The 72,089-nt window shown below is 42.7% G+C and overlaps 2 long non-coding RNA genes across 2 annotated transcripts; both read left to right on the top strand.

Annotated features, from left to right (window-relative positions):
* The first annotated feature begins 12,337 nt into the window (after window positions 1-12,337).
* On the top strand, window positions 12,338-17,745 carry LOC310828085. The gene is made up of 2 exons (XR_014556626.1): window positions 12,338-12,837; window positions 14,079-17,745. It is a non-coding gene; the product is annotated as an uncharacterized lncRNA (long non-coding RNA).
* A 7,605-nt stretch (window positions 17,746-25,350) lies between these two features.
* LOC310828156 lies at window positions 25,351-43,645 on the top strand. The gene is made up of 2 exons (XR_014556731.1): window positions 25,351-29,653; window positions 43,489-43,645. It is a non-coding gene; the product is annotated as an uncharacterized lncRNA (long non-coding RNA).
* Window positions 43,646-72,089: the final 28,444 nt, after the last annotated feature.

Here is a 72,089-nt window from a genome sequence, read left to right as displayed (position 1 = left end):
GGGTGACCTTTGGCCAGTCACTGTCTCTCAGCCTGACCTACCTCAAAGAGTTGTTGTGAAGATAACCATATACGCCACTTTGAACTGCTTGGAGGAAGAAGTGGCATAGAAACGTAATATGTAATGAATAAATGTAATGCCATATATGCCTATTTAGAAGTAACCCCCACTGAGTTCAATGGGCCATACTTCTAGGTAATGGTGTGTATGAAGTTGCAAAGCTTGTCATTTCATACTTTGGCAAAGCTCATTTTGATCTGTTGATATCAGACTGTAGGGCAACTGTATGTTTCTAGCACACAAACACACACATAAAATTCCGCAAAGGAACAGACAGTGTCTTAATTTGGAAAACCGAGCAAGGCAAGCTACTGCTGAGTAAATGAATACACAGTTTATGGCAGGCAGAGTCTGCAATGTGGGGAGAACTTGGGCAGCGATTCTTTTGGTGTGATGTCAGGAGGGTTGTGTTACTATTTTCATCCACAAAATGTGGTAGGATCTGCCAGAGCCGTGATCTAACACAGGCAGTATGAGCTTGTGCCATTACCAACCAAGAAGATCTATTGTAGGGCTATGAATGTCCCAATCTGGATGTCGAAACAACTGACAAAAGCATCTTTTGCCACTTTTGCATTCGGTTTTTAGTACATTTTGTTCTGGACCCAGATCAGGAAAAAGAAGCTCAAAATCAGTAACAGAGATCCCAGCTGAATTTTGACAGCAGTTTTAAATATTGTTTGTCATTTTGGCAAAGAAGGAGCAGAGGCCAGCATCGCTGTTGGGCAACTTTCCTTGGCAGCTGCTTCCTTACTTCTCCTCAGTGAATTTTGCCCATGTAGTACACTCCAGGTGCTATTGGACTACAGCTCTCAACAGCCCCAGTCACCATGGGGCTGATGGGAGTTGCAGCCCAACAACACCTGAAGTGTATCACATGGGCAAAGGTTGTAGAGGATGTACCACCAACCTGGCCAAGAGACTGTATTTGCATGCTCATATGTAACAGGTTCTAACCATGAGCATAAGGGTACTTTGCCTTACTGTATCATAGGCTCTAATGGGGATGACGAGGAGGAAAAAACCCGCTCAAGTCCCTGACTAAGAGTCAGGCCCCTCCATTGAGATTCCCTCTGGAAGCTTTGCAAACCCCCTTCTTGGTACTTGCTGATGTCCAGCGATATATATATTTCCTGAACCCCAAATTAGTAGGTGGTCCTTTTGTCCACATGGTACAGCTACTTTGTCATGCAAATCAGTATCGCCGTTCACACTGATTATACAAATCAGTGTGAACAGTGATACTGATTTGAATGCAAAAACACAAATGAAAGCAGATGAGAAAGAAGACTCAAATCGGTTTGATATCCACAGAAAGCTTTTATTGCCTGGGGAGAAGCCATCCTAAATTCAGAGCATGCTTCAAAACTCAAAAGGGAACTAATTTCCCCAGTGGCAAGAGCTTCCACAGGTTTGTCAAGGACAGATGAGCTACAGCACATAGTTTGGAATTGACAGATCTACTTCATGTCAGTTTCATGTGCATTCAATCCAAAATTCATTCTGTCCCCTTTACTATGCTTTCCTTTTTCAAAAAAAATACAGTATCCCCCCTAAAAAAAATCACATTTAAATTACATGCATTGCCCCTTAAAATTGCAAATTTGTGTGCACTTTCCCCTAAAATATAAATTTAATACCTATTTTATTTCCCCATAAAATATACATTTATACCACACCCACCCCATACAGCACAAATTGTGTATTTAATTTTTGAACCGAAACTGCATCACAATCCCAGAAAAATCAGATATAAGTTTGGGAACTGTGGAATAAGTTGGTTTGCTTTAAAATGTGGACTGAGCTATGGGAAGTGGTTTAGTGGTAGAGCCCATGTGCTGCATGTAGCAGTTTCCAGGTTCAAGCCTTTCTGTCTCCTAGTAGAACTATTATCTGAAACCTTGGTATACACAGTGCTGACCTAGATGGAGCAATGCCTTGCCTTGCTAAAAGACAGCTTCCTGTGTGTCTAACAAAATTCTCATAGCTATGGCAAGGTTGAACCCATGCAACATTATGGTCAGACTCTCAGAGCATCATTTCTTTAGAGGCTACCTTGGAAATACTTCTCTGCACACAACACATAATTTCCAGGTTAGCAAATCTGCCAGGGAGAATCAATAGTAAGAGCGCAGTTTGGTTCCAAAAATATAAGATTGGGGTCAGGTAGTGAGATCCAGGTTCATTCAGACATTTGGATCAATTCCTTAGCAACTTCCAGTGTGTTCCAGCAGTCAACCTACCTGCGTGCTGCCAACTTGTTATAGGAGCACATTCATGCAATTTGCTGAAATCCCAAACTGTGGAGGTAGAGTCAAACATGAATAAATCCTTATGCATAGAAGAAAAAGAAATGTCTGTGACAAGTTAACAATGGGAGACACCCTGCATCCAGCCACAATATAGCTCCTTTGTTATTCAGTACAAGAATAAAATCTGTCCATTCAGCAAACTGGAAAACACAATCAGAGTTCTCTCCGAGGTCTTTATTAACTGTTTCCTGTTGTCTAAATGGTAGCTGAAGAGAAACAGATGTTTTCCCGGTGGCAGGATCTTTCTTGTACAAAGCACAGTTCTCAAAGACTGTTCAGTTTTCAGCTACTGCCAGCTGAAAGCGAAGCCCATCAGCCTTCTTCAAAGAAATATATCCTCATCCGGCAGACAAGGGATGGGGAACCTGTGGCCCTCCAGACATGGCTGGATTCCAGCTCCCATCAGCCCAAGCTAGCATGTCTGATGATGAGTCGATGATGGGAATTGGAGTCCAGCAACAGAGTAATTAGCCCAGTGGTAGAAATTTAGGACAAGGTCAGTTATGTGGGCCACCAGAATGCCATCATATTGGCTGTGCTTTCACGTGACATTGGAGGCACCCCCAGAATAGATTTAGGGGGAGGAGGGAGTTCCATTGTACAAGCATAAATCCTTGCTGTCTGAATGAGTTAGCTGGATACTGCCAGTTATGTTCATTAATTCCCAGTAGGTGCATATGGGATTGTGACACATCTTGTACAGCACAGATCTCTTGCCAGAGACAAAAGCAGACTTGTGACCTCTTGATTATTTCTAATAGATTTGTATCCAGGCAGCTCCACTGTTGTAAACAGCCATCCAAGCTAATGGGCTGCCTCTGGTTTTTTGTTTAAGTCGTTCTAAATCAATGTGGAGCATCAGCTTGTTTGCAAAGGCAGATGTCTGTATAGTCTCCTTTAACCACCAGTCCAGGATTGTTAAGCACGGAGAATTATTGACGGTGCTTCCCCTGCCCCCCCCCAGAAAAATAGGTGTTGGAACTCAATATGAAGTTGTTACAGTAAGTCGCCAGGTGACTTGGGCCAGCTCTGAACAGATGCCAGTTTGACAGCAGCCACATTCACCTCCCGCAGAGGCAAGCTGTTTCCCTCGGTGGCTTGGGGGTCATGCCTGGTTCTGGTGAAGGTCAAATAAATGTGCCCCCCTCCCTCATTCTTTTAGATTCAGGAGGGTAGCTAGGGCAACTTGGAAGGCCCATTGCACAAACACGTGTGTGCAATGGCTGGAAAGTTACATGGGAGATGGAATGACGAAAAGGAATTCCTCAATCCTACTTCTCTTTTTCCTAGAGCAACCCAGAGATACATAGATTCCTGCTCTATATGTCCCCATATGTAGGTTGGGAGCAGCATTGCAGTTCAATCCAGATGCAAAGCCCTGAAATGTATATTTGAGGACTTCCAGGTTCAGCATTTCTTAAAATAGTTCCATGCTCAGCGCTAAAGACTGCATTCAGTCCTCCGATGCTTTGTTTTGCTTTGTTTATGCTGGCAGCTAGCCCGGGGGTGAGAGGTGTGAATAGAAAGTAGGGTGGCTAAGTCTTCCACCAATTTGTCTTGCATTCCACACATTATTGGGAGAAGAGAGGAGATGGATGATGAGTTTCCAAGGCTGTTACTCTCCTCACCTCACTCTAGGGCAAGCGCCACTGTGAAGGAAAACCTTTTCATTTCCCAATATGGAAACTCATTGGGATAATAATACGTTCTGTCAAAAGGCCCTGGCTTGAAATCGCGAATGTTTAGAAAGCACTTCACTCTGTTGCTAATGCTGATATTAATTTAAGGCTGGAGCTCATCTAGTTTTCCAACCACACCTGACTGTGTGCTATTTTCACAAATATGTGCTTGGGGTTTCTGCTGCTTCAGCTTTCCATTAGAATGCGAGGAGCTGACCTTTCATTTAAACTGTTGTTTTGTAGCTTCTGTCTGTCACTCTTCCTCCCAAATGTGGCATTTAAGGTTGATGTGGTTGCCTTGAGTCCAACTACATTTCAAGCAGCACTGGCCAGCTTGTGCAGAAGTTCTCAAGCATCACGTCATTTCCGAGATAGAAACAGGGGAAACTATTGTGTCCCAATCTTGCCTTTTTATCCATCCTGGCCCAGTTACATTCGGTCTCCCTTCTGAAGCCTTGGAAAGGTTCTCAAATGCATAAAGTAGAGCCCGCCATCAGCTTTTGGGAAAGGGCTGTATTTGCATACAGAAGATGTGTGATTTCCAGTCAAAATCACAAATACACGATTGCCAGACAGGCACCCAAGGGGATGGCACTCATAGAGTTCCTGAATCAATATAGAAGAGACTGTATGAGGTCACTTCCTTAATGCTTTGGTGGGAGTTTTGGAAAAAAGAAGATAATCCTATGTATTTCCTTCCTGACTGAGTTCTCTCTCTTTATCTCAAGCCAACGATGCGAGAAGATGTACCTTCCTGGGCTCTGCTCAGAGCCCAGACTCCATTTTAAAACTAATTTCGTAACTAAGAAGCATTTTTCCCCTGAATATTAGTTTGAAGTATTATCAGCCTGCATTGAGTGTAAGTAAACTTCCTTAATCTTACCAAAAATTGTGTCTAACACATTACACACAGCAACAGGGGCTAACAGGGGAAAGGTCAGCAGATCACAAATAAACAGGGATTAAAAGGTGTAATTGCCTAACTCCTAACTTCCAGTAAGATGCCCAAATGCCCAAGTGTTTTTATTCTGCTAAAAAAGGGCTTCACAACCTGGTTATTCTCATATTTCTCCCACACCTATGGGACAGTAGGTTTACATTTCCAGATGTAATCCTCAATCCATGTCCATCAGAAGTTCCCGGGTTCAATTTTTGACACCTTGAGGTAGGGCTGAGAGATATCCCCTGCCTGAACCTCTGGAGAGATACTGTCAGTCAGGGTAAACAATACTGAGCTAGACAAACCAATGGTCTGACTCAATACATCTTCCCTTCTTTCTATTTACAAGATGAAGAGGAATCTACGGGTGCATGTGGGAAAGAAACAGAGCAATAGCATTTGGACTGAGACAATTTTACCAGTTGGCGGGAATCACAAGTGGGGAGAGTGAAGCTGCACTTGCGGGCTTCCCATATGCATCTGGTTGGCCACTCTGAGAAAAGAATGCTGGACTAGATGGGCCATTGGCCTCATCCAGTCATCTTTTCTTATGTTCTGACCTTGGTGAGAGACTCAACATGGCCACAGCCAGGGTCTAAACATATGATTTAAATCATGGGAGGATAACACTCAAGAGGAAGAAAATCCCACAAGGGTGTCTTTCCTCATCCTGGTGATAAAACCCCACAATAATAAAGAATTAAATGGCTTACGATTTGCTGGTGGTGGGGTGCCCCACTCCACCTAATGGTAGGGCCAGGAAGTGAACGCTATCCATTTTCTAAACACAGCCAGAACCGCAATGCCACATCCAGCAGTGGCAGCGTACAAGAAAATCCCCTCTGCCGTTGACTGTTCTTCCTTGTAAATCAGTCTTTTATTTGCAGCTCTCCTACTGAGAATAATTTTAGCGTTCTCACTATCCTTCCTGATGAATCAGAATATTTCTATGCTTATCTCTGTCTTTATTTCATAAGATCCATTCACTTTAAGAACTTATTTCATTGGTATTTGTTATAGACAAAAATTCATCACACGAGCAATTGCTTTGTATTTTTTAACAGAGCGGCTATATACATTCCTAAATTAGATGCTCATCACTGATTGAAAACCTGATAATCTTAACACAGAGGCGGGGAACCTTTCTGGCTTTGTTACCAGTTATATTGTCATAATAGTACAGGCAAATTGGGCTTTGAAATCCAACCCTTGTCCCCTTTTACAACTTGATTGCTGGTAGTTTAGTCAATCATTATGAGAACATCTTTAGCCTCCACTAAAGCTCTCATACTCCCCTCATCCTCTTTTGCATGGAGGAATTTGGCACCTTTCGTTTCTATTTTAGATTAACTGCAGTTGTGGTGGTTTGTTGGAACAAGTCATCTTTAAACCATAGTTTATGAAGCTGGCTTTTTTCAGCTAAGTGTAGTTAAGTTTAAACACCGTTTGGATGTCACTCTCAAATCGAGTTAATCTTAAATGGAGCTTTCTGTTTCTCATTTCTGCCAGAGTCAGAGTGGGGAGGGGAGAGTTATTATTTTATTTGTTATCATTTATGCAACTTATATTAATTTGCAGTAGCAACATAAAATGACTTACCATAGAGCTATGAGCCTAAGGCTGGATCTAGACACGTCAAAAAAAAAAAAGTTTCAGGAAAATGTGTTGTGAACCTCATAATGTGTTAGGGAATCTGAAGACTGGGGAATGCAATCACAGGCAGATCAGCTTCCCTCAGATGGAGGGGGATTATTCACACACACCCCAGCATTTTCAGAAGCAGAGAGAGAGCCAGACACAGACACAGAAGATGAACAGCTTAGAGAAGAGGAGTTTCCAGCTACGAGATAATGACAAGGGAACCAGAAGGGAGGGAATAGCTAGAAGAGATGTCAATCAAGAGTGTGGGGTACCCCCTCTCACTATGGACTCAGAGGTCTGAACGAATCAGAGAACAAAGGAGGCAGAGGAAGGGAGGGACTTCCCGTTGGCACCTTTCTTGCTGCGGAAGTCGGAAGGAGGGGTTAGAGTAGGCAATTGTCCTCCTTGTGGAGAGCTGTATATTGTGCTTGCAACACGATGCTGTAATAAAAGGACTATAAATATGTCAACTGCTCGTTAATTCTTATCTGTGAAGTTACCAAAGGGAGGGGAAGGACTCTCCACGCTTGACATAATGGGAAATCACATTGCCGAAAGATGGAACGCCACAGTGTCATCTGGTGTCGCAGTGTTACAACACATTTAAAACACATTTTAAAAAAAGGAATGTAGCTGAGTCCTAAGACTCAACTGTGGCTCATTATCCTAATGATTAACAATGCTATGGCATTACTGTATATCTTCATGCAGCCTCTCTGTGTGACACACAGAAAGAAAAAGCAATGCTTCCCTTTACCTGTTGCTGGAAACTCCAAGAGAAGAGAGTGCTCATGTGCTCAGATCTTGCTTGTGGTTTTCCCACAGACATCGGGTTGGCCACTGTGAGACCAGAATGCTGGATTACATGGGAGATTGGCCTGATCCAGTAGGCCAATATGCTCTTAAAGAGAGTGGACAACTTTTGGAAGATGTGCCCTTTACCTACTTCAGGCATTCAACATGGACATTCAATGGCACAAACATGTGGAGAGTGAGCTGTGTGTGTGCCTTGGCCCTGACCCTACTGGGTCTGTCTGCTCCACCTTCTTGTTTAGAGTGAACATCTGAAAGCAGCCTCTAAGCCAGGGGTAGACAACTTAAGGACCGTGGGCTGGATGCGGCTCAATCACCTTCTCAATCCAGCCCACAGACGGTCCGGGAATCAGTGTGTTTTTACATGAGTAGAATGTGTCCTTTTATTTAGAATGCATCTCTGGGTTATTTGTGGGGCATAGGAATTCATTCATTATTATTTTTTCAAAATATAGTCCAGCCCCCCACATGGTCTGAGGGACGGTGGAGCAGCCCATGGCTGAAAAAGGTTGCTGACCCCTGCTCTAAGCCTCTAACCCACAATGGGTTTACAAAGGTCCTTGCAGACAGGAACCAATTGCAACGAAGTTTGTATGGCATCCTGGCCAATGCACTTACAGAAGGCCGTTCAGACCTTTGCACTGAACACACAAAGCCAGGCCTGGAAGGGACAAACTTAGAGATGTCTGAGGTGGGATCAACTTTAAATACCATTTGAAAAAGTGTGATTCAAAAAAACTTTGCCCTCTTCTAGAGGAGCAGCAGCTGCAGATGTTCAAATCTTGGGGGATTCCCTTAATATCTGCTGCACCCTCTCACCTTCTGGTTGGAATGAAGCAATCCTGATGGTGTGCATATGGCGACCACGTAGTTTGCTGATGAAATGCAGATTTTATTGATTAAGGCTAGCCGTTGAATTCAACAGGTGGAGCAATATGTGGATGCAACCAATTTGCAGCCCTGTCAGCTGCTCACATCAGATGCTCATTAATATGGAAGGGTTTTCGGTTGGTGAGCATAAAAGCTGGAGACAAATCCCGCAACACATCCCCCCGCCCCCTTCCCTTACTCTTCCTGCTGCAGGCTTTGGGGCTGATTCAATAGGCCAGGCAGAGGAGCAGAACGTACCTGACAGTTGGCAACCTGAATTGCTCCTTGTCTTCTCTTAATCCATTTGCTGCTCTCGCCGTGATTGCAAAGACCCTGCTTTGCAGAAATGCTGCCATTGGCTCCCTAGTCTGTGCCACATTTGATCTCAAGAGTATTTCACTGTTTAAAATATTGTATTCTATATACCTTAGCGTACTAGGAGTGGAGGAAGGGTTTTCCTGCCTCTGTTCCTACAGCAGTAGCAAAGGTGTGCCTGGTGCGTTATTGCGTGTTTGTGTAAGAAACAGAAACTCAACGACGAGAATAGCAAATCTGAATCAATTAAACCCCAAAGGACACAATGATAATTATGAATGAGGTATGCATGCAGATCCGAGGCCTCATCTGCATGATATACTTAAAGCCGTATCATGACTCTTTAAGTAGTTATGGCTTTCCATAATGAATCAAAGGGAGTGTAAGGGTGCTGAGAGTTTTTAAGGGACCCCTATATCCCTCACACAGCTGCAATTGCCAGAATGGTTTAACCGTCTGTCCCTCTTTCCAGGGGACTCTGAGAATTGTAGCTCTGCAAATTATTATCACTCTGAAAATTGTAGCTCTGGTATTTATTTATAAGTGAAGCTGTCCAACAACATCCCTGTCTCTACCATGCCCAAATATAACATGTCTAATTTAGGATGCCCAGAATACATAGTATTTTTTATTTTATTTTACAAAAAGAATTTGCGGGAGATGTTTCTTTCTTTCTCTACAATTATTTTTCCTCTAGCTAAAAGAAAATAGCGAAAGCAGACAGAAAGGACAGGAGGTCACAGGAAGGCTCTGTTCCCGCTAGATGAATTTATTGATTTTATTTAGGTTGTTTCTGGGCCACCTAATAACATGTTTCTCCAGGTATCCTAAAAACAAAAAGGACCAAAAAATAATAATTCAAATCACAAATCCATTTTAAATACAAAAAAGACAAGTGAACAGAACATGGTAGAATGGACGGTACAATGTTTCTGGGATACCACCTTCCTATGACTGAAGCTACATCAGGGCTGCTGTGTCTATAGGCAAAAATATGTGAAGAGTTGAGAGGCATCTAGTCAGGCATGCAGAGTATTTGAAATGAAAAAAGAAGAAGAAAAGATTGTTCTGTACCCATTAATGAGAGAATGGAAAGAACAGAATAACACTTGTTTCATCAGTGCACATTAAATCTGCACCCTCTGAGCAAACATCAATCGAGTCATTAATGTATAGAATGAGACTTTACAAGCATAGTGTACAAAAATGCAATTCAAAGCAATGATGGCCAAGTACAGGTCTCGGGGGACTCCTAGGGTAATAGGCAAGAGATCAAATTCTCATCCTAGAAATATGACTCTGAGATGATAAGAACTCACACTGTGAACCGTTTGCATTGAGCACTCAAAGGATTTTTCTTAAATGTCTCACTTTTGACTGCTAGAAGTAAATGAATGGTGCTTATTTCCTTCTAAAATCATGTTCTATTATACCATGCAGCCTTTGAGAAAATGTATGGCCTTTCTGGGCTCATGCATGCACACAGAGCTTACATGGCTAAAAGAGGTAGGTGGAAAGTGAGAGAATGCTAGCTCCTACATTGAACTGAGAGAATCATTCTTGGCACATTTATATTATTGCTGTGCCAACAATTTCTCCCATCTTCCTTTTAGACCATTCTCCATCTGTTAATAAGCAGAATTCTATTGAGTGGGGTGCATCGTTTTATTTAATTTTATTTGCATTTGCTGTATTTTAATGTGGCCAAGGGGTGTCCCTTTTTTAATCCTATTCACCATGTTGCCAATGGTCTGCACTCTGCTGCCTTCCTGGAACCCATGCTTCAGTTGAAATCCAGAGGAAGACATCAAGATGCAGCTCCTCTCATGGCCACAGAAAGGATGAGCAGCTAGAATGGCTACAGATTGCTGGACAAATTGTAACAGAAAAGATATACACATATACCACCCTTGGCCACCTTGCAACAACAAGGTAAGCTCAGAACACCACACCGGCCACAATCTCCAGGCAGTGTGAGATTCCAGATGCTTACCCAGGGTTCATGTTTCCTTTGGGAATGAGGAACAGTGGAAACTGCTGTGTCTTTAAGATATATGGTATACACATATATGCAACCTGAGCCTACGATGGACGGGTTTACAACATCGATACCCCAAAAAAGGTCTTGCTTCTCCCACAACCACAGCCTTTGATTCAAACAGAAATCAAATAGTTCTCTCAAAATTAGCTCTGACTTGCTGCTTTACTTCTAGGTCACATCACTGCACTCTCAGCTTCCAACTCTGACTTTGTCCTTCTAACCAACCATGAACTTAATCCATTTGCTGTCTCACACAGAGCCCCTTTCCTTTGTTTCTTAGTGGCCCATCACCCAGGCTATCACCTCAACACAGGAAGGTAGCCTGGCTTATCTTTTAGGACTTGCTGGATCCAGGGGTTAGAAATCAGATTCTGGCTCCCTTTGTGCTGGCAATCCTTTATCTCCAGAGTCAGACTCTTCCCAGGCGTTCAATTCAGCCACATCCCTGACATGGACATATGATTTTAAGAAATTGTATTAAATTAAAGTAATTTGGCTTGATTTGTAATAATTTGGAAAATTAATAAACAATAATAATTTTAAGATGGTGGCAGCACAGATTTGCAGGTAGCAAGCAATTAATTTGAAGTAACAGTCTACAATCGTATTCCTTCAAATACAGTTTTCTAAAAATACTACTTGGGAGTGATCCTCTCTTGGTTCTTTGATAGTTTCCAGTTGCTCTTTCCTACAAAAGAGACGTGATATCCAAAATATTGGGGGACCACTTTTGATACATGACCATGACAACATTTATCATGGAGCAAGTTGTAAAAGCGTTTTTTATTACCCAAGCATTTTAATGAGACACACAGAGGAGTAAGCAGTGCAACTGTTTTGTTAATGATAAGACCCTGAAGCCAACGCTGAAATATGGTGCTAATTTATTCACTCCTCACACATATCGTGATGTTGTTATTATTCTGTATGCTGCTCAGTTGATCTCCAGAGGCTGTGGTAGCCATATATGACACAGAAAGAGCCCTTGCTGATAGACTGGACATCCAGCGCTGTCAAGAAAATTTCATCCTATCCCACCGGCGGTTTCTAACGAAACCACTGAAGCATTCCTGAGGTAGCTAGCATCATAGCGTATGCCATATGACAGGTTAATCAATACCACTTTTCTCCCTTTTCTTCCAGCTTAACTTGCCGTGGGTATAAATCAGTTTAAATGAATAAGGTTATATAAATTGTGTGTGATGTTTAAGTTTCAAATAACGAGAAGATAACCAGTCTTGAGAGAAGGCGTGAAATCTGTGGAGTATTGGGTGATAAAATATGCACAGTTTGACTGTCCCATAGTGACCATTCGTTCAGTGCTTGCTTTCCAGAGTCCACTATTCCCATTTCTGAGAGTAAAACCTTAATTTCACATTAAATACCCTAGAGGGTTATACATGGTTGCCAGGTTTAATGCTCTGCAGCCCCCAGTGAGTCCAACTCAGGGTTTGCTTAATTCATAGACGAGATCAATCAGCTGCACCATGGGCCCAGTAATGAAACTTAGGTTCAGCAATAGGAATGTAACTTTGATGGTGGTGGAAAGCTTCCAGAAAAGGTCCTGTGATATGTTGACCCAGTTTGAATGTAGCATGTAATGCTGTTTAGTGTTACATACAGTAAGCAAAGACAAATAAACCCCGGGCTTGCAAAGTCTTCCTCCCCTCCCTCTTCTCTGTATTTCTGATGTGGTTACAAGAAGATTGGAAGCATCTGACCCCTGTTTAGCCATGGCATATTATGTTGTCCTCATCCAGAACTGCTCACCACTGCCCCATGTAATGAACTGCATGTCTTCAGCCTCTCCACAAATATTGTTCTGGTTTTGGTCCAACTCCATGTGTCCAGGGTGACCATTGGCTCCTCCTGTGTAGGGAGGAGCATAAGAAGACTTCCCATCTCATTGGAATCTTGCCTGAGCAACAAGGTCTATCTGAGCTCAGGGCTGGCCCACACATGGAACAAGCTGAGGCAGCCACCTCAGGCAGAAAAAGCCCACAAGGCATTGTCCCCATCACCACCAGTGGAGAAGGGGTGCCAGCACCCCAGGCAGTTTCCTGTGAGATCTTGTGCTTTCCATGAAGATCTTGCAAGAGCTCTGTGAGATATCACTGGAACTCGCCGTCACTGCTGCCGCTTGACGAGTGCTGCCACACAATGCAGGTAAGGGAAGTTTTGGCGGGGGTGGCATGGCAGCAGGGCAGGGTGGCACTTTCCCATTTTGCCTCATTTGGCAAAACGGGACGTGCAGCCCTTGCCTGAGCACAAGTGAACCTTTATGTGTCTGAGCTCTACTTTGGTCTTGACACCTAGATTGTCCTGAAGTCTGCTCTCCTAAGTTGCTGTCTGATCCTGCTCTTCAGTCATGACTCCTGGCTTGTTCTCCAACCCTGATTGCTCTCCCATCCAGACTCCTGGTTCTCAGCCCCTGGCTCCCTCTAGATATGACCCAGTCCTGACAGTCTGAAAGGACATTCTGTGGTTAATGTAAATTATGGTTCACTGAAACAAGTTAAGCTCATCTTGGAAAGTTACTGTACCATGGTTTGCAGTAAGCACAGCTTGGTCTTTGGGGCATTACAATAGACTGTGGTGAGCATTAAATAGAAAGTGGTTGTTTCCAATCTCTTCCTTATAGCATCACTGGAACGGAATGAGGAGGATGGCACACACAAGGCTTAGCTCATTCAGGCAACACTTATTCAGGTTTAGCACTAAGGTAAAGGACTCCTGAATGGTTAGGTCCGGTCGAATTAGACTATGGAGTGCAGCGCTCATTTCTGTTTCCAGGCCGAGGGGGCAGTGTTTGTCCACAGACAGCTTTCCGGGTCATGTGGCCAACATGATGAAACCGCTTCTGGCATAATGGGACACCGTGACAGAAGCCAGGGCACACAGAAACACTGTTTACCTTCCCACCACAGTGGTACCTATTTATCTACTCATGCTGGTATGCTTTCGAACTGCTAGGTTGGCAGGAGCTAGGACAGAGCAATGGGAGCTCATCCCGTCGCGGGGATTTGAACTGCCAACCTTATCATCGGTGCTGTGGTTTAGACCACAGTGCTGCCACATCTGAACCAAACCATTGACAGTCCTATATCTAGATCATCTATATCTATACAGTGGTACCTTGGTTTAAGAACAGATTAGTTTATGAACAACATGGATTAAGAACGCTGCAAATCCAGAAGTAGGTGTTTTGGTTTGTGAACTTTGCCTTGGAAGCAGAACATGTTGGGCTTCCTGTTCAGTGTGTTCCATTTGTAAATTGAGTCCCCCACTGCTATGGGAAAGCACTCCTTGGTTTAAGAACACTTTGGTTTAAGAACAGACTTCTGGAATGCATCAAGTTCGTAAACCAAGGTACCACTGGATATCAAATATAAGTGTTTTCTTTTCAGGCTGGAATAATGAGACATTTTCCCAAGGTGATACATGCAAACATAGACATTAGCATGCTCAAATATGGATACCAGGCAACACCACTGCATGTTTCTTATCGTTCCTGTGCCTACAGCCTAATCCATTGAAGCACATTCAGTCACTGAATACTGCTGGTGGAGGCTGCGAGTTTGTGCAAGAAATCATTCCATTGCAGATGGAAGCTTTCAGACCCAGAGTGGAATCTGTCCCTCTGTACCATTCACTAATGTTTCAGCAGCAAACGCCTATCGTTTGTACAATGCACTATGCCCCACAATTTCACATTCTCCAAAGCAAAAGAACGCTTTGGAATTTTGTGAATCCAAGAAGGAAGAAGGAAGAAGCAATAAACTCCTTTGATAACCGCCCAGACAATAAAGCAAGTGACTAATGTGGTTCAAACAGCATTGGCATATTGCAGCCCGCCTGATAGCTTCCTCCTGCAGCTTGCCAAAATTGGATAGGAACAGCTGATCCGAGGGTGTCTGCTAAACACTCCTTTTCCGTATCAGTATGTTTTATCATATGATGACCGCAGAGCACATGCTCCCAAACAATAACAAACACTGTTTGAGCATTCTAAGGAGTCATTGTTCTTCAATCAGATGATAACTATTTGCTCTGAACGTATCAAACCCAAGTGGCCTTTGTTTTCCCGTTTGCCGGATTTCTTTTTCTTTCTTTTTTAAAGCAGAGTGACCTCTATAGAGAGACAGAGAACATTTGCTGCACAACAGCTAGCCAATAAATCGCTAGCTGTGGCACAACGTGACAAATTTGGACAACTTTCTTGTGACCTGCTATTACTATTATTTTTTTTAAAAAAAATCACACAGCATGACTCATGGTGATGTGGAAGGAAAGAAGAAAACAAACAATCAGGAATAGATGCTTAATGGGGGGCACCCTTAATTTATTTATTAGAAGGACTGGAGGCCTGCACGGCAAAGCTATCCATACCCAGACTGCCATGGAACTACCCATTCTTTTTATTATTTTGTGCAGTATAGATGTGTTGTTTCCCCTCTCCACTGAAATGTATCCACAGAGCAGCTTGCAAAAGAAAGTTACACCATTCTGCAAATCTCAGTGCCAATATGCAATATAAACCCAGATGAAAGAATAGGCAGGACTGTGACGGAGTTCACATGTGGGGCAACAGAAGGCTGCCCCAGTACAGTAGTACACTAGTGATCATGCTCTGACCCAAGGATGCCATCAGACTGGCAATGAACCCTGATCCCCAGAGTTGTCACGACGACAGATTGTAAACTCATTATGTGGCACATCTGGAAGGGTGAGAGAGGGAATGGGCATAGTAACATGGGCAAATCCTATGCTACTCCAATTGCCTTTGGACACCCTGAAGCCAGTGGAGGCTGGTTGCTTAGGGCAAATGGTGCACTGCCCCACCAACCTCATTTTGCCCTCAGCCAGTCCCTGCCTGCCTGCCTTCTTGCTTACAACCAATCAGGGGATGACTCTGCCTGCCATTGGCTCTGGTTCCACCTACTATTGGGCTTGTGCCTCCCTACCAGCACCAATGAACAACTACCTCAAAGGGTTGTTGTTGTGAGGATAAAATGGTGGGGGAGGAGAACTATGTATGCTACCTCAAGGTCCCTGGAAGAAAAGTGGGCTGGGACAGATCTACACTCCTGGTTTTTAATATCATGGAAGGGTTAAGGAATGGTTTTGATAATGTAGTTTTCATAAACGAACTCAGCCCTCCAGATGTTTTTGAGACTACAGTTCCCATCATCCCTGACCACTGGTCCTGTTAGCTAGGAATGATGGGAGTTGTAGTCTCAAAACATTTGGAGACCCGAGTTTGCCTATGCCACATGAAATCCTACTTTTTACATTCATAATGTGTTAATTCCTTGGTTTTTTTATTGCCTAATTTTAATTGTTTTCTGCTGCTGTATCGTTGAAAAACTGCTCATATGTCTCTATGTAGCGTTTTACCTTTTTTTTACTGCCTTCAAACACCGACCCCTCTCCAATGGTATTTGAGGGGTAGGTAACAAAGGACAAGGAGGGAGGGAGGAAGAATTAAAATGTGATGCCAGAGGGTGGAGCAGAGGAGCTAGCAACCAGCAGCAGGGAAAGAAACAGTATTTTGGGAATGGTGTGGCTGGGTATTACTTACATTTGATGGGGAAAACCAATGCAAACAATACCAATAACAAGTATGCCCTGTGACATTTTAGAGCGGCATGCCTAATATTGTTCTAATAGGGGGGAATAAAGTTAAACAGGTCAGTGTAGATCCAGCCTAGAAATGTAGTAAAATAAATAAATAAGGTCCTAGTTCCAATCCCTGGATATCCAGGTCAGACTGTGAGAGACTCCTGATCTGAAGCCCTGGACAGCTTCTGTCCAACACTGTGCTGGATGAACTGACGGTCTGACATGCTACAAGACTGTTTTCTATTTCTGTACAAAGAAATGGGGCAAAGGATCAGAAGAAATAAAGGACAGAGTGTGAGCAAAAAGTATGTGAAGGCCCAGTGAGCTGTAAAGTTTTTATTGTCATTAGTTTTGGAAAAATCTGCATAACTGAGTCTTGACTAACGTGGTCATCCCAGACGCAGAGCAATAAAAGATTTATAGTACCTTTTCCACCTCGCATATTCTCTGTATGCACTCGCTTGTGTTGAATGTGAAATACCTCTTCAAATGCCTTCCTTCCGCCCAGGTCAAAAATTCCTTACGAAAATAGCAGATATCCTTACACTGTTGGTTTTTTTAGCAAGACATTGTTATCTCCCCACCTCCACCTTCTAGGAAGCAGCGAGCTAGCTGGAAATACATGTATATGCACCACAAAACCTTGACTACAATAATGGGAAGAGCAGCACAACTTTATCTTATGATCCAAAGAAACTGATGTGGCTTAATGGAGCATCAATAAAAGCAGATCAGAATGGGACATGAAGTTTTCTTGTGGCTGGAACTGAGCTAAGTTTCACTCAGGGTACACCCACTTAAATTAATGGACCTAAATTCTCCAGTGGAGATAGATAGATTAGATTTTAGTGACTTTTTCCTACAATTTAATTTTATTATCATGTATACTGCTTAGGCCAGGCATAGGCAAACTCGGCCCTCCAGGTGTTTTGGGACTACAACTCCCATCATCCCTTGCTAACAGGACCAGTGGTCAGGGATGATGGGAGTTGTAGTCCCAAACATCTGGAGGGCTGAGTTTGCCTATGCCTCGCTTAGGCAACTCTTTGCAGTTCACAAAACTTTCTAAATAAATTTATACTACTTTTTTTTTTTTTAAGGCACAGATCCACATAGAAATAATGGGTTTAAAGACAAGGAATTATTTTTACTCGTGAGGTCCTCAAAGGTCCTTTGGTTATGTGTAAAGCTAGTTTGCTTCCTTAATCCTCTTGAAGTTTTAGGGTGGGATAGCAAGGGATAAATCGGACAATGGGCCATTACCCTTACTTCAGCTTTATTTGGATAGGAGATGATTGTGCTTCATTTGCAACTGAATTGCAGTAGTGCAGAAGTTTCCAAAGGGAAAAATCTCAAAGGTGGGTGTGAACAAAAGTAATTTCTCCATGGAAAAGGTTCAAAATGTGTGTGTGTGTGTGCGCGCGCAATAAAATGCTATTCCGTATTGTTTTCCACATTGTGTTGTCATTACATTGAAACTCATCTGGTACTTATTAAGTAATAACAAGGACTCAACCCTCCAAGCTCCACACAGTTTTAATAATCTAGTAGAAACAGTATGTGTTTTCTTAAAGCTGGGAGTAGCAGCCTCTTTCTACAAGGAGCACTTGAACAGGGTGTCGTTTCAAAGGCTTCCATCCAAAGGCCAAGTGATTTATATCAAAAGCATAGATCTACTACTGTGACCATCTGGAGTCTTTGTATTGGGTTCTGAGCTGGCAGAGAAGGCAACTAGCCCAACATTCAAGCCAAAGGAATTCTACTATGGCTGTTTAAACCTGTCAAGCTGATAGAAAGCAGAGAGTCAACAAGCAAGCAGCACCTAAAACAGAGACAAAGAAGCCAGGGGGATTGCGAAACTTGGAGAGATCAGAATGTTGCAAAGAATTAGTGTGCATAAATGACATTTCTGAGGGATTCCCCCCCCCCCCCAATGTTTGAATACTTCAGTGACAGGCACTAGAAAAATACCATAAATAGTTCAGGTGAGAAGATTAGATAGACAAGTGAGGTATGCTGACGTTTTGACACCGGAGACAAAGGACACAATTCCTGCAGAAGACAAGCCTCGCTTGTGGGAGCGGGTCCAGCTCTTGTGTTTGTCTTCCTAAGTGTGTGGATGAGAAATTCTCGAAGGGTTTTGACCCAACTGAGTAAGTGCAGCCAATACTTTGATGCACAGTAAGGTAAAGGTAAGGTATGGGACGCGGGTGGTGCTGTGAGTTAAACCACAGAGCCTAGGACTTACTGATCAGAAGGTCGGCGGTTTGAATCCCCGTGATGGGGTGAGCTCCCGTTGCTCGGTCCCAGCTCCTGCCAACCTAGCAGTTCAAAAGCACATCAAAGTGCAAGTAGAAAAATAGGTACCGCTCCGGCGGGAAGGTAAACAGCGTTTCCGTGTGCTGCTCTGGTTCACCAGAAGTGGCTTGGTCATGCTGGCCACATGACCCGGAAGCTGTACGCCGGCTCCCTCGGCCAATAAAGCAAGATGAGCGCCGCAACCCCAGAGTTGGTCATGACTGTACCTAATGGTCAGGGGTCCCTTTACCTTTACCGACTCTGGGGTTGCAGCGCTCATCTCGCTTTATTGGCCAAGGGAGCCGGCGTACAGCTTCCGAGTCATGTGGCCAGCATGACTAAGCTGCTTCTGGCGAACCAGAGCAGCGCACGGAAACACTGTTTACCTTCCCGCCGGAGCGGTACCTATTTATCTACTTGCACTTTGATGTGCTTTCAAACTGCTAGGTTGGCAGGAGCAGGGACCGAGCAACAGGAGCTCACCCCGTCACAGGGATTCAAACCGCCAACCTTCTGATCGGCAAGTCCTAGGCTCTGTGGTTTAACCCACAGCACCACCCGCGTCCCTATATATGCAAGCAAATCAAAGAGATGGAGGGAACTCAAAGGACATCCAGACCAACTCGCTGCTGATATAAGAAATGCACCATGACAACATTCATGCTACGTGGCCATCTGCCTCTGCAAATAAAATTAAGCAGCATCAGCATCATGCCTCCTCTTAAAAGCATCTAAGAAAAGGCGGTCTACTTCCTTCTGAGGCAGCCTGTTACACTGCTGAACAGCTTGTACTGTCAGGAAGTTATTCCTAATGTTAAGTCAAAGTCCCATTTCTTGTTATTTGAACCCATTGGCTCAGGTCCTACCCTGTGGAGCAACAGAGAAGGACTTTCCTGCATCATCTTTGCAACAGCCCTTTGGCCAATGCAATAATAACAATGGATCATTCAGCAATTAGGTCACTATTTAACTGAAATGACTGATAAACATAATTGGAAATCAGGTTCTTTATGAAGGATGAGATCACCAGCATACTTTTCAGCTGGTCCTTAGAGTTTACACATTGCCCAATTGCTCCCGGGGGGGGGGGGGGGAGTCAGTTTCCAACCTTGATGAGGCTTCATGTCACAGCAAATAAAGAAGTCTGAGAAAGAGAGAGAGCTCCCATTGGTTTATTGGAGAGAGAAAGGGATTAAAGACCTCTCTGCATGTGTCACAAGTACATACAGGAGTCAGCTATGGGGAATTCAAAATGGGAAAACTTTTCAGATTTCAGCAGGGGACATGCAAAGAGATTTTAGCAGATGAGGCAAATTCTGCAAGTATCCCACCAGGAGCCATTACAGAAGAAGCACACTCACCTCCCAGGCAATTTGCTACCTGAGAAGAAACAGCAAATGGTGTGTTGTTGCCCTCCATCCTCCCATCAAGGTGCTTAGTATTCAAAGCTGAGCAAGGTATTGTTGGCAGGTGAGGCAGAAAATCCCACAAATGCCTCTCCCCTCGGAGACACCCAAAATCAGCTGTCAGAGGTGGCCACCTCACTCTTCCTAAAACTGGTTTTGCTGTGAAAGAGAATTGCCTTTTATCAGATGACTCCTGCAATAGTTTTTCATTGTAGCCAAATTATAATTTTCCATCTGAAATTAGGTTTCTAATCTGCTAGCCCAAAGGTGGAATTATGTCGTGAGGTTTCCTCCTGGTAACCACTCAGTCTCTGAGCCCCTGCCCCCTCATAGTGCCTCCTTGGTCATGAGATGGTAGCAACTACATAGAGCAGGGGTGCCCAAACTTTTTCCAGAGAGGGCTAGATTATATGCAGTGAACATGAGTGAGGGCAGACCAAAGTTCTTGAGCTTTTCTTAGGATTTAAGTTGTTGAGCTTTGTTGACAATTGAAGTTATTGAGCTTTTTTTAGGATTATACCTCAGGACATGTACTACCACGGAGGCCAGATTAAATTGACCAGCAGGTCAGATTAGGCCCCAGAAACAGACTTTGGATGTGTCTGACAGAGAGCAATTGGGAAGAATCCCTCTTTCTCATTTCCTCCTTCAGCTCTTGATGAATTTCAAGGCTTAGACGAATTCTGCTTTATCCAACAGGGGAAAGTGTGGGAAAGCAAAGTGGGGAGTGAAATTAAGTCTTCACAGCTTTATCAAATCTAATCTTACTCGACTGCTTTAGGAGCCTGAAATATTTTCTGTATGATTGTAATACATACAATTGCACCATTTGGAAAAGTTATGACATTTGGGGTACAATACCAAAGAAACTTATCTGAAAACAAGCCCCATTGAACACAGTGGGAATCACTTCCAAATAATTGTGCAAGTCCCACTGAACTTCTAAGGAGATATGTAAAAGATTGTACTGTAAAGCATCAATGTATCTATTAAATCAATAGTCACAAGTATACCAAAAGTTAAATACGGCACTCTGAGCTGCTTCTCTCTAAGGTACCTAAGGATGTTTGACTCCCAGTACGTTTCTAAGCACAATTCAGAGTGTTGGTGCTGACCTTTAAAGCCCTAAACGGCCTCGGTCCAGTATACCTGAAGGAGCATCTCCACCCCCATCGTTCTGCCCGGACACTGAGCTCCAGTGCCAAGGGCCTTCTGGCAGTTCCCTCACTGCGAGAAATCAAGTTACAGGGAACCAGGCAGAGGGCCTTCTCGGTAGTGGCACCCACCCTGTGGAACGCCCTCCCACCAGATGTCAAAGAGAAAAACAACTACCTGACATTCAGAAGACATCTGAAGGCAGCTCTGTTTAGGGAAGCTTTTAATGTTTAATAGATTATTGTATTTCAATATTCTGTTGGAAACCACCCAGAGTGGTTGGGAAAACCCAGCCAGATGGGCGGGTTATAAATAATAAGTTATATTACTATTATTATTCAACTTGAAAAAATGGTAGCAAAAATGGGGTGGGAGGGACTGAGAACAGAAACCACAGACACTTGTTTGCAAATGGAAACACTTATTTGAGTTTAGAAACAGTATGCAAATGTCAGCATTTTCACAAATAAATTCATATATCTAGGTGGGGGAGTCATCAAATCACCTTGGCTATAATGCAATTAACAAAATCTGGATATTCAATTGCACTTTATAATAAGAGATTAAGGTTGTTTCATCATTTGACATGGTACCATAGAAACTGGCTGTTGATAGGCAAAATTAGCCATTTGCATTTATTTACCCAGCTGGATTCCGGTAAAAGACACATTCCTGGAAATAATAGCATTATGACAATAATAAGTAACTAATAAATTCATAGGCCTTCATTTGGAGTGAAAGGGAAGGAAAGTGATCTCTTTATTGAACTGAAATATTTCAAGTCCTGACCCAGCTGCCTTGCGACAACAATGTGGAGGTTACTCTCTGTTGCGATTTTTACTGTAGGAACATAGAGAACCATAGAAAGTCAGATCACGGTTCTACCTAGCTCAGTATTGTTCACTCTGATTGGCAGAAACTCTCCAGGGTTACAGGCAGGAAACATTCCCAGCCGAACCTGGAGATGCTGGAGCTAAACCTGGGACCTTCTCCATGAAAAGCAGGTGCTTTGCTGCTGAGCCATGGCCCTTCAGCATCTCCTTTGCTTTGCCATATCCAGCTGCGCCTTTAGGGCTAACTTTGCCATTTCCAGCACTGCTTGATGGCTCAGTGCTGCTCAGCAACCCTTCAAAACTTCAGCCTTGGAAAAATAAGAGGGCTGATTATCTGTCTTGATGAGGGGGTGGAAATAGAGGCTGCCGTTTTGAATAGGAAGTCCATTAAGGTCAAATAATAAGGCTTGTCTCCTAATTAAATCAGGCCTGCGTAGGAGGCCATTTGTTAAAGGCCGTAAACTACTTGCAACCTCACTGGACCTGCCTTAATGGTAAATGAAGAAAATGAATGATAAATCTAACTGAAAAAGAAAGACAAGATCAGTGTTGCCCTCCCTCAATTACATTAGTTCCTTGAGGAACATTTTTTTTTAAACCCACTCAGGAAAGAACATGCATTTACTCCTAATGTTTTGTTTCCTCCTTCCTCCTAATCTGAGATATTTGAGAGGCTTTCTAGGCAGCTCAGCGTTTTGTTCTGAAACGCTTCTCTCTTTCCTTACATAAGAAGAACCTACTGGATCAGGCCATGGCCCTTCTAGTCCAGTAGCCTGTCCTCATAGTGGTCAACCAGTTGCCACAATGGGAAGACTGGAAGCAGGATTCAAGCACAAGAGCTCTCTCCCCTCCTTCAGTTTCCAGCAACTGGTATACAGAAGCAGTACTGCCTCCAGTAGTGGAGACAAGGAATAGCCATCACTATTATAGAGGAAGAAGAGCAACGGTTTTGAATGCAGAAGGTCCCAAATTCAATCCCTGGTATCTCCAGGTAGGTGTGCTGGGCCTGGGGGTAACCTGTGAAACGTGGTCCAGGTCCAGTCCCAAATCCAAGAGTTCCGCAAGGCATCAGTCCAACAGGGCCAAGTCAGGACATAAGGCAGGAAACCAGGCAAGGTCAGGCACAGGATCTCTGGCAAACAGCAATGTTGCTCCCGCAACCTGGGGCGGGGTCTGACAGCCGTTTATATTTGTTGGGGTAACAGCTGGTCCTGATCCCCCAGTGACTCACCTCCCTGTCTTGCCCGAAGGCAAGCACTCCTCCTGTGAATACTCAGGTCTCCTTCTCTCAGACCTGAGTCTCTGCAGCTCGGGAGATGTCGGTGGGTTACTTAGACCCAGAGGCCGCCTCAGCCTCTCCTGACCCAACTGGTAGTGGAGCAGCTGTACGTGATGGCCCAGCTGATGGCAATGAGATAATCCCCACATCTGGAGCCAGGGCAGGCTCAGGCCCCTGACTCGGCCCCAGCTGGTGCTTGTTGCAGGGGAACCTGTGCAGACCGGGTCTCTTCAGAATCAGGCCCCAGACTTGGTTCAGATGCTCCCTGAGGCAAAGGATCCAGTGTGGACTGAGACTCCTCTAGTTCTGAGTCCGAGTCCCAGGCTATCACAGTAGGGCTGAGAAAGGCCTGAAACCCCGAAAAACCACCCACATAAGTGTACTTTGCTATATGTACCAATGGTCTGGTGTGGTATATGGCAACTTCCTATTTCCATGTACTCCTGGTTGCTTCTGAGTAGCGTTGCCGGTCTCGAAAAGCTCTGTCTTTCCCCTGAGGGCTTTGGCCAAACATAACAGGGTGCCCGGAAAAAAACAGGAAGACGGATTGATTTCAGCTACATCCCTCTCGTTTGTGTTATTCAATGTCGTGCAATTGATTCCAGCAATAAAATCGACAGTGCCACGTTTCAGCTCATTTCCAATCCAGTCGGGTTTCTTCCGGGGCATGAGCCAGAGCTTTACATAGCGTCAGAGAAAGCCAGTGCTCCCTTATCTTACAGCCCCAACACTCAGAGGTCTTCTCTGTTGACCTGCAGTGCTCTTAGAGAAGTCAGCCAACAGGTCCCTTCTTCCTAGGCATTCTAAATATATATATGCTGAATGGCAGAAAGCCAGAGTTATGAAAGACAGAAGTGCACCTAATTGCAAGGTTACCAAGTGTCATCAAGCTCATGTAATGTTCAAGCGGCTGCCAGCTTCCTGGTGCCTGTCAATTGTCTACACTGAATCTCATATGCTGAGGTGAGCAGTGGAGTGGCCTGGGGTTCCAGGGGTGACACTTCTGTTTAATAAAGAAAATGTTTGTACCATGCAGAAGGAGAAAATGCAGTAGCAGCACAAAGCACCCTCCATGAGTTAAATGGCAACTGGAGGATAAGGCTAGCAGTAGCTACTAGCTACATGTTCTGCCTCCAATGTCAGTTCCTGGGACATGTGCTGTTGAACTCAAGTCCTCCTAGTGGGCTTCCCAGAGGCAATCAGTTGACCACTGTCAGAACAGGATACTGGACCAGACAGGCCTTTAGCATGGTCCAATAGGGCTCTTCTTATATTCTTATGAGCCATAAGAGATACTATGTACAAAGTGATGGATAGTGTCAGGTTCAATGAATTCCAGTCCTCCCCCCCTACATGACAGCCAAAGAAGTAGACAAGGAAGCTCTTACCAAGTCTATATTCAATATTCACAGTGAGAGGCCTCTATACACTGCCTCTTAGTTTAATGGCATTGCTCCAACTGAGCTCCTCCACCTTCCCTTCCTAGCAACAGCACTTCCTCTTATGGTGAAGTCTCTAAGTTCTTTGCTCTTCCACTTTCAATGGATGCCGGGTTCTGGAGGAAGGGGGGCTAGAAATTCTCTCCAGTGATAACGTGTCAGCTGGCTGCTTTGTCTCCCCCTTCACTTCTCCCAACTCTTCTGTTCGAGAGCCAGTGTGGTGTAGTGGTTAAGAGCGGTAGTCACGTAATCTGGGAAACCGGGTTCGCGTCTCCGCTCCTCCACATGCAGCTGCTGGGTGACCTTGGGCCAGTCACAATTCTTTGAAGTCTCTCAGCCCCACTCATCTCACAGAGTGTTTGTTGTGGGGGAGGAAGGGAAAGGAGAATGTTAGCCACTTTGAGACTCCTGAAGGGGAGTGAAAGGTGGGATATCAAATCCAAACTCTTCTTCTTCTTCTGTTCGCCTGTCTCTGAGCTGTGACCTTCCTCAAACCACTGCTGTAATTCAATACTGCCTTCCTCTTCTCTAGAAGGTTCAGGAGGAGGGGTGCGGTCTCCACCATTCCTCCTCAGTTTCATCCCCCTAAGTCCAGTCCCTGACAGATGGGGGGAACTTTGGGTAATCCAAGCATGTCCATAGGGCGTTCTAGGCCTAAAGAATACACATGCTTCAGGACTCCAACATGGTTAGGGCATGGTCACCAGTATTCCTTCATTGCTACAGGTTTGGAGGTCAGTGGCCATAGAAAACAGGGCTCCTGCACCTTTAACAGTTGTGTAGAAGAAGGTATTTCAACAGATGTAGCTGAACATGCAAACTACATTTGCTGAAATAAGGACGGCCCCTTTGCAATGCTAGAAAAAAGACGAGATGGGTTTGCATAGAATCTGTATATGCTTTTATACGTATAAATACATCCAAAGTTAGAAAATATTACTCTAAATTAAATAGAAATGCAATGCATTTTTACCAGTGATCTGTGTGCCTGCCAAGTCCATGTCTGCAGGTTCTGCTACCTATTGATGGATAAGCAAGACCTGTGCCTTTCCTTCTTACTGCTCTTTACATTTAAACCGAGCTTGGGCCAGACAGAGGATTTCAAATAGAGGATTCCTTCAAACAGATGATTGTCGCTTGTGGAGTCAGATACACAGCAGCTCTGGCTTAATTGCCCTCTTCTGCATAACTGTTGGAGGAGCCCTGTCTCCTCTGGCAACTGGATGTCACCAGGCAAGCAAGGCAAGATCCAGCAGTGCTTGAGGTTACTTGTGGCCTGGGCCAATGTAAGATCCCGCTCTGCAAGTCTAGCAGGTTCTGGTGGTGAGATAGCAGTGAATGGCAAATGTCATTCATAAAATGGATGATGAGGCAAGCTGTGACCAGAGTATGCCACCCAAAACAGGAAGACTGCAACAGCTATAAAGCTGTTATACTATGCGTATATTTATATGAAAGTCCCATTGAAGTCATTGTGACCTTAAAATCATATAAGCTTTGGGGATGTGCCAGCCCAATACATTTTGCCACCTGAATTAGAGCTTGAATGATGTGCCAGTTCTCATCTTCATCTACCTGCTCTTCATGGTGAACCAGATTGTTTCACCCTGCTGCATGACTGGGCCGGCCCTAGACTGAGTTGCAAGTGATCTAAATCTTCATATTGAACAGTTTGTATAATTAAAATAAAGTACCTAGATAATAGACAACCCCATGATTATCCTGGGATCTCGTTAAGCCTCTTGACAGCAGTGGATCACCTGGTGTGGCTGAATCATAGCAATAGCCTTCTCTCAGCGCCATCACTGCTACTTGCTTGGAGACAGTGGTGAGATCAGGGCTACAATGGTGCACCGGAGGAGCCAAACCAGCCTTCTACTGGTACACCCACATGGCCTCAACCCCCCTGCCATCGTACCCCTTTCTGCTGCCAGGAGTCGTTGCTGCCAGGAGATTATAGCTCTGCTCTGCTCCATTGTATGAACCAATTCTGCCTCTTGATGATGACCTAGTTAACTTGATGCAGTGGTGTACTGAGTGGTTTGGCTATGCAAAATAATAATAAAAAATGACAATTGTGAAAGGCAAGCTTTGCCAACCTGGTGTTATCCAGATGTCCAACACCACAACTCCAGATGTTTGGACCATGAAGTCCTCCAGATGTTTAGGACCACAACTTCCATCAGCCCCAGCCAACACTGCAAGGGCTGTTGGGAGTTGTCCTCCCAAACCTCTGGAGGGCCCCACATTGGTGAAGTCTGATGTACAGTGAGACTTCTTTTTTTAAAAAAAGCCTATAATCCTTTTGTAAATATGCACAATGTTGTGTTGGGAGGAGGAAGTTTCTGCTCTGCTAAATGAGAAAAAATACTTTTTGATTTCTGGAAACCAGCAGAGTGAGAGTGCTCAATTTCTTTCATCATCCTGGCTTCGTGTGCTCTCTCCACATCTGTCTCTGTAAGCATCCCATTTCAGTGTAAGAACTCAACTGAAATGTCTCTCAGCTCCCTCCCTGGGTTCCTGCTTAAGCCGCCTGTCCATATATAGGCAATTTTGGACTCTCTGCTTAGCGCTTGCATACAAATACCTCCTTGCCATCCTCCAGCAAACGTGTCCCGTCATGATCTTCCCCAAATCTCGGTGAGAAAGCAGCACAGTGCCAAGGTGCATGTACATGCAAGAAAGGAATGTAATAAATTACAAAGTTCCGAAGGGGGGGGGGAGGAAGAACCAAAGAAGAAAAGAAAAGGGCAATGTGTTCACCCCCCCCCATAGGAGTACACAGATTGCCAAAGGGCAAAATCTTTCAAAACCAAGTGTGTGCTTTGCAGTGTGTGCTTTGCAATCAGTGCCATGACATGGGAAAATGAGTAACATGCTTTCTTGGTCATTAAAGAGACTGCAGTGAAACGCTATGAACTGGCATTGAGGTCTAACTCTCATTAACACGTACTTCGCTCTGTTGAGAAGCAAAGGCGATTGCAGTTATTGTGGTGCTGACCTTTCACCTCCCTGGTCTGCACAGTTAAAAGCTCCCCAGGCCTGGAATTCTATCACTCCAAAATCATAATTAGGACTGTTAGTCATTGCAAGGGGGTTCTAAGATTTGTACTACCAATCAGCTGCACGGCTTGAGCGCTGTGTAATTGGCAAGAGATCTGAGAGGAGGAAAAGGAGAGAGAAAGCAATCAGGATTTATTTTCATTTTGATCAAGCCTGCCCAACATGGTACAAAGCCATTGATGGTGTCCAAAGGACCCTTAGTAAACTGCTTGCTCATTATGCTTGACCAGAATGGGATGATACAATCTGAAGGCACATGAAGGCACCATCTGTAAGCTGGACTGGGCTTGGCAGGGTCCCTTGGATAACATGGTAGCAGAAATGCAGCCTGGGTAGCTCAGTTGGTTAGAACCTGCTGCTGACAGTGCCAAGGTTGCAGGTTCGATTCCCGTATGGGACAGCTGCATTGCAAGGGGTTGGACTAGATGTTCCTCAGGGTCCCTTCCAACTCTACGATTCTATTAAAAAGAAGGGGGAAACCCACATGTGTTGTCAAGCACCTGGGAAGCTTCAATACAGGTGGTGGACCATGATGGCTCGATGAATCGTAAGTAGGGATGGGTGAATCTGCCAGCGTTAGTTTCTAACTGTTCCAGTCGTATGTTCAGTTCACCCTATTTCCACATCAGTTTGCATGGGAGCGGGGTGACCTCTTGCCTCTGTGGACCACCACCTCTCAGTCAGCACCTGGGAATTTTCAGTCTTACCTCTTGCCATAGGAGGCTCAACCCCGCATCTGAGAAGTCTCAAAGATGCGATTCGCTCACATTTACTCATAGCATAGTAATTACACATTACAACTCCATTGACTGGATGGAGGATGTTGCTTGCATAATGTAGTTCTCATTGCATTCCAATTATTTTGTGCAACATGACATTTATCTGTGTGGTAAATCTCTCTGATCCTCCTAGCCCATATTTTAAGCAGCTGGCAAAGAAGATATTACATGCCATTCTTGTACGTTAGTTAACATCCCAAGATCTATTGAATCCATCGGGGCGATTCTGTGCCTGCCTAGCTATCTGATCATGCTGGGTAGTATGGGGGGGGGGATATGGAAAGATCTCCCCCTTCCCACAGCTCAAACCTGGGCATCCACTTCGACTAGGTGTAAGGATTGCAAAGCAATCCCGAGCAATAATTCTGCATCATACACTTTCTAACATTTAATCAAAGAGATTACTCATTGGGCTTTCCACCACATGCATAAAACACAATTTCGCTCTTACACAAATATATTTGTAATAGATATTAACTCTCATATTAGTAATGACATTGTAAATAAGTGATGTATGCAATGGGTGTGTGTGGGCCGTAGCTGAAGTGGCGGAGTACATGATTTGCATGCAAAAATTCTGTGGTGCAATCTCTGGTCTCCCCCCAGAGGTAGGGCTGAGAACGAGTCGCTGCTACTAATTGTAGATGATGCTATGCAAAAATGGACCAATGGTCTGACTCATTATAAGGGAACTTGTTCAGTTCCTACAGTGAGCATACATGCGTAGGCGTCAGTCTTAAAGCTGTGCCACACAGACGCTTATGCCAGCACTCACTTCCAATGTGTTATCTATCTATTTATTTATTTGAGCAACTTACATGGCACTTAACTACAATAGCCTCAAAGATACAGTACAAGAACGATAAATCAGTTAAAACTAGAAAATTAATTAAAACTGATTTTTTATTTCTTTAAAAAACGGTTTTCAGGAGTTGCCAGATGTTCAGCAGGGATGGGGCCTGTCTGCCCACAACTGGAAGGCAGTTCTGTAAAATTGGAGCCCATAATACTAGATGCATGGCTCCTGGTGGATACAAGCATCTGCACTATGGGGGACCACAAACAGTGACTCCTTTAAAGACCACAGCGACCAGGCAAGGTTTAAATGGTACTTGAAATTATTTGATTCAGAATGTTTAATTGGCTTTTAATTTGGAATGTATAATTTGATTTATGATTTGGTATGATTTTATATGTTATTAACTGGACTATTATTAATGGGTAATTGATTAAAACAATATTTATTTTAAAAAAATTGTACTTGAGGTATCCTGGGCCAAATTTTTCAGGGTTTTGAAAATTAATACAAGAACCTTGAAAAGTGTAACATTTATTGCAACAAATTACTACAGACACCACAGCCACCAACATTCATATAGTTTTGATGCTCTTTGGCACATCTTTCTTCTTCTTCTCAACACTGTTCCCCCTCCTCCTCCTCCTCCTCCTCTGACCCTGATGCCCTTGCCTTCGTTTCTCCACCCATTCTGAAGGAGGAGGTACATAGCTTGGGAGGACTCCTAGAAACAACTCTGCCACCAGCTTTGTCTGATTTTACAGCTACTGCTGTTGTTGGACAGGAGTAGCTTGACTATTATAGTCCATGTGCTGGTAAGCTCAAGTCCAGGGGTCAGCAACCTTTTTCAGCCGTGGGCCAGTCCACCATCCCTGAGACCATGTGGTGGGCAGGACTATATTTTGAAAGAAAAAAATATGAACGAATTCCTATGCCCCACAAATAACCCAGATGTGCATTTTAAATAAAAGAACATATTCTACTCATGTAGAAACACACTGATTCCCGGACCGTCCACGGGCTGGATTGAGAAGGCGATTGGGCTGCATCCAGCCCCTGGGCCTTAGGTTGCCTACCTCTGCTCAAGTCTTTATTACTGCAATGTGCTTTATGTGGGAGTCTCCTTCGGCCTAGTCCAGAAGCTGTAGCTGATGCAGAATTCAGTAACCAGACAGCTGATGGGGTCACCTGGCTGATAAGATATGACAGCATTGTAAAATAACTTGTATTGTCTGCCCATCCATTACAAAGCCAAGTTCAATATTATTGTATTAATTTGCAAAGCCCTGAGCAGCTTAGGTCCACAATAACTTAGGGACCTCCTGAACCTTTATTTCTCACAGGAGGAAGGCACTGGTGGGCCAACTCTAGTTAACAAACACATCATTTGTATTAATATATGAATTCAACCATTCCATCCACATCAATTAACTGCATACCATTTGTGAGAGAGGAATGGAATAACATAAAAGAGGGAATAGCTAAGGATGGGTGAATCTGTCAATTTCAGTTTCTTTCAGCTTCTCGTTTTTCCAATCTTAAGCAGAGTTCTTCCCATTTCTGTTTGCAATTCTTTAAAAAGTCATCATGAAATTTTGCCAGCATACTATTGCAATTTTTGCCAAATATGTAGATTTTTATATGTTACTTTCACTAATATGTGCATTTTAACTTCCCTGTATACACGTTACTTAGCTGGACAATTGCATTGCAAAATTTGAAGAAGTGAAAATTTCAATTTTGGTTTGTGCATTGTTTCTGCATTGTTATGGAAAGCGCAAATGATGACGGTTTTCCTTTACATGCAATCTGAGTTGAGCTTCTTCCCCATTTCTAGCAATGGCTGACAAAATGGGACAGTGAAAGGAGCCCTTCACACTGCAAAATTTTGTTGCAGGTCTCACTGGTAGTGCAATAGTGGTGATGTCGTAACTTGATGTTGTAGCCATCCAATTTTGAACTTGCTTGTGAGAAGAGAGCCAGAAAGCTTTGTGAAAAGAGCAAGATTCTTTCCTTTCTCCGTGAAAAGCTGCTTCCCATGTATGAGGAGATAATGAGCATCCATGAAATTTTTTATCTTTCCTCCAACTAATAATACAAATTCATTAGTGGATTAAGGCTAATATATATGCTTGTGAATCACACCCATGGAGTCCCTAACCTTGTCGCATGTTATCACATCTGTCGTCTGCTTGGTGAAACATTTTAATTACTCTCAAAATAGCAGGATCACATTTCCTCAAGTAACACATTAGCTTCACTATTTTTTTTTATTTTTATTTTTTGCAAAAGGGAGAGGAGAGAGAGAGAGAGATTGAGACATTTATATCAATTTCATTAAACCAATGAAAGAAACAATTGCAGTAAGGCACAGATTTATCACCGGGAGCAATCAGGATAAGCAGCAGAAGCAGCTTTTTTAAAAAAAAAATGCCAGCAATTATCACGTGTGATGGCAGAAATACAGGATTTAGGAAATGCTTCAGGCAGAAACATGAAATTACCAGGCTCCATCTTCACATGCCACCAGGTATATCAGTCGACTCCTTGCTGGGTGGAAGATGATTCCTCATGTGTCTTGTTATTCTTTGTGCATGCTCTGAGGCCTCCAGCAGGGAGAAGGGTGATGTCTGTATCTCCACCCTTGAAGCAGAAGCCATGACCTGACACTGCGCTGTATGTGGGGCTTCTCTTGCACTTGACCCAGAAGCTGCAGTGAGTGTGGAATGTACTTCAGTACAGTTGCTGACAGAAGTGAGACCCTGACAACATATAACACCTGTGCTCAGAGGCCTGCACTGGTTGCTAATCTGCCACCAAACCAAGTCTAAGGTGTTACTATTAGTATATAAAGTTTCTATCCAAATGCGATTTGGGTTTAAAATGCAGTGTAAGGAGTCACTACGGGAGTATGTTGTATTTAATAAAATCGGGTATCAGAGTTTTTAGGGGACTAACCAAGTTGGGATAGTTGGGATAGCAGGCTTGTTGGTTTTTGAATGTCTTATGTAGATTTTTTTTTCAATTTCGTTGTTCTGTATGGGACAATGACAATGAAGATTATCGTATCATATCTTATCGTAAAGCCCTCGATGCAGAGCTTTCCAAACTTTTCATGTTGGTGACATACCTTTTTGACACGCATCATTTAACAACGACACAGTAATTCAGTTTTACTAGCAAACCGGAGGTTAAACTAACCCCTTTCCAGGCCTGGGAGGAGCAAGTGCAACACATCTACAGTAAACCATAGGTGCTGCCCTTTGGGGACTGTGGAATAAAGGGCACGACCCAGCACCTGACAAACTGCAATCCAGGGCTGGTGGTATGAATTCAGCTTAAGAAGAGTCATCAGATGTAATGTATGGGTGAGAGACTAAGGCATTTTTGGAGCAGTGGGATGCTCAGACTTCAGATTCTTCACATAGCTCTCTGTGGGAGGTAAGTGCAAATTCCTCTTTTGCACATTACACTTAAAGTCTCAAAAGAGAGTACTCACACAACCCATTCCTCTCCCCTTTCATGTGTGAAGCTAACTGTGTGTGTGGTGCTAACCTTGGGCTAGCTGCCTTGGCATTCTGAGGGATTAGAAAAGAGTTTTTAGCATGACTAAGCCAACAGAAGAGTAAAATAACCCACTGAATTCTTTTGTACTCCACATATGCCCAATCGGAAGCTTCAAGTGTATATATGTATGTGTATCTACATATATATGGAGGGGGGACTTGGAGACTTAGTGGTTACCAGGAGAAGACCTCAAGGGCACCACTGCACCTGTGGGACCACATTGGCAACTCCTGGCTTAAGGCATAAAAAATAGTAAATGGGGTGATGGCTCTCTATCTGGCACACAGCTGATTAACTTCCATATAGTGGCATGTCACCCAGCTCACTGAAAATCGCCTAGTCTCATCTAATCGATAAACATCCACATTCTGCTATGCAGATGCCTGTTACGTTTTGTTAGCAAATAACATTTCTGGCCTCTGGATTTCAAGAACCCTTTTTAGTCTTTGTTTACACTAACACCGCCTCTGCCGACTTTCAAGAATTGTGCACTATTGACAAAGGTTTGTTGTTGTTTAATTATGAGGTAGATTATTCCCATGTTTAGATGATTACTGCGCATCTTGACACAAATGTTATTCCCCAAACTGCCAAACATAAATTGGCTTTGATTCCTTTCACTTAATCTTATTAGCACTGCGTTGTAAGCCTCTTGTCTTGCAACATTATATTTGATCCCCTAGAGGATTTGATCACTTTAGCTTCATCTAATGAACCTTGGTTTGGGAGAGGGGGTATTAATTCTACTCAATCTTGAAAATGGGGGGGGGATGACGACTGCCCACAAATGTTAAAATGCAGCAGAGGAATATACCAATTCATTGTTCTGAAACAGATACCTGTATTTGCAGTAAATTTCATATTGAGCATTTGGAAATGTAAGGTTTTTTTTTTTAAAAAAAACATATTAGCTTTTACAAATTAATATTAACGTTCACAATCATAGATTTTAAAAAAACTCAAATAAACAAGATTCTTCTGAATCTTTAGACTGCACTCCTCCCTCCATGGGTTCTTTGTTTGACCTTTTCTACTGCATATCATACGTCACTCCAATTTTCCAGTTATCCATGATATCCAAAATCTTTGTTACATTACAGGAGCTCTAATGTTTACAGTGGTCCTCTGAATATAATATAAATTTTCCCCATTCTTTATTAAAATTTTGGTCTTCCTGATTTCTGATTTCCCCGGTCATTCTTGCCATTTCTGCATAGTCCGGAAATTTATTCTGCCAATCCACTCTGGAAGGGACCTTGTTGTCTTTCCAGTTCTGGGCTACCAGCATCCTGGTGACTGTCATTGCATACATGAATACTAAGTTGTAACCCATCCCTGATAATTGCACTAATACAGGCTTGGGGAATCTATTTCAGACCGAGCACCACATTCGCTTCTGGGAAACCTGGGGGGGGGGGGGCACATGCTAATGGCGAGCTGAGCCAGGGGCAAATGTGGACTGAGCAACGGATGTAAATTTACCTTTCTACCCTGGGATACTTTCAACACACCTTCATGTACCTGCCTCTATCCACAAGCCTTGAAAGCAAGAAGTATTATCACAATCCAGCTCAAAACATGCTAGCCTGGTAGGGGGTGTGGTTGGAGAAGGGTGGGCATGGACATCCATATTCAGTGTTCCTCAGCTCTGCATTAAAAATCTATAGTGAGGGGCTGCAATATACAGCACAATTGAACCCTCTCCCTGTTTGGTCCTTCAAGACCACACTCCACATTGTGGAAACACCACACCAGACAAAAGATGCATTAAAATATATGTATCATCATCAGCGTTACCTGCAAAATAGCTCAGTCAGTAGAGCATATGACTCTTAACCTTGGGGTTGTGAGTTCTTGCCCCACATTGGGCTAAAGATTTCTCCATTGCAGGGGTTGGACTAGATCAGTGTTCCCCAACCTTGAGTCTCCAGCTGATTTTGGACTACAACTCCCATCTTCCCTAGCTAGCCCTAGGGTCAGAGATGATGGGGATTGTAGTTCAAAAACAGCTGGAGACGGGAAGCACTGGTCCCGCCCAACTCTGCACTTCTATGATTCTATGGTTTTTTAGTGTGCATTGCTCCTAATGTATACGTTTTCATATTCAGATTATAATAGTCAGTATAATACTGTTAGCAAGTGATTTCTCCTAATATCACGCTATTTTATGCATACATTCTTCTAATACTTTTTCGTAAGCATGATTTGGTTGGAGAACTGCACTGAAAAATTCAGAATTTCAAAGGACAGCTGTGTTTCAGTTTGTTGATTGGTTCGAGAAGTATGAATTAGGTAAGTTCTGATTAGAATGTGAACTGAACTGACTTTCTCCCACATCCCTAGGGCTGTATCAGAAGAATTTATATCCCTAGATCTATCCCCAGCAGCCTGGACAAGACATCCACTGGCTGCCCATGGATAGGGAGATGTCCAAGGTTTTCTATTGCTTTGCCCCCTCCTCTCATCCCAAGGACCATAGGGATGCACTCAAAAAGAAAAATTAAATGTTGCTACATTAAAATATGGATATTTTATCTAACAGAGGTGAAAGGCAGAATGAAATGTCAGGGACAGGATTTAGACTTGTCAGAGTCAATCTAGGTCTCTCTTGATATATCCTCTGGAGACTTTTAAATTATTGCTAAGGAAGAGCTATTTCTTTTTCATTTGTAGAGAACTGCAAATCAGTAGAGAATAGATGACATCCTTTGCAGATGAAGAAGAAGGGAATCTCTGACACTTTCTTTCGTTCTCACTTCATGCATTTAAATATTACATATTACCAGCTCCAAAAGCAATTGCCTCATAAAACTGTAATCTTCCAGTTCAACCCTTTAAAAATACATAGTTCGCCTTGTATAATCACAGTGTTCTATAATAGCATCAAATGCAGCATATTAGTCAAGTAGGCTACTGATCTCTTTCTCTCCCTTCCTACGTATATCGGCAGGAAGGTAGCCATATTACACATCACATAAGCACATGTGCCGAGGTGTGTATAGATAGATTCGAGCTGAAGAGCTTCCTTCATTTCTCTGCATTGCACAGAGAAAGTCGAGGCAGCTGCAGTCCCAAGGGTGTGCAATAACTTCCAGCTGCATGCAGAAAAAGGCAGTCAATGAAATCCTTAAATAGGCTGCAAGTATTTACAGTATTTGATGGAGAGATGAGTGTGTGTGTGTGTGTGTGTGTGTGTGTGTGTGTGTGTGTGCATGTGAAGAAATAGCCGACTTTCATTTACAGTGGTACCTCGGGGTAAGTACTTAATTCGTTCCGGAGGTCCGCACTTAACCTGAAACTGTTCTCAACCTGAAGCACCACTTTAGTTAATGGGGCCTCCTGCTGCCGCCGCGCCACTGGAGCCCGATTTCTGTTCTTATCCTGAAGCAAAGTTCTTAACCTGAAGCACTATTTCTAGGTTAGCGGAGTGTGTAATCTGAAGTGTATGTAACCTGAAGCGTATGTAACCTGAGGTACCACTGTACCTGGAATGCAGTCGACTAGACAAAGGTTAGATTCACACTCATTACTCCTCTTATGCCTCTGGGTCTGCCCACTTTATCCTCTGATCACAGCCAGTTTTGCCTCTGGACCCACCTGCATCTGGTAGGTGGCCCTCAGAATGTTGCCCATGAGAGAAGGTGGCCATCAAGCTGAGAACATCTCCCCATTCTTACTATACATCAGCGACCTAGTTTAATGGTAATGCCCTTGAACACCTTCTACCACAAAGTACCCAGGTACATAGCTTTGTGAAAAGCATGGTGGATCTCCAACAGAGAATCTTCAGCACTCTTCCCTAACTCCAGTTCCCAGGGTTCTTTGGGTGACCATTTGGCTTATCCTGATATAAAACCAATATAAAGTTTTAGACTTGCACATGCCTTTTATGTTTATGCTACAGCATTTTCACAAACCAGCCTTCATGCAAATAGATAGAGACAGTGCATACATTTGCAGAGAGGCTGATTTCCAAGGATGGGAACCAAAATCCCATCTACTCTTCTGGCAAGAGAGGCCCCTGTGGAATATGGCTGTTGGCCCTCTAGCAACAAACAGTTCCCCCAGCATCAGCCCTTCAGTGCAAGGTTAAGCCTGGGAAATCTTCTTTGGCTTGGGGTGTTGCTAGGTACTTAAAAGATTTAGTACACAAGACAGACAAATTTGCATAACTTTTGCATATGCTAATGTGCATGTACAGATGCAGAGGTGGAGACCACATGTCACAGAAGTCAAGCCATCTGATTTCCCATCCAAATCTCTCTGGGCAAATCCTTCGATGAATTTGCACCCCAGCCCAAATGGGTTCCTATTTGGTTCATTTACCCAAGTTAATCTCCCTACAGATCCTTTTAAAATCAGATTCAGTTCTCTTTCAGTCATCTCAATTCATTACACCCCAAACAATGTCTAGATAGATTAAATCAATGTTTTCCCCAAAGTAATATGCAATGGAGCAACCACAAGCCCCAATTTAATTTCCCCAAAATTAATTGCCTACCCAGAAACATTTGTGGCCTGCATCTTGTGGGCCCCCTGAAGAACCAGGGAAGTCTTCACTGGCTCCTGGTTCTCACCTTCCATTTGAGCCAAGCATTGCCAAGCCTCAAGTGCATCCCCAGGCATGAGTCCTGCAAACTTCAGGAAAAACATCCTTATTGATTATTTTGCAGAGATGCTTTTGCTCTTCTCTGCCCAGGTCCTCACGGAGGACTCTTGATCCATGTAATATAGACCTCATGTGCTTATGGAATGACAGATATGTGTGAGAGGCAAGACAAGCATACCGAGAGTACACCATGATTAGATCCCTGAGTCATCCAAAACTCCTGCCTGAAAGTAGCACGATTGTGTTGCTAATGAGCAGATGTCATTTAAAGGGAGCACAATTTGCAACTTGAATTAAAAAAGAAAATGTTCGCGCTATGCAATAGCTTTTGGACAATGGAGGAATGAATGCACCAACTGAATCGCATACATGATGAATCCCAGATCTCACAAGCATCGTTTTCAAATTCTGGAGATAAGTTTGCAGGTGGTTTGCAAAGCTTTTCATGCCTTGCATTAAAAAAAAAAAAAAGTTTGGCATTCCATATTACTGTTTTAAAGTCAGCCTTTGGTACAGTTTCCTGGCTTTCTTTATTGCAAATTTTGATGGAGAATTGTGCAATAAACTTTGCAGTGTGGTTGTAACTTCCTTTCTACTTAGCGCATTGATGATTTGCTGATCAGTACTTAGCAATCTGTTAAACCTGCTTTGCTGGATTTCATTTAATTTGCTTCTTTCACATAGCCATTCAAGGTGGTTCTATTCACCTTCATTTGATACATTGAGTTGGCTTCCACTTTGATAAACAAGCAAACTAAATGAATTAAGGGAAGCTGAAGTGAATTAATCAAATGAATTCCAGCTTCACTGAACTATGTGAGTTAGAACAGATTACATTTTATGCTAACATTCAGAATCGTCAGAATTTATATTTAAAAATTCATTAAAAGGTAGCAAAGAGTTGTGCTTCCTTTTTAATTAATGGATTTTTCAACAGCTTTATCCACTTCAAGCTGTACTTTGGGCATGGTGGGCCAATTTTTTTGTTGATGCAATATGTTGCAGATTTATTAAATGGAGTTACACTGACTTACGCAAATGGAGACTAAAGAAAATATAGTAGAATGTTCCAAATGACTACAAGTAGACAGTATTTTCAGAATCTATACTTAGATGCCTTGGGTTGTGTCCAAAGTTAGTCATCCTGAGAGTAGACCCATTGAAATTAATGGGCATTACTAATTTAACGTCCATTAATTTAAATGGGTCTACCCTACTCTCAGGGACTCAGGTGGCGCTGTGGTGTAAACTACTGAGCCTTGGGCTTGCTGATTGGAAGGTCAGCAGTTCGAATCCCCACAACAGGGTGAGCTCCTGTTGTTTGCTCCCAGCTCCTGCCAACCTAGCAGTTCGAAAGCACATCAAAGCGCAAGTAGATAAATAGGTACTGCTCCGGCGAGAAGGTAATTAGCGTTTCTGTGCACTGCTCTGGTTTCGCCAGAAGCAGCTTAGTCATACTGGCCACATGACCCAGAAAAACTGTCTGCGGACAAATGTCGGCTCCCTCGGCCAGTAAAGCGAGATGAGCACCGCAACCCCAGAGTTATTCATGACTGGACTTAACTGTCAGGAGTCCTTTACCTTTACCTTTACCCTACTCTCAGCAGAATTTAGCTGGATCCAACCTCTTTGTCTGGAAAGCTCAGGTATAAGTTCTAACAAATAAACATCTGTGCCAGTCTCCCTTAGGGGAATATATGTGATGGATCATCTACTACAAGTATGGACAGTTTTATCCTAAAGTATCTCCCACTATGTTTCATTAACTGTGTTGTGTTCTGATCCAGGTATACCATGCACTTTTTCTATGCCAGTAAAAGAGATTGACTGATTGACAAAAGTATGGAGAAAATTCCTCTCAACCCCAAAGTACAATATGGGGTGAGCAAATACATCATTGGCATTGTGCCTGGTTTGCACAAAATGGTTGGCTGACAGGGGGTGGTACAGTTTACTGGGATGGAGAAGGGCAAAGTGGTGGTGAGGAAAGCACAGTGCAAACAGGAACCCGTCTGGCACTCCTTCACCTGCAATTGAACCACATTGACCTCACAGCTATCTTGCCCCTCACAACCACTCTCCCTCCCAGCAAGCTGCCAAGACTCAGGCAAAGGGAGGTCAGGCAAGCGCCATCACCATGCGCCACTGACTGCTACAACTCTGAAGTGGTGACAGAGGAAATAAATGACTTTTGCTTCTTCTGTGAAGAAGGGAGATGTGCCTGCTTCCCTGGAGGTCAGAATGCAAGCACAGAATATTCTCCACATTGGGGCAATTCCTCCCTTCATATAAGACCTGGACATTTATTTGGAATGTGCAGTGTTCCGGGGTCTCCCTTGTCACCCCTATCGTCATTCTTGTGGGCTCTGTATCCATGTGAGAAATTTGCCGCTTGTGGAACTGGGATGTTTTATGATTAATAGTTTCATTCTAAGCTCCTATAGCCAAAGTCTGACAATAATCACCAGTCTTGGACAATACTAAACAGACAGTTGCTCCGAACCCAATCCATCCATCTGGCATCTTAATACATTTCAAGACTAGATAAAGAGGAACAATGCCTCACAGATTAAACTCTTTCAGGGTACCATGCAAAGCTCTTTGTCTTGCCTCTCATCTCCTGCTTACCATGGGAGATTCCATGTGACACAGGACTGGAAGTTGTCAGATTGGTGTGCAAGTTGGTGTGCCATTGCAAACCACATTCAACGCTGAACCTTGACCAACATGCTGGGGGAAGTGGACTGACAGGCCAAGGGAGCAGGACGTCAGTATGGGTGAAGCTCTTTTCTCACACCAGCTGTACAGTAATGGTGGAGGCCATCATTTGAGCTAGTTGTCTGAGCTGACCCTTTAGAGACGTCATGCTGCATAGCAGCTTCGAGTTAAATATGTGAGCTATAGGGCATTCAGAAGCTTCCACCAAAGGGAATGTATAATTAGCCAAGATGGATAGATAATGCATTGCTCTGTCTCCGGGGCTTGTGGTAGAGATCAGTGGAAGGAATTACTCAGGTGAAATTACTTAGTGGGTGAGGAAAAACTGGTGGAGTGGATGGAGCTAATGGTAGGGTATGCCTAATTACGACGACTCCCCAAACATTGACTTAATGTATAATTTTGTTGTCATTCTTGCTATTGTTTGGGAATCACCAGGTAAGCCTCGCCTTGCTTTCTTCTCTCCAGAAGTCAAGGGCAGCATTGTCCCCAGCGTACACTGCTGACCTGCTGTTGACAACCTGCCCTAAAATGAATAGTTATCTAGTCACTTTTCTCATTGTGTGGTTTAAGAAAGCATGCCTGATGCTTCCTTGCTCGGCTTACATTTCAATTCATTCAAGGGAGGAGGGAAATTCTCCACTCCAACACATAAGATCCATAAAGTGGCTTACAACAAGATAATAAATGAGCAACAATGTAAAATCATATTATCATATTATTCATTACTACTATGGGGGAAATTGCAAGACATCAACAGAATCTCTGTTCTGTCCTGATTGTCCAATGCAAGGTATGGGTCAGGCACAGTATTGCTCCTTTACTAAGTACCTAGAGAGTAGAAGCTTGGTCAAAATAGGTTTCTCAAATGTGTGCATTTATTCATGAAAATAATTTAAAATGATGCTTTACATTAGGAAAATTACTTTGCAATGTTGAGTATATAAGGCATATGAAACTGCACACAAAACCTCAATTGAAATTTGCAGTGAAATGCTTTTGAATTTTCACGAGGACTTAAAAAAACCACACACTGACATGGAAATCTGAGAACTGTGCTTAAGACTGAAACAATGACAAACAGAGAGAAACTAAAGTTGACAAATTCACCCATTTCTGCTTGGAGCCTGCTTAGTTTTTTCCATGGGACCTGCTGACAACTTAGTTGTCTTCTTACTCACACAGCCCCACCCACCATTTGCCCAGGTTTTTAGGGAGGCCTAAAGTAAACAGTGATATTTTATTTTCATTTCTGCTGCCTGTCTTATTTGTGTCTGCTATTAATCTTACGAAGCTGAATGATTTATTTTGTAGTAGGGTTTTGTTTTGTTTCTTTTCTTTTTTTAAAAAAACAACATTGTTAATTGTGATATCTGATATTATCTGCCTACCTGGCACTACCAAGCAAAATACGAACTGTAAGTACCGGGTGGAGGGTGGTGTTGGCACTGCATGCCAACCCCAAATAACAAGGCTGAATTGAGGGGATTTGGGGGCAGGATCTCCCATTCCCTGTCATCGCTGTGTGAGACCTTCAGAGCGACCACTCAAGGAGCGCATTGCAGGCTGCACAAACAGGATGATAATATGCCACAAATTAGGAAGCTTTGTGTAAACCAACACTTGTTTCAAGCATTGGTTTAGCGCTCAGGGCAGAGGCAGGTTTTTCAGGCTTTGCTGTGTTTTGAATCAAGTAAACGATTTAATTAGGTTAGCTAAGGAACGAGATGGGGTAGTGGATTTGGCAAGTGAGCTAAGGCCCTTGAGGGCAGGAGCTGAGTACCATCACATACAGTTCCTGCTGATTTGAACTTAGGGCACCCAGCACCACGCAGGCAGGATCAGACCTAAGGCAAATAAGGAGCTTTCTCTTGTATATGGTTAGCTGGTTTTTAATTTGATACCTTCTTCCAATAAAAGGAAGTCCCCCTGCCCCTTGCACTACTGAAATGACATCAACCTGGGTTTGCTAGCTTACATCCATTTGTGTGACACTGTAAATATGTCTTGATCTGTAGTTGGTAAGGTGAGGGGATGCTCACAAAATTTGCAGATAACACCAAACTGGGAGGGAGGGACCTAATGCTGCCGAAGACAGGGTTAGGATTCAATATGACCTGAATCCCAACTGTTATTCCATTGTCTGGAGAGGTCACTTCCTGCTTCACATGGAGAAACCATTTTCAATTTAAGCCCAGCAATGGAAGCATGCAGCTGCATTGAGGCAGCACCGGGTGTTGAAAATTTGCACCCTAGGAGTTTTGTGTCTGAAGCAACTGCCTTTGTGCTCCCCATGCTGGCTTGTTGCTGTTGATAGCCCTTGTGGAAAGATAACTTCCCAGGTAGGAGAAGTGATTGACATTTTCCAATGTTACACTATTGATTATCGTCTTTCAAAGCAACTACTCTATTCTGAAATACTCTATTCTGAACTTAAAAATGGAAAGCGTAATGCTGGTGGTCAACAAAAGAAGTTTAAAGACTATCTCAAGGCAAATTTTTAAAAATGTAGTATAAACACCAATAATTTGTCATGGGCTTTGAAGACACTCAAACTCAGGACGAAAGGGAGAAACGTGTTAATAGGAAGGCACGCTTGGCAAATCCACACCATGATCAACTCCTGCCTGGAAACCAATGTCTCCACTGGGGAAGGATGTGTGGATCCAGAATTGGCCTCCACAGTCACTTACGGACTCATTGTTAAAACCGTGTTTATGGAAAACCATCTTACTCAGTGATCACCACTTACTTTGGTGTTTATGGAAGACCATCTTACTCAGTGATCACCACTTACTTTGGTGATCGCCAAAGAAGAAAGAAAGAAGATCGATAGCCTTCTTCTCCTTGACTTTGTCCAACCTTCTTTTAAAGCCATGCAAGTTGGTAGCCATCACTGCCTCTGGTGAGAGACAGTTACCTAGTTTAACATACCGGTAGTTTAAAATGGTTTCCCTCCACACATTGTTTGCCATATGGAATCCACACAGGTAGCCTTGGATTGAGGCTAATGTGTTTAGACATGGGGCCTCTATATACTGCCACTATTACCAAGGACACTTTAAAAAAAGATAATAGAAAATGTATTCCTTGGTGCATTAGTATAATTTGGGCTATTCCACAGTGCAGCACTTTGTGCTTATTAAGAAATGAATTTCACCTGCCATCCTGCCCTCTCCCTCATTCTCTTTGTGGTCTTTCTCTTATTAAAGGGAATTTAATTTTTCCTTTCATTATCTTTATTTTCTTCCAGAGGATTAGAACGATTATAAATTCTCCTCAATGGGATGAACCAGAGCTACAAGCAATGACTGATTTCAAATTATTTCATTTTTGTGAGGCGAGGAATATACATTTTTAAAAGCCTCACCCCAAAAAATGCATTCTAAATAAAGATGGTCAGTGATGTATGAGACTCAATACGGATTTCTTCGAGGAGATTAACAAGATTGATAATAAAATAACATTAAAGGGCATAAAGCATTGTACACTGAAATGAATAACAAAAGTCAAAAGCTTTGAGGGTAATTAGTACTTAATTAGAAATAGAGATGCTATCAGCATAATAGTCACAATTTTATTCATTAGGTTCTGCTACTTGCCTCCACATCACAGTGCCATGGCTGGGCTTTTTGAATATGCATTTACAGAACATAGATCACGGCTTACAGCAAGTGGTTGTTTGGATAAAAGCTATGCTTGAGTTTTGTTTTCCAAAACAAGTTGGCTACCAGTCGCTGTTTAATTGAATATTGGGAGGATCCGTGTACATTCCTATTAGTTGCTGTCACTGAGTAGAACAAGTTGTACATGGAAACACCGGCAGCAGCTGTTGCTAGATCTTTGGAAACCTGATCTTGGCAGATTCTTATGAACCTGCCCAAGTGCTAAGATCCTCAGGTGAGCACCTAACTCTTGTTCCCATCAACATTAGAGGCACAGCTGGTGGTGTGACATGAGAGATCCTTTTCTGTGGTTGCTCCCATATTGCCAAATTCCCTCCCAAGAGAGGTTAGATTGGCTCTCTCTTTGCTACCTTTCCACTGGCATGCAAAGACCTTCCCAATCACAGCAGGCCTTCGAAAACTAAGGTGCAGATGGTGCTGAGCACTGCGCTGTTATCATGACAAGTCACATTTCAATGCTGGTTCCAAATGTCTTTTATTGCAGTTTATCTATTGCTTTCAGTTCCATTACCTTGTATTTGTGTCTTTGTGTGCCTCCTCCATGTAACCTCCAGAGGGTGGCAACACACGAATAGTGGCTAAGGTGGAATGCTCTCTCCAGGGAAGTTCGTCCAGCACCTTCATTATAGAAGAAGAAGAGTTTGGATTTGATATCCCGGTTTATCACTACCCTAAGGAGTCTCAAAGCGGCTAACATTCTCCTTTCCCTTCCTCCCCCACCACAAACATTCTGTGAAGTGAATGAGGCTGAGAGACTTCAGAGAAGTGTGACTAGCCCAAGGTCACCCAGCAGCTGAATGTGGAGGAGTGGAGACACGAACCTGGTTCACCAGATTACAAGTCCATTGCTCTTAAACCACTACACCACACTGGCTCTCTCAGTATATAATTTTAGGTACCAGATGAAAACATTCCTCTTCAACCAATCCTTTGGCTGATTAATATTCTACAGCCTTTTAAATGTGTCTGTGGGAAGGATGGGTTGTTGTTTTGCTGTTTTGATTTAATTATTTACTTGATTCTATCCTGTATTTTTTATTCTGTGAACCTCCCTGAAATCTTATGGTGAAGGGTATATAAATACAATAAATAAATAAATCATCTTGGATTAATGTGCAAAATACAGTTTAGCTATCCACCAGATTTCATGCTTCTCCAAATATTGCAATGCAGTTTCAAGCACATTTTGAGAGTAAATGTGCATTTAAATATGTATTAAAAATCCACATTTAAGGATATGCTGAGTAATGTGGAAACAGAAGGAAATTTTGGGTAGAAAACCATGTGACTGGAAGTAGACGGATTATGTCATCCCTGACTTCTTCTCTGGAGTATATTTATTTTTGAGATATTTATCACACTCTTCAGAGCAGCTGACAAGTTTAAATCAAAACTGCACTAAATGTAAAAGGAAGAATGAGAGAATGAGTATTTAAACAGGAAAGGGGTTACAAACAGTAGCAGCAGAGCAATAAAAGTCCAGATTACAAAAATAGGAAACTCAGCATTTTAAAGCATATCTCTCTCTCTCTCTCTCTCTCTCTCTCTCTCTCTCTCTCTCTCTCTCTCTCTCTGTGTGTGTGTGTGTGTGTGTGTTAGGGCCATACAAGCATCCTGAGGCAGAAAATTCTGAAGTCAGGGTGGCAACACCAAGAGAGTCCTAGCCTGGTTCACAAGCTGGAGGGATATGAAGAAAGGCTGGAGTTAGTGATCTCCAAGCAAAGCAGTTCACTGAAGGCAGGAATGGGGAACCAGTTGCCCACCAGATGTTTTTGGACTCCAACTCCAATCAGCCCCAACCAGTCTGGCCAAGTGACAGGAATGATGGGAGGTGTGATAGCAGCAACATCTGGAAACTCATCTGGAAACTCAACACTTCCCTGATCTTGACCTTGGAGAAGTGGGAACCTTATGGTTTTAAGGGTTAATGCTAGCATCCTGAATCAAGTATAGAAATGTATCAGAAGCCAAAGCAGCTATTTAAAGAGGGACTTTGTTTGATTCATAAGCCTGGTCCCAGTTAGATGTTACACTTGAAGCCCCAGTCAGAGACCAGTGGAGGCCAGTGGAGACTAGCTGCACTAGGCAGTTGGACATCACTGCCCAATCCAACCCACCCACCGCCTTCAGCCTGTTCCAAATGTTGTTTGGATTTCCATGTACATTGCTGTATTTTGTACTAAATGTCATTTCCAGGCCTGGATAGCTCAGTTGGTTAGAGCATGGTGCTGAAAATGCCTAGGTTTCAGGTTTGATATGGGACAGTTGCATATTCTTGCATTGCAGGGGGGTGGAATCGATGATCCTCAGGGTCCCTTCCAACTTTAATATTCTATTCTTCTTCAGCAGCAGCAGCCTCATGCATAGCATATTGTATGTGTCCTCTTTGTACATCTGCATGAAACTAGGCTTGGACTTGGTCAGCTGAGCTCACCTAGGACTGTGTGTGCTGAGGCTCCAGGGTCCTCTTGGAATGCATGAGGGCAATATCAGCTACCATAATAGACAAGCAATAGGAAGGTTCTCAAATGGCCAGGTCTAAAATAAATACTAGGGTTCCTGTTGCTGCTGAGTTTGCCTGATCAACAAATAGATGTATTCTGCCTGCTGCATTTCAGAATCCAGCATGGGCAGCTTTGAAAAATGGGGCGATGAATTGAGTCTGGATTTGAGTTCTCTTGCCCATAGCCATGTCCCAGTCTGTGCCCAGTCTGAAGCTTTGCCACCAAGTCCTGGCGAGGGGTGTGAAAAGGTGAATACCAACAACATAATGCCTTGGAACAGCATCATTGTCCTTAAATTGCAGGTGTGAACCATCAAAGCACATTAAGAAGCTGAATGCAGTCCACCAGTCACACACTGAAATCCACTGATAAATCTCTTTGGTTTCGCAGCCTATCCGGCAGTGGAAACAGGAGAGCTTGGAAAGCAGTTGGCATGCCACAATACACAGCTGGCGGGTTGTGTGCAGCTTGGCAGGTCACAAGTTGTGCTGGCCTGCGATATGGGTACATGGTGAGAAGTTGCCACTTGATAAATGGTCATCCGCATTCACCCACAATGCTCTGGGTTTTTTGTTTCTGGGCTGGTGGTTCACTTTGAGGACAAGAGCATCCCTGTTGGTTCTGTAAAGCTTCATATTGGTCCCATCTGCAATTTGAGGATAATGGCACTTAGCTCTATCAAAAGAGGATTACAGGATTTAGTTCTGAAGCCCAAGATCCTTGGATGGAATTTAATCTGTACTCTGAAGCTGTGAGACTCATTTTGGATTCTGGTTTTGTTTCATATTCACCACTGGCCTTCTCCCAGCAGATGGGAGTTGGACCTCTCCACGTCGAAAGAAAAGGAGGCAAAGAAACAGTTGGCTTAACTCTGAGCTTAGCATTGCTACAGGGTGGCTCCCCAAAGCCATGCAAAATGAGTGGTTTGACATTGACTCTGATCAAAAAGCAACAGGGTTAATTTAATTATTCATCTGCTTTGAATATCAAATGGGAAGAATATAAATTCGCTCCACTCTTTAAGAAAATGAAGCTGTCCAAATCTCAAAATGACAAGATGAGAAGGCAGGAGAGAGGGGGAAACTCAGGATTCGAATGGATCTTGAGAAGAACTAATCGTGTTCTGAGCCACGGACGATCCGTTTTCCTCTAAGATACTAACATGAGCACTTGGCTCCTTGTAATTGCAGTGTGCCCTTTTGAGTCAAAGGCAGCTCCCTTCTATGATACTTAACTGCTAGCTTCAAAAGATTACAACTGTCCTTCCCGTAACCTATAACCAACAATTAAACCCTACAGTGAAGATTTGCTCTTTCCCCTCAGGGGTTTCTATCAGAAGTTTCGGCTGACAGAGCAGGTGGAAGTACACTGGACCTTGGAAAAGGGCTTAGCTGCTAGAAGATCATCACCCATGCTGCAAATTAATAACATTTATATCCAGTTTCTTTAAAAGACAGAGAGCAACTTCCAGGAAAATCTTGTCATTCTTTGCCAGGGCACTAAGGTCGTCCACACCTGCTTGTCTTCAAAAACGCAGCAAGAGCTGGTACTCTCTGACCATTCACTGGAAGTCATCTAGATAGCCTCCCACCTTGTTTTTGTAGGTATGAGCCATGGCCAGCCCTGTGACTAGACAAGGGTAGCGCTTTTGCTGCAGCAGAAGGAAAAGAGATTGTTTCCACTGTAGCACCTTGACATGTAGGAAGCAATCAGAATGTTGATCCATCTAGTATTTGTGGGATAAACAGCCTCACATAACCAACATGCTTGAGTCTATTTAATTCATGAAGAGGTTAATACCATAGAGTAAGCTGTCCTGCCAGGCTTAGCTATGTCCACTTCCCTTACATTAGGAGGAAATGGTTCCTTTCCCAGTCTACTTGAGAAGCTTGATGTTTGAAGGTGGTTGTTCCAGCTCAGACTGCATTGCTCTCACAGACACTCTTGAGTTCCTTTACCAATAATCTAGAAACTGCCCCCACTTTTTAACTAAGCCAGGTTTTATTGCCTATGAAACTTTCTGAAACACAAGAACCTGAAATTGGGTGAGTTTGTAAGTAAACCATTTTTTAACTTACTAAACATGAGATCTTTTCCCTATACTGTGGGACTATATCACTTGAACTACAGCTAACTTGCCAGTGTTAGGAAATCCAGCCCACACTCTTCTTCCTGCTTGGTGATCACTTCTGTAAAATAAACATATAATGTAATGAAGGGTCCTTTGTGGATTATCAGGTCAAGAGTCAGAATGGAATACATTTCAGGTCCAGCTCACAAAGCAGGTTGCAAGAACTGAGCAGTTCATCTTACAACAGTTGCTATAGTTTTCTTGACAAAACAGATTAATGATGATGGACACTCAAGTTGGACACTTTTCACAATTCCCAGCCCCTGGAAGATGTGCAATCAATTTTCTACCATCAATAGCAGCAACCTGTTGGGAGGGGTATCATGTATTTTGCAAGCCAAGAGTTGAAACAACCTTATTTATGGGTGAGCTTGCTTAGAATCAGAGATGCGCTATTTCAATCCCGAAGTGTTTCATTTGACATATTTTGTTAATGTTGAGTGCTTTGCCACAGGAGATTGTCAAAACCTCACTGATGCAAGGAAACTTCTTTTGCCTTTTTGAGATGGATGAGAAGTGGCAAATTTACACATCCAGGGGATGATGGGGAATTGTAAGTTAGGAAGCACAGAATGCAGTCCTTCACTCATTATTGCTAGGAAGAATCTGATGGGATTTACACAGGGCTAGAACAGAAGTTGTGTCCAGTAGTAGAAACAAATATCCAAATAAAACTTTGGATGGTGAGTTTCATAACAATTACAGTTGGAAGGTGATATGTAATGTTTGCCTTTGTTGCCTCAATCTTGGATTAGCTCTTGGAACTCTGGTTGGTCCAACTGGATGTGGCTACATCTTACATCTAGGAATTGACATTGGAGGAAATTTGTTTTGTGAATAATCTTCTAAACCAAAATATGGAGATGCTATATTGTTGAACTTGGCCTAGGAGCCATGCTGCATATATTCTCTTAAGGGCTGTGTAATTTAGTTATTCTGCTGAGACAACTGCAGACCAGACTGGTCCAGCTCTTCTGCTGGACTCATCACTCAGATGGCGACTCTTGCATTGATGTCATGGGACTGAAGACAGTGAAACTATCCCGTGTGTCAGGAGTAGGATGAGCCAGCGGGACACAGAATGGTGAGATGACAATCCCAGGAGGTGGTCCAGTGGGCTTTGGGGAGCCTCCACTAGGGGAGAAAGAATCGCAGACTAGTAACAAGGAGAGGGAGAGGCAAGTACTCAGTTCTGGCAAGTACTCCTGGCTTCCCTGACCATACCCTCCTCACAGCATGCTTGTCCCATCTTCCCACTACAACATGAAGGAGAAACACGGGCAGTTGAGGGGACAGCAACTAGTAAGGAGGAGAGAATGCCTGAGAGAACTCCACTTTGCTATTTAAGGGGAGAAAGGAGCGCAAGAGATCAATTCAACTTTCCTAAAGCAAGAGCACAGCTGGGCTGTCAGGGTAGTAAAAGAGAGGATTAGCAAAGCCTGTATTGTGTAGCAAAGAATAGAGGCTTATCTATGTGTATTGGCTGAAGAGCCTCAGGGAGATAATGTACCAAAGCCTCCTCTCAATAAAAGTGAATGGGAAAACCTCAATGAGTCGCAGCTCAATACCTGAAGTGCAGAGCACTCTGTATATTTGGGACTCCAAAAGCCAGACTTGGCATCTGTTGTTTCTGATGATCCTAGGACACAGGAAGGCCACATTCAGAAATGGAACACTACCTCTTGACATTCCATCTCTAAAACTCTTTTTTTGGAAATTCAGCCTAAACATGCAAGGGCAAAAAGTGTGCTGGAGTCAGAGGTGCATGCACTGGGCATTGCCTACCCAATATTCCCACTGCTGCTAGCCCTGCACCCTCCACTCCTAACCTTTGCATAGCTTGAAGATTTAATTGGAGCTTCTCACTGCATTTGGTTGAATTCACTAAGAAACAACCCCTCCTGCCCAAACAGGAACCCTGGATTATTAAAGTTTCCAGTCGCAAGGAGGCTTCTAAGAGTGTTGTTATTATTTCATATATTTATATACCACTTGATACTGGAACAGTCTCAAAGGCCACATTCACTATGATACCACTTTAAACAGCTATGGCTTTCCCCAAAGAAACCTGGGAGCTTCAGTTTGTTAAGGGTACTGAGAGTTGTTAGGAAACCCCTATTGCTCTGACGGAGGTACAATTTCCAGCGTTGCCTTTGAGAGAGATTGATTGGTAAACCACTCTGGAAATCACAGCTCTGACTGGGAAAGCACTTTAAATGTATGGTGTAAATGTGGCCTAAGTGAATATTTACAGAAAAGTAAATTATCTATCTATCATCTATCTATCATCTATCTATCTATCTATCTATCTATCTATCTATCTATCTATCTATCATCTATCTATCATCTATCTATCTATCTATCTATCTATCTATCTATCTATCTATGTATCTATCTATCTATCTATCATCTATCTATCTATCTATCTATCTATCATCTATCTATCTATCTATCTATCATCTATATCATCTATCTATCTATCTATCTATCTATCATCTATCTATCATCTATCTATCATCTATCTATCATCTATCGTTACACATACACTCACACAACCAAATGATGAAATTAGAAAACTAGAATATCACATCAAACATTTTTTTAAAAAACTCTAAAGGAAAAATATAGCAGCACATTTTTTGGGGGAAAAATATCTAATGAGTCAGGGAAATTATTCAGTAGCCTTCCCACCAAGGACCTGTAAATTGGGTGAAAGATTGGGGTGAACCATAGTCTGCTGACGTCTGTACCCCACCTCCTAACATGTCTACATTTGGGGGCAGAGTTGCATACATATCACAAAACCCCCTTCACACATTCTGTGCTCTTGTGCTCAGGCTGAACACCGTGAGATGGCTTATGAAAGACATTTACCCTCCATTTAGAATTGTGTATTTTTCACACTGTCCTTTATAACAGGGGATTCCAAGAAACAAGAATCCTGAAAATAGTTTCCTTGGCTTTGGAAAATATTGAGTGGGTGATGAACTTCAAAAGAAATCATTTGGTAGGATTCACCAAATAAGTGAAGTGTTATAAAAGTAATTCTTGGAAAGTCACTTTCGATGAGCGCTATCTAGTGTAGCAAAAGAAAGAAATGCAGCAGGAAATCAATAGCTACACTTTCATCTTCACCTCCAATTGCTTTGCAGAACTGAACTTCCAGATCGTGATGCACATTCCAGTGTGAGGGATCGGACCCAATCATTGTGCATTCTGCAGGTTTCGGATAAAGATGAACTTTCCCATTCATCTTAGAATTAACCCGTTCTAAGGTGCCATAGGCCATCAAATCCATCCCCATTGTATAAAGGAAATTCAGAACTGTGAGATCTTCAATAGATGGCTGCTAGCTTCTCGAAGACCTCCATTGAAATATAGCATCTCCCTCCCCATGCCACACCAAGTATTTAACACCATTGTTGGGTGGCTCTTGCCATCAAAAGGTTTCTCCAAATGTTCCGGACAAATCTGTAATTATATTTTCTTGCCCTCTGGTTATGAATGGGTGAATCTGCCAATTTTGTTTTCTTTCTACTTCTTGTTTCTCAGTCTTAAATTCAGTTCTTCACATTTCCACACCAGTTGGCAATTCCCCACCAGCATTTTAGTGAGAATGTCTCCTACAATACATATGTCTACATGGAGTCTTCCACAATATTCACATTTTTACCAACCAGTTCCACCAAATATTATGCATTTTTGTATGTTCTTACCACTTATGTATTTTGATGGAGAATTAACCCTGATCTATGCATTTTTGTACACATTCATTGGCTGGAGAAGTGCACTGAAAAATTAATAAAGCTGTGAATTTGCAGGATGGCTGTGTTTTGGTTCACATATGGTTTCAAAAAACATGAATTAGGTATGCTCTCCTCTAAATGCAACATGAATGAAATTTCTCTCCCATATAACCTCTGGGGCTGCAGAGGACAAGTCTTTGTCCTCCTCCATGTGCCATCCATTCAGGTATTTGAAGGGTCTTACCATAACACGTTCTCCCTCAGTATTCTCTTCTCTTACCCATTTTTCTTTTCTTTTCTTTTGATATGGTTTGTTTTCCATATTTCTGACAATCTTCATTGTCCTCCTCTGAAACTGTTACAGTTTGCCTATACTCATCCTAAAGGGTGGTACCCATAACTGGATACAGCACTGGAGTCTTCTGACTACACACTAATGCAGAATGAAGTGAAACTCTTACATCATGGGATCTGGAAACAAAGATTCCATTGATGAGGCCTAAAACTGCACCACCCACACACTGCTGACTCATGTTCAGCATGCGATGATCCACCACAATCCTTGGAATCTTCTCACATGTGTATTACATCCAGGGCAGGTATCTCTCATTCTCTGCTTCTCCCCTAAATGAAGAACCTTTATTTTGTTTCTCTTGTACGTAATTTAGTTTTGGGAAGAATCACTGGCACATGTTATGCCCTCCACATGTGCTTGAATTGATGGGGTGAGCACTGTTGCACCATTGCCAGAAGAGAATGCCATGGTTTTAGGGTGGTATCATAAAAGGCATCTGAGATTGTGATATGTGTTCTTGTGTAACACAGGGAGAAATACATTAAGCCTACTCTTATTTTATCTATTAAATTGATACCCTGTCCTTTTCCCCTATATAGTCAAGGGCAGCAAATACTTCTGTGGTTAAAAAATACAGTTAGGAATAAAATAAAGACATATTTAATACATTTTAAAAGGATTTAAAACATTTAAAACAATGAAACACAGTAATATGTCTGAAACAAATTTAAGAATAGATGCAACTGAGTCACGCATCTCAATAGACCTACCAAAGCAGAAAAATTTTCAGCAAGTGTCTAAAGGAGTACAGTGATGGTGCTTGCTTAATATTAACAGTAAGGGAATCCCAAAGTATCTGTACAACTGCAACACTAAAAGGAATAATTCCTTGCAAACACAAAATGGAGATTGTGTGGCACTTGTAGAAGTGCAAGTGCACAGATCAAAGTAATCCAAAGCCATTAAGGGCTTCATATAGCAATAATAATATAGCAATAATGGTGCTGGAGGAGACTCTTGAGAGTCCCATGGACTGCAAGAAGATCAAACCTCTCCATTCTTAAGGAAATTAGCCCTGAGTGCTCACTAGAAGGACAGATCATGAAGCTGAGGCTCCAATACTTTGGCCACCTCATGAGAAGAGAAGACTCCCTGGAAAAGACCCTGATGTTGGGAAAGATTGAGGGCACAAGAAGAAGGGGACGACAGAGGACGAGATGGTTGGACAGTGTTCTCGAAGCTACAAACATGAGTCTGACCAAACTGCGGGAGGCAGTGGAAGACAGGCGTGCCTGGCGTGCTCTGGTCCATGGGGTCACTAAGAGTCGGACACGACTAAACGACTAAACAACAACAACAACATAGCAATAGTAACACTTTGAACTCAACCAGGTAGTGAACTGGCAGCGAGTACAGATCTTTGAGAAAGGGGTAATATGCGGACGCTTGTGCACATCACAGAGGGATCACTAACCAGACCATTGGTCCTCTAGCAGTTTACGATCCTAGTTCCAATAATATTGAGCATCAGAATCCATGCGTGTTGTTTCCAATGCTGAGATGTGCATATTTTCATTTATTGCTGTAGGGTATGGTTTCTTCCTGTTTTGCACTTCTTTTTTTAATAACTCAGAATAGTAAGATGAGGTTTTACTCTTCCATACTCCCTATTTTAGCTGAAACACTGAAATAGCACATGCACACATATTCATTCCATGGTCAACGTTCACTCAGAAAGTTGCATAACAGCTTTTGTGATATCATCACAAATTATAATTCTGTCATTATGCATAATTGTTGTATGCCATTACAACACGTAATTGGTTCAGTTCAAGTTCTAATTGCATAGTGAAGAGTTGTTGTTGTTGTTTTGGTCTCCGTGTACATTAAGATAAAACTGTAGCAATTTCATAGTTCTGAAATGAGCATTTCCCAGGTTTTAGGAGAGGAGGTTTCACATGTTTTTCCCTGTAAGCCAAAAAGTTCTCCCAAAGGGATAGATTGTCCTAAATACAATAATCTCAGAGAAAATGTTGAATTCCTTCAGATCCAAGGTATTGTTTGACCACCCAAGGGTCTTGGTTCTGGTAGTCTCTGAGATTGCCCTCTGAGAGCCAGCATAGGACACCATGGTTTATATGATAATCATGAGGCTGTCTCAGTTTGTCACCATTCCAATACATAGGCCAGGGCACACACTCTAACTTTTGCTTCAAGGTTGGAAGAAGATGGTTCAGATGGTGGTGATGGGGTTAAAATTACCCTGTATTTATGTCATCCAAACAAACAAACAAACAAACAAACAAACAAACAAACAAAAGAAAGGCTTAGGAAATCCAATGGATTTCTGAATGATCTGGGGAATTTTCGAGTAACCAGTGAATGCATTTCTGTTGTAGCTGTAATTTTGCTATGGAATGATGGGTCACCAACACAATTGCACCAGTCCTATGAAGCTTGTGCAGCCCCCAGGTTGACTGGGGAGCTCCGAGCAATGAAACAGGGCAAGAAACAGCAGGAACAGAAGTGGTGCAAGTCTTACAGTCTTACAATGGTGCAAGTCTTACAGCACCCCACCTGTTACTTTTTTCCAGGATGATGAGTAGCCATTAATGAGTACTCTTTAGGTTCAGTCAGTCAACCAGCTACAAATCCACCTCACAGTTACTCGTTCAGCCCACATTTTACCAGCTTCTCTGCAAGAATATCATGGGGGACTTAGTCATAAGCCTTATTGAAATCAAGATACACTACATCCAGAGCGTTCCCCTGATCCACCAAGCTTGTAACTCTTTCACAAAAAGAAATGAGATTTGTCTGGCTTGTTTTTGGAAAGCCATGCTGGATTTTGTTAATTAAAGCATCCTTTTCTAAGTGCTCACAGTCTGCTTAAATAATAATAACAAAATTGTCCAGTAGCGCCTTATAGACCAACTAAGTTTGTTCTGGTATAAGCTTTCGTGTGCATTATTTTTATTTCAACTGCATCAGACCAACACAGCTACCTACCTGAATCTTGAGTCTGTTTAATTCTCTGTCCTATGAACTTCCTGGTATTAACATCAAGCTCACCAATTGGTAGTTAACTGGGTTTTCTCCACCACCACCCCTTTTGAAGATGGGGACTACATTTTCCTACCTCCAGCCCACAGGGATCTCACCTTTTCTCCAATAAGTCTCAAAGACTGTAGACAGAAGGTCTGAGATTAAAAGTTACTTTTGGACTATTGGGTCCTTAGGACTCATCATGCCCTGCAGATTTGAAGTATCTAGGTGAATGATGGTGAAGGCATTAAAAAGGCCTTCTTTGTGGCACCTATTGCATCTTTGAGTCCAATGGAGCTTTCTTGAGTGGCATGAGGGTTGCTTATGTCTGTCCAAGTAAACCCTGTGTATCTGAAGAAGTATGCATGCACACGAAAGCTCATACCAAGAACTAACTTAGTTGGTCTTTAAGGTGCTACTGGAAGGATTTTTTTTTTGTTTTGACTATGGCAGACCAACACGGCTACCTATCTGTAACAAGTAAACCCTGTTTTGGAATCTTTGGGGCTACCTGTTATGGTTTTGTAAGGCAGGCTAAGTACAGGGACTTGTCACTTGTGACAGAATGTTCATAGATCTCAGCAGCTCCTAAGATTGTGTTTACTGAGTAAAAATATTCAAGATTACAGGTGTATCAAGGAAAACCAGAACAAAACAAAATAACATAACAACTGAACAATGTCCTTTTGTCGTAGGAACCGCTTAGCAGTTTCCTATATGGAAATCAATCTGAAGATCAGTTTGCTGCATGCATTGGTTGCCTGATCATGTAGAACGATCCATTTTTCATACACTTAAGTGTGCTTGGAATTTCTTACTGGTACTTCTGAGAGGCTGCAGGAGAGGCTGTGCTAATAGGCAGATTTAGTAGAGTTTATTTATTTTTTTTAGTGGAAATATTATTGTCCAAACTATTTCCCAAAAACAAATTTTAAAAGATTGCATTCCTCAAATGTTTAGCAGACTATCTGAAGGCCTGTTCTGACACATGTTTGGCTATGTTGTAATGCAACCAGTTTCGTGTCCATGAATGTCAGATAGGATAAGAAAAACTGACACAGATAATAAATAAAAATTACAGGCAGCAGCAGCAGCTTGCAAAAGAAGATGGAATGTTAACATAAAAAGTATCCAATTTCTCCATGTATCTATTGATTTATCCATAGCCCACAGTGCTGGCTCATTTCTCCAAGGAGAGGTCCGCATGGATTTTCAGAATTCAGAAAGGTGTAAAAGTCCCTTTGCCGTTCAGAATGCTGTCTCAGCTACGACGGCATGCAATATGAATGAAACATAGATGACTGCTATGATAGATATTATTTTAAAATTCACCCATAAAATACATCAGGAAATACCTGAATTTGCTTTGCATGGGCTAAAGTCATAGGGAAGAACTAGGCGTTATCTCAGCAAATGTAGGAGAAGACTGATGCCTTCAAGTTTACTGGTTTGCCAGGAGCAACTGGTTAGGTCAGACACAATTTGGTCTCCTCCTCCCCCCCCCCGCCTTTTATTGAAAAAAAACAGGATATTTTAATGCTATCATCATTGCAGAAGTGTCAGCTACTTAATATATTAATTGAGAATGTCTAGTAAGCCATATTGGGACGTGGGTGGCACTGTGGGTTAAACCACAGAGCCTAGGACTTGCCAATAAGAAGGTCGGCGGTTCGAATCTCCACAATGGGGTGAGCTCCCGTTGCTCAGTCCCAGCTCCTGCCAACCTAGCAGGTCGAAAGCACATCAAAGTGCAAGTAGATAAATAGGTACTGCTCCGGCGGGAAGGTAAACGGCGTTTCCGTGCGCTGCTCTGGTTCGCCAGAAGTGGCTTAGTCATGCTGGCCACATGACCCGGAAGCTGTATGCCGACTCCCTCGGCCAATAAAGCAAGATGAGCGCCGCAACCCCAGAGTCGGCCACGACTGGACCTAATGGTCAGGGGTCCTTTAGCTTTACTTAGTAAGCCATATTGATAGTTGGGTTCCTGTTGAGGGTACTTGGCAAGCCAACATGAGGGACTGAAGATTGGAGTGATCATTCTGTGATATTAGGGCAGTGGACAAAGCTGTATTGTAATTTTTGAATAAATGTGTTGTGATAAATAAATAAATAAATAAATAATCAGGATGCTCACCTGGAGATATACCTCTGGTCTGGTCTTACGTTCTGTCTCCTCACAGACACATCGTAATATTTCTTTTTTAAAAAACCACGTAGCATGATGCTCTAACATGCCACCCTCACTACACTGGTAATTGTGGATCTACAGAAATTTTGAGCATGGCGATGTCACCTCATTTTCTTTGTTTTATTCACTGCTACTGGGGAGGGAGAAAAGGAGATATGGGGGAATTATTTACTTATGGTGGCAGCCACGCATAGCCAAAAGGATTTAATTCCAGCCTCAGGGGGTTGATTTGTAGGGCCAATTCAATGTTGGCACTACAGGTGGAAAATCCAGCAAGCTTCCCTCCCAACTGTAAACAACAATAAATTAAACAACTGGCCTTTTCAGCTCATTCAGTGACACTTGCTGCCTTCTGCCTTAATCCTCTGCCTCAGTCTGCCAAACAGTAGGGCTAGCTCTGAGAATCTGTTGCGTCTTTTTGATAAATGAGTTTTCTTTCTGATATCTTATGGGGAAAGGATGCTGCTGAGAAACCAAAGATCACCGGGGCTGGAAATGGAATGTTGGTTTCCTTCTTGGAGGTGCTCATGACTGCCATAAAAGGTAATGGTAAAGGGACCCCTGACTATTAGGTCCAGTCGTGGCCGACTCTGGGGTTGCGGCGCTCATCTCGCTTTATTGGCAGAGGGAGCCGGCGTACAACTTCCGGGTCATGTGGCCAGCATGACTAAGCCGTTTCTGGCAAACCAGAGCAGCGCACGGAAACGCCGTTTACCTTCCCGCCGGAGCGGTACCTGTTTATCTACTTGCACTTTGATGTGCTTTCAAACTGCTAGGTTGGGCAGGAGCAGGGACTGAGCAACAGGAGCTCACCCCATCGCGGGGATTCGAACCGCTGACCTTCTGATCGGCAAGTCCTAGGCTCTGTGGTTTAACCCACAGTGCCACCCAACACCACCCTATTTTAGGTGAACCATGCTCAGTTAAGTGTCACATTCCCTCCTGGGCAACCTTCCAGAGGCCACATGCCAGTGTGTGGGTGAGAGGCAAAGAGGGGCAGACCACCAAATGCAAATCTTACCTTTGTACAGTAGACCACTTTCTGCACACCAATTTATGTCTTCCAACCAGGAAAGCAAGATGCATTGTTAGAGTTCAAGCTAGACAAAAACATATGAGGAGGGTGCAAAGTAAGTCTGAATAGGGAGAGGGGTGTCACAAGAGAGAGGAGCAACTGATAACGTAGTGCAGCCTGAGAAGAGTCCCATGAGCCAACTATAAAGGTATACAGGGCCAGATTTGGCCCCAGAGCTGAAGGTTTTGCAAACCCTTCCCTACTGGGTGTCCACCTTGGACCAGGAACCACTGTGTCTCAGACTGAGAACAAGCCATGTGAATTCCTTTTTTTTTTTTTCTAGAAAAAGAGGTGCCAGAACTTGCCATGAAAACCTGCCTCCTTCGCCTAGAACGGCAATGGCGTCCACCTGACAGGTGCCAGAACTGAGTTTCGGCAAGTTCCAGCTGAAAAAAAGTCCTGGTGCTTAGCCTCAAATCACTCTCAGGAACAGAAGGAAACGGGTATACAATATCAGATTCTGTAACTGGCAGTTAGTCAGAGGCCTCTGAATTGATCAGACCTGGCATGGATTTGAGAAATCTGAGGTTTCTGCTCCAACTTGGCAGCGCAGCAGCTACTTCTACTTGGTCCAGTACATGCTACTGACCTCAGGAACCTTGAGCCAGAAGGTCTGGATCTGGGTCCAGTCACCTATTCCCACCCTGACAAAACGTACAAAATGAAAGCCCTCTACATTCCCTCACTAATTTATTCACAGTGCTCCTTCCAGCTTGCATCAATTATTATTTTTCAAAAAAACAACAACACACAACCAAAAACAACCAACCACCACTGAGCACGACGCCTATAAGAGAAAATAGCAGTATTAAAGTAATGCCAAATTTGTATCTGATTAATGATAATCCAGCTAAAATAAATGACTGTCTCAGGAAATGCCATTGCTCCATATTCATACTGCTTGAGAGTGACAGAGGGCTCAATCAAACACTCAGACATAATCTGCATACAGGCTGTGAGTAAATTGGCAAAATGTCATCCCAAAGGATATTGTTTAGGAATGTTCGGAAGGATTGAAAAATGGAGCATAGTGAAAGGTATAACATATGGGGCTGCTAAGATTTTAATCTCCTGAAAATGTTGTTGGCTTCAATGATATTTTTAAATTGGCCTTTATATATATATATATATATATATAATTTAGGACTGAGTTCATTTGCCTGCTGCCGTGGCACGCTACCAACTCTCCTAATAACCGAGTTGTCTACAAGAAATAATTTGAATCCTAATTAAAAAACACAAGTGAAAGTACAAACAGATTTTCAGCTTAATCAAAATGTGGTGTTTTGTGTGTTTTTTTGCTGACTGCGTTCAGCAGGCTCAAATGAATACCGTGTCTTTCATTGTAATTCATTATGCTCCTCTTCATAGAGTAAATGAACACTCAGCAAGTATTCCTGATGAATCTCCTGAGATGGCCACAACACAGTGGTGCAAATGCATTTCTTCGGTGTGACAGAAACAACTAATAACCATTTAAGGCAGTGATGATACGTTGGGCTAGTGATTTGGGGTATATTATCCAGTTTTTATCTTGGGAAAAGTTGTGGAGGGAAGAAACAAAATTTACAGCATGCTGTGTGTTGAAATAAAATCACATGAAAATGATGTGCTGTTGGTATCTAACACCAAGTAAGATTGCAAAAATGTATAAAACTAAATTAAATATGTGTTTGAAATGTAAAGAGAAAGAAGGTACTTTTTCCATATGTGGCGGTAATGTTGTAAGGTAAAAAGCTTCTGGAGAATGATTTATAATGAACTAAAAAAAAATGTTTTAAAATATATATGTTAAAAAACCAGAAGACTTTCTTTGAGGTTTACTAGGGGAAGAAGTACCAATGGAAAAGACTTTTTATGTATGCAATGGTGGTGGCAAGAATGCTACTAGCCCAAAAATGGAAAGAAGCATTACCAACAAAGGAAGAATGGCAGACGGAATTGATGGACTATGCAGAAATGGCAAAACTGATGAGGAAGATCAGAAACCAAGAAGATCAAGTAGAGACTTGAAAAATTACTGTAAGCAGTTGAAAATATTGGTAGCATTGTAATGACATTTGTAATGTGAAATTGACTATGATAAAATAGGGTTACATAATATGCAAATAATAATAATTTTTAATTTAAGAGCCCATGGGAGGGAGGGGAGGACGTTGGAAGGTTCAGGGAACCTTGTAATTGGATATATGGGAAAGATAATATGTATAAAAATGTGAAAACTAATAAAAAATTATTTTAAAAAAGAAACAACTAATAATCAGGGGATGGGGCACTGTAACAAAATCATTCAACAGTGGGATGTGCAAGGAGGGTGAGCATCTGCTTTGGACAAATCTTGAACCCAAGTGGGCTCACTTAAGAAATTTGGACATTGTCCAAAGTAGGAAAGGCAAGTTGGTCAGTTTCATTTTCTCATTTTTCCACTCTTTAAGTTCACGTTTTTAAAACACCAAGTACTCATGAAAATTCAGCAGCATTTTAGTACTATTTTCTCTTTACATTCATTGCCTTCTATGCAATTTTACCCATGGTGCACTTTTTTCAAGGCAAGGTACCCCTTTGTATATTGCATTTTCTCGGCTATTTTCACCAACTTACGTATTTATATGTACATTTTACCCCAGAAGATGCATTTGTGTACACATTACTTGACCGGAAAAATGCATTACAAAATTCAGAGAAGCGCAAATGTTGATGGTTGACTGTGTTTTGGTTTGTGTATTGTTTCAGAAAGCTCAAATTTGGTGGGTTCACCAATAAATATCAACTGAATACAGTTCTTCTCCATCCAAAATGAAGCAGGGTTTCTTTGAAGTGCTGTAAGACTAAGCAACCTACCATCTGAATTATTCAGCTGGGTTCAGAAATGTTACCTTATTTTATTCTGTGTATTGGTCACTGAAATGTGTAAAAGCATCTGAATTGTTTTTAATTCCAGGAGATCACCTCTGTTTATTGTACAAATTACCCTCCTTTATTGGAGGTTTTTAAGTAGAGTTTGGATGCCCACTTATCATGGATGCTTTGAGATTCTTGCATTGCAGGGAGTTGGACTAGGTGATGCCCTTCAAACTCTACAACTCTACGATTCTATGAATCTATCCTCTCTCCCCCGCTGGTGGGGAGTTACTTGGTTGCAATTTCTCACCAAGCCCTAAGAGATGATTGGTGCTTTCCAAGGTGACAGAAGCTGACATCTGTTTGGCATGGTGATTCCTAATCTACTCTTTTGAACTGTGCACACAATCCTAAATTTTGGGTGAAGAGATTCAGCCCCAGGGACAGTGTCACGTGCCACACTCTTTTTTCAAACACTGGGCTTAATCCATACTTAATGAGTATGTGCCAAATTCTACTTCTATGTGCGAATTATTGTCACTAGATCAGAGCAATTACCGAAACATTACAGCACATTATGCCATTATATCTTGGTATGTATTAAGAGTTGAGCATTCTTCAGCTTTTGCCAGTGCCAAGATGGTGTTCATCGTTACCCATCTAAGAAGAAGTGAGAATGTAGCTATGAAATCTTACCATCAACTGATTACTTAATAAATAATAAAGACCCAAAAGATCACTTTCTGAAATCTTTGTTCACACAAGGAATCAAGTATATCTCAGTAGAAATGGTTCAGTTTCTTTTGAGTGGCAATAATAGTTCCATAACACACAGTGGGGATGCGGGTGGCTCTGTGGTCTAAACCACTGAGCCTCTTGGGCTTGCCGATTAGAAGGTTGGTGGTTCAAATCCCTGTGATGGGGTGAGCTCCCGTTTCTTGGTCCCAGCTCCTGCCAACCTAGCAGTTCAAAAGCACACCAAAAAATGCAAGCAGATAAATAGATACCACTCCAGCAGGAAGGTAAACAGCATTTCTGTGAGCTGCTATGGTTTCGCCAGAAACGGCTCAGTCATGCTGGCCACATGCCCCAGAAAAACTGCCTTGCAGACAAATGCCGGCTCCCTTGGCCTATAAAGCGAGATGATCACTGCAACCCCAGAGTCGTCTGCGACTGGACTTAACTATCAGGGGTCCTTTACCTTTAACACACAGTGTGGCCCTCTATACACTGGCTGCAAAATAACAACAACAACAATAAATAATAAATAATATAAAGAAATAAAGAAATCAGAAAAAGGGGATAGATAAAATCGCTATAAATTGTTGTGGTGATTCAGATTCAGCTTTAAGCTTCTGGGCATCTCTGGTATAATTTCTCTCTTCTTACATCATGGGTGTTGGCTTATATTATGGATGGATGCTCTATATTATTTTATTAATACTATTGCTACAAGTTTGTCATGGCATTTGGTCTAGAACAATAAACTGAAGAACTGAAGATGTTTCAGAAATAAGGAGGACAATAAATTAATATGAGGCAACTGCAAAGGAAGGTTCCACCATGTGGTCTAGCTTTCCTCTCCCCTTTTCCCCAGGGTAGTCTATGACTGTATTCTTCAACCTTAGTTCTCAAGATGTTGTTGGACTACTGCTCCCATAATCTCCAGCCAGATTAGCCAATGGTCAAGGCTAATGTAATGTGTCAGGGAACTGCCATCGGAGAGTCAGGTGGTGGAAGGGCTCAAGGAGGCTAAGAGACCCTCAGATGCTGAGGAAGGAACCAGCAGGGGGAGAGGGAGAGTTCCTGCAGAAACTCAGGCGGAGGGATGGATCCAAGATGCTTCCAGTGAGAACAGCGGGGAGGGCTCAGGACCTCCGCTGGGGACGCCCACTCCGCGCAGGAAACTGTCACGCAGAGAATCCAGACGTAGAGTTTCCGTTAAGGAACTCTTATGTTGGCGTAAATTCCGGAAGCGTCCACTAACGGATTCTGCCAGCGATTGAGGGAGTCATGCTTTGAGGGCTCCCGTAAAGGCAGAGCTTTGAGACCTATGCAAAGCTCTGAGGGATTCAGCTTTTACGCACAAGCAGCTCATTATCCCATCACATAATGTATAGACCTTTGGACACCTGTGGACCCAAGGATGAAGAACACTAAGATGTGGAATGCACATCTCCCATATCTGCATCTGCTGCCTGCAGTTATCCAAACACCAGAGCTCCTGTAACTTGACCAAGTGGAGGTGTTAAATGTAGATATGGGCATGCACACTAACTGAGCTCATTCCTCTTTGTGCATATTGAGAAGGAAGGGGAGAAACAGGGTTGTTTTGACTTCAACACAGAACCCTCCATATACCAGAGTTGCATTCATATGGGGGAGGTTCATACTCAAGATGTCTGAGTGCCCATGATCAATCAGTCTTGTCATTATTCTTCTTGAAGACGAAGGGGTATTGAAAACAATTTCAATCCAATTAAGAATGTATCCCTAAGGTTGTCTCTCTGAGACGTGACCACTGATAATTAGAGTGGTCAGATCAGTTCATTACTGGCTATAGCCAAATCATCTAGGCACCGCCCTTTTAAATGAATGTGCATGAGACCTGGGAGAAGAGGCTGTGGAGGAGGACTGGAAGAAATTTAAGGACTATTTACAAAAATACTGTAAATTGTATGAGTGTTAAGAAAGATTCAAGATTATTAATAATATGGCACCATTAAGATAGTTAAAAGGAGTATGAAGATAAATGAAAACATAAGAAAAGACAAATTTTGGATAAATATTATGCTAAAATTAAGCTTTTAAGGTTTGGGTAAAACTATCTAAAATTAGGGACACAATATTGGAAATTATAATATAAGAATTGAAACAAGGTGATAATTTGCTGGGTAAAGTTCAAAAAACTTAGAATGCAGGAACGAGAGATGTGAGGAAGTCCAAAGAAGTGAAGAAAATGTGGATATTGAAAAAAAAATATATTATTTTGTTTGCTTTTTTTGTTGTATTGAGAAAACCTTTAATAAAAATTTTTAAAAAAATAAATAAATGAATGTGCATGGATATTTGGAACAAATGCATTATTTGAAATAAAAAGAAGAAAGAAATACCCTACTGAACAAATCCGAGTAAGTCAATCCAATCAAATTAGCTGAATGCTATTATGGTACTTTACCTAGAATTGAATTTTTGGAAATGCTTTCGTATCTGATTTTTCCCTGGCCATTTTTTTCTACACATATCTATACCTAAACTGGCTTTCAGAATGCAAATCAGCCCATGTAAATCATTTCAATGATGATAAAGGAACTGTGTTAAACCAAATATGAAACATGGGCACAATCCACTAGAACCCTTTCAGAAGTACAATTGGAATGAATGAGAGATGTGCAGGGGATCCAGTCATTTCACCAGAAGAGGCTCAGCCTGTGGGAAAGAGCTGTAATGGTATCTTCCCAGCAGGGGTGAAAGAAGGCGTCATGACACCCGGGGCTATCCTCCGTTCACGGCTGCAGTGGCGACGGAGGGATCCCAGCACCATCTGTATGGCGCTGGAGTGGCTCCGCCGGCAAACCACTAAGTACAGTGCATGTGCGGCATTGTTACGTACAGCGCATGCGTGTGACACTGCACTGTAAATAGCGGTTTGCCACTGGAGCCGGGATCCTCTGCTTGTGGCTGCAGCAGCGAACGAGGATCCTCCACATGTGGCTGCGGAGGCGTGATGGCTGCTCGCGCCACCGCAAGCCCCCATGGGGTGACTTCTTGTCACCCCCGCAGAAGGAAAAGGGGAAAGGACAAGATGGCAGGAAAGTTGGAACTGTGTGGACACATTGGCAGGATCACTGAGTTGGCTTCACCTGCACTGCACAGACTTATTTTAAAAAATCATTTTAAATTCTTTAATTGGTTTTCCTTAGTTTTATACCTTAGAAATTCAGATTGTTTTAAAAACATGTAAATCAGCTTAAGTGCCTTTGGGTATTTATTCATTCATTCATAAAATAGAGAAGGCCGAATCATATATGAATTGCCTTAGTAACCCACTGTCTGGTTCTGAGCTGATGAGCCCATAGATTCAGTAAAGTCCTATAAGGAAGCAAGCCCTTCTCTTGTAGCTTCTGTGGCATTGATTGGGACCATTCTTATATGTCAGGAATGAGCCAGCTTCAAGTGAAGATTTGCAGTCAACTGCAGCAAGCAGCCAGGAACAGTGAGCTTTAGATATTAGTCAGGCAGGGGAGAGCCAGCAGCTGCAGACTTCGGCTCTTCCTGTCCTTGATGGGCAGGCTGATAAGGCAGTAGCTGAGAGCAGGCTGGAAACACAAAGCTGGAAGCACAAAGCCAAAGCTTGCAGGAAGCACAAAAAGGCACGAACAGTCTCAGAGACAGCATCTCAGAAAAGGAAGACTTTGGAGCTGAACCACTAAGTATGAAGAGTCGCGAATGGGAGGGCTGTTAGATAGGAAGCAAAACAAAAGACGTAAGGGTCGTAAATTCAATATCTTCTGTTGACACCGGAAGGAGTCTTCAGAAGGGTCATCTTGAGTAACGATGCCAGAGGCTTTGTTAGAGCCATCCGGAGTGTATCTGTTTGTTTTTGCAACATGTTTTTGCAACAAATCCTCCTTTTTAATTACCTATGCTTACTGTGTTATCAAGCTGGGAACCTGGACTCCTGACATTATAGGTTCTGGTTGGGTTGCTGAGTTGGAATTGGTTGGTTGGTTTAAAATGCTGGTTCTCAAAGTGCTGGTCCACAACTAGATTGCATCCTGCTCAAAAATGGATTGCACCATGCTTCAGGCCTGGTGACAAGATGGGGCTTCTGGGGGGAATGGGGTGATCTGGTGCCATTGCCTGTCAGGGACTGGTCAGAGGAGGGGGAGGAATGGTGGATACCGCCTCCCCAGCCTGAACCTTCCAGAGAAGAGGAAGACAGTATAGATTCTCAACAGTGGTTTGCAGAAGGTCACAGCTCAGTGGCTGCAAAGGGGAGAAGCTGAGAAATATTGAGAGAGAAGCAGGGAGAAAAAGACGCACCAAAGGAGAGAGAGCTGACAGACTCAGCGTCTTTAGAAAGCATTCTAGACTCCACCAGAACTCGGCGGGCATTGAAAGTAGGAGAACAGAAAGCTCAGAGGCAGAAGGCAAAGATCACCCAACGTAGGGATGATGTATACAGTGATACCTCGGGTTAAGAACTTAATTCGTTCCGGAGGTCCATTCTGAACCTGAAACTGTTCTTAACCTGAGGTACCACTTTAGCTAATGGGGCCTCCTGCTGCCGCCGTGCCACCGCCGTGCGATTTCTATTCTCATCCTGAAGCAAAGTTCTTAACCCGAGGTACTATTTCTGGGTTAGCGGAGTCTGTAACCTGAAGCGTCTGTAACCTGAAGCATCTGTAACCTGAAGCGTCTGTAACCTGAAGCGTCTATAACCCGAGGTACCACTGTAATAGGAGAGATGGAGGGGGTGGGGCTTAATTTGGACCAACACCATTACTTGGAGAGGCAGCATTTCTAAGCCTCTCTCTGTGAATGTTGAATAAAAGATTTGGTAAGAGCTTCTTGTCTATCTATTACTGGCAGCCTGCCATGGGGGAGGGAGGGTGGTTCAGATTCCCTGAAGCCTGGCATTGCCAAGGGCAATGCTCCCCCCATCTGTCACAAAAGAAGTGATGGCCACTAGTGTGAATGGCTTTAAAAGAAGGTAAGACAAATTCATGGAGGATCAAGCTATCAGGTTTTTTTCTTGCAAACTTCCCATAGGCACCTGCCTGGTTGCCCACCGTGAGAAAAGGATGCTGGACCAGATGGGTCTGGTGCAGAAGGCTCTTCCTATGTTTTTCTACCTTGGAATCCAGCCCAGACACTAGATGTGGCAAGTTCAACCTCAGGACAATGGATACATGCAGCTAACCTACTGTGCGATAGATGTCTCAGCCATGCTTGCTTCCAGCGTAATGTCAAGAGGTGCATCAGGCCAGGCCAGTGCAACCTGTTGCAAGTAACTCACAGCTATCTATTTATCTATCCTATGAAAAATGAGTCTCTTTGAAAAGTTCCTTCCCCTGTCTAACATTTCTAATGAATGCATGCTACCGTGGCCCCGCTTCTCCCCTAGTGAAACTGTCTCTCGTATGTACTGAAGAATAACAATCTGTTAGAACTGTTGCTCCCTGGAAATGAGGAAAGAAGAGAAGGGGGTTTATTTTTATTTAGACTAGAAAGACAGCAGCTGCAGCCTCTTTGCGTGGCACATGTGACTCTGTTATGACTTGTCTGCCTTTAAATGAAATCTCTTTTGTTGCTTTATCTCAAAAGTGCATCTTCTGGGGTTGTGAAGCAGAATCTGTTGCAACAGCATCTGGCAAGAAAGAAAGAAAGAAAGAAAGAAAGAAAGAAAGAAAGAAAGAAAGAAAGAAAAGCATTCCCTTCCCAGTTCATCTTCTACCTTTTTGTCAGAACATGGTCTTCCTGGGGATAGGGATGAATGACTTTGTGAATTTTGGTTTCTTCAGCTTTTCCCGCAATCTCAGCTCCAGTTTATTACATTTCCTCATTGGTTTATAATTTACTGTACTTAATTATTGAAGTCTGTGCAAAAAGTCCTCAGCATTTTAGTGTGCAGTTTTCCTAATTTTTTGCAAGCAACTTTCTTTTTAACGTTAATTTTTTCCCTACTAAAATGTGTGTTTTGCACACTTTTCCCTGATATAGGGATTTTTGGGAGTACCTTTTTTAAATTGGGGAACTGCACTGCAAAGCTCTGTACCTTTTGAAAGATACCTGTGTTTCAGTTCCTGGATTGTTGGGTAAGATGTGAATTATCTACTTTCACATTAAAATTCAAACGGAACTGAATTTATCCTCGATCCCTATCTGTGGATACACCAAGTGAAGTACACTTATTGTGAACTGAGCAGAAAAAGATCCTGTTCGATTCCCCCCATGATGTGTGGTCCTATATATGCTTTCTTTGAAGAAAGGACCAACTGTGATCAAATGTAAGTCCCCCACACACAGTCTGTTTGTAATTAAATGCTGCAAGATGGGGAGTGCTGGCATTAAGTTGAACAGGGCTAGAAAAACGAAGTGCTGGAATACCCAGCCAAGGTTGTTGAGCTTTTTTGGGGGGGGAGGGTGAAGCTTCTCTTCTTCTGCCACACCAATCACCGTACACTACAATGACTGGATTAAGACCTTTAGAGGACCTAAACACTTAGAAAATGTAAGTAATAACAATTTTTTTAAAAAGTAAGGTAAAGGTAAAGGGACCCCTGACCATTAGGTCCAGTTGTGGCCAACTCTGGGGTTGCGGCATTCATCTTGCTTTATTGGCCAAGGGAGCTGGTGTACAGCTTCCGGGTCATGTGGCCGGCATGACTAAGCCACTTCTGGCGAACCAGAGCAGCCCACAGAAACGCCATTTACCTTGCCGCCAAAGTGGTATCTGCACTTGCACTTTGATGTGCTTTCGAACTGCTAGGTTGGCAGGAGAAGGGACCGAGCAACGGGAGCTCATCCCATCGCGGGGATTCGAACCGCTGACCTTCTGACTGGCAAGCCCTAGGCTCTGTGGTTTAACCCACAGCGTCACCCACGTCCCTCCGTTTTTAAAAAAAGTACTAAACCATAAAATAAAATTAAACTGCTTACATGTATGCTGAAACGTTCATGCATGTATGTCATCTGCAACACATGATAGGATCTGATTTCCTCACAATATTTGGATCTATAGGATACCCCTTGGCTTAGGAGAAGATAAGTATTAACAAGAGATCAGAAACAGGGAGGGGAAGAGTGTGTAGAGGAGTGTAAGGAAGTCTAAGAACATATTGATTTTTCCATGATTACCTTGATGCTCCCCTCCTTTTTTTGAAATATCAAATTATTTCAACAATTTCTCTCCATTTTGGGGGGGGGGAGGTGGGGAAGGTCACTTTGCTTCGCTGGTCAACAGCAGGAGATGTTGTTTTGCAAAACTGCCTAGACAACAAAGCTTTGCAAGCTTGTTTTCTGTAGGTATGGCTACAATGCCACTGCTGTGAGAAGTTGTTCTGCACCAGCGATGTGTTGTGTCCCAACGGAATCTGCAATGTAGCTCTGAGACAGACTTGTTTCCCTTTACTGAATCTGTCCTAAGAGAAACTCATGAATGAAGCATGTGCCTAGGCTGGGAGAGAAGGGTCTTTTAGTTCAGAGAGGACAGGCTCATGTTGTAACATCAAGGGGCTCCTGTTTCAGCTATAGAATATTGGCCAATAACCAGACTGAGCCATCTCAGGTCTTCACAAATGAAGCCTTATCTTAAAGACAACTGTCTGGGGCTTCAGCAACTTGCTAACAGTCTTTCTTTGAGCAATGGAAGTGTGCAGCCCCAAAGGAGAAGCAAAAAAAAAAAAAAGCACAGTCCTTTGCTATATTTTGTCTGCAGAGTATAATTAAACCTTTTACAGCCAGTAATGGGGGTTTAGCTTTTTAGCTCAAGCTGTAAAGGCTTATGTATTTGCATCTACAGGTGAGTTCAGACTGTGTGTTTTTCGCCATGGGGGGTGGAACAATGCATGTTTTGCATGCAAATAGTCTCAGTTTCAAGCCAGCATTGGAATATCAGGTCTGTGGTTTGGGTGAGCTCTGTCCATCAGAGAAGACAGTACAGTCGTTCTGGAGGCCCGTACTTAACCTGAAACTGTTCTTAACCTGAAGCACCACTTTAGCTAATGGGGCCTCCTGCTGCTGCCATACCGCCGGAGCACGATTTCTGTTCTCATCCTGAAGCAAAGTTCTTAACCTGAAGCACTATTTCAGGGTTAGCAGAGTCTGTAACCTGAAGCGTATGTAACCCAAGGTACCACTGTACTGAAGACAACATTTCACATGCAGCCAGGCCAGAGTTACTTCTCATGATCTGTACACTGTGTTCCTCTTTATGCTTCCCAAAATTGCATTTATCTGTTACATCAAACTCCTGGCTTTGAATGGCTAGACATTGACACACATGACTTTGGTGTCACCTGTTGTCACCTTGTCCCACCACACCCCTGACCAGGGAAGTTACAGTGGTGAAAGGGTTAGAAAGGAGATTCTGCAGGTCTTTGTCCCATTTCTTGCAGGTTCGTGTTCAATTAGGATCAACTAGGACTCCTTTTCATATTCATTCTTTTTTTGTTCCTTAATGAAGGATTTTACATTTATCCCTGGTGACTTTGTTCTTGCGGGTTTTTGTCTCAGTATTCCAGCCTGTTGAGATTGTTTCGAATCTTGATTCTGTTGCTTATGGTATTAGCTATCATTCCCAGCTTTGCGTCATCTACACATTTGAATTAGCACCCCTTGAACATTTTATTTTTTAAAAAAATGGCAAGCAGATGCAGTCCAAAGAAAAAATCCTGTAACATGTTACTCACTGGATGACAACTCACTGGGTACATTTGTTTAACCAGCTGTGGACCCACCTATCAATAGTATTATCCAGTCTACATATTGTCATGTTATCAACAAGGATATAATAGGAAACATTGTCAAAAGCTTAACTGAAATCAAGATATACTATGTCCATCACATTCCCATGATCTACCAAAGAAAAGGAGTTAACTTTTGCCTGCTATGATTTGTTCTTGATAAACCCATCTTCGATCCAAGTAGTCAGTGTAAAACACATTACTCATTAAGGATGCGTGACCTTTGCCATAATTGTTCCTGAAAGGTTGTGTTGGCTCTATTCCTGTGTTTCCTCCATTACTAGTCTTTCTTTTTTATTTCCTTTCCCTCTCCCTCACTTCATTATACCACCCTTGCATCTCCCTCTTCCTCTCTCTTTCTCCTTATATTTTCTTTTATAGAAGCTAATGCAAACTAGTCCATGATGATCCTAGCATACACAGTGCTTAATATCTGGATAGAGGCATTCAGAAGTAAATTAACCACAACATTTCCGCTTTGCAAATCTTCTGTGGGCAAGGGGATAGCACAGAATACCAGTTTTATGAGTGCCCTGCAGAGCAATTCTAAACATGCATACTCAAAAAGTATGTCCTATTGAATGCAATGAGGCTAATTCCCAGTTAAGTGGGATTAGAACAGCAGCCTCAGTTTCCCCACAAAGAGTCCTGACAATTCTAGTTTGATGTACATCCTATTGAGATAAGAACCTTAGCCTTCCTTTCATAACTACAGTTCCCAATATTCTCTAGGGAGAAGGGTTGGCTACTGGTTCTGTTTAAGCTTGCAGCGCAGATAAGTGTGGTTTTCAATGTGGTTTGTAAATTTACAAAACGTTGTTTATTTTTCTGGTTCTTAAAAAATAAAACATTTGAAAATATCATTTTCTGTTG

Source organism: Podarcis gaigeae (genome assembly GCF_964106915.1).
Source record: "Podarcis gaigeae genome assembly, chromosome: 12".
In the NCBI taxonomy this organism is placed as follows: Eukaryota; Metazoa; Chordata; class Lepidosauria; order Squamata; family Lacertidae; genus Podarcis; species Podarcis gaigeae.
The sequence above is the reverse complement of the archived record's forward strand: the minus strand, read 5'-3'. Positions and strand labels throughout refer to the sequence as shown.